Source organism: Chiloscyllium plagiosum, unplaced genomic scaffold (assembly GCF_037043375.1).
Source record: "Chiloscyllium plagiosum isolate Xiang-an unplaced genomic scaffold, Cpla_swu_hap1 HiC_scaffold_8, whole genome shotgun sequence".
Taxonomy (NCBI): Eukaryota; Metazoa; Chordata; class Chondrichthyes; order Orectolobiformes; family Hemiscylliidae; genus Chiloscyllium; species Chiloscyllium plagiosum.
Window position 1 is genome coordinate 2,736,901 of NW_028270146.1, and position 70,193 is coordinate 2,807,093.

Sequence of the window (70,193 nt, forward strand, 5' to 3'; positions counted from 1 at the left end):
AGACTTACTATTGATCAGAAATGCAATTGAACTCACCACAAAAACATAGTGACTACAAGAACCAGTCAGCAGCTAGGAATACTGCAGCAAGTAACTCACCTCCTGACTCCCTAAAGCCTATTCACCATCTATGTGATATACTGCCCATTTGCCTGGATGGGTGTAGCTCAAACAACTCTCAGGAAGTTTGACAGAATCCAGGACCAAGCAGCCCGATTGATTGGCACCACATCCAGAAGTATTCTCCATCACCAATGCACAGTAGCAGCATTGTGTACCATTTATAAAATGCACTGCTGGAATTCACCAAAGATCCTTAGAGAGTACCTTCCAAACTGAGAACCTCTTCCATCTGGAAGGACAAGGACAGCAGATACATGGGAGCACCACCCTCTCTAAGTTCCCTTGCAAATCCCTCACCATCCTGACTGGGAAATACTTTGCCATTCCTCTCATGAACTGGAGTAGTTCAAGAAGGCAGCTCATTACCTCACCTTCTGAAGGGCAGTTAGGGCTGAGTAATGCTGTCCCAGCCAGTGACACCTATGCCCCACAAGTGAATATAAAAGTCTAGTTGGGAAATCGAGTATTCTATGCAACCCCCAATCCCTGTAGCCTTAAAAAATGAGCCATTTAAATCAGAGAATTTGGAGTCTTTTTGTTGAAGTTAAATGAAGTTACGAGAGTACAGCTAGACTATATCGAGACTAACCTCTGACTAAATCTTGAACTGACGCCCAACTTAGTTAACACACCCACAACTACACCTTCACCACACACCCCTAATTCCAGCTACTGCCCCACTGCCTCCAGGACCTGAATCCCATCTCCGCTGTGGGCACCCCCAAAATCCTCCACCCCCACCACCTGCTTCTGGACCTCCCTATGCTCAGGACCTGAAAACCAAACACCAGCCCCATTCTGCTGGTCCAGAACTGGCACACCGCCTGCCTCTCTGGGACCTAACCTGATTCATTAGCCTACAGCTGCCCCTGCTCTGCCCCTCAGGACCCAATATCTCCCACCCACCATGACCTATCCTAACCATTCCATCACGTACCAGGCCCTGTTGTCATCTTGAGTCTGGACTTTGCAGCCCTACCCTACGTGACACCTGACTCACTGGACAGTTGAAACTTCCCAGTACCTGAGCCTCACACTTGCCTTACATACTTTGTGACAGCGGCTGCCAGAGTAGTTGTCTGTGTTTCTGGATCTTTACATTTCAGAAGATGGCTGTGAAGGATGGGGCAAGTTTTACCTTCACCAACAACCTGGAATGGAATCTGCTGTCAGAAATACACAGGTCTGCTGTCAGAACCTAGAACTGTGTGGGAAGCTGGGGAAGTGATTGCTGGGCCCCTTGCTGAGATATTTGTATCATCGATAGTCACAGATGAGGTCACAGAAGACTGGATGTTTGCTAATGTGCCACTGTTTAAAAAGGGTGGTAAGGACAAGCCAGGGAACTATAGACCAGTGAGCCTGACCTCAGTGGTAGGCAGGTTGTTGGAGGGAATCCTGAGGGACAGGATGTACATGTATTTGGAAAGGCAACGACTGATTAGGGATAGTCAACACTGCTTTGTGCGTGGGAAATCATGTCTCACAAACTTGAATTTTTTGAAGAAGAGGATTGATGAGGGCAGAGTGGTAGATGGGATCTACCACTTCAGTAAGGTGCTCGACAAGGTTCCCCATGAGAGACTGATTAGCAAGGTTAGATTTCATGGAATACAGGGAGAACTAGCCATTTGGATACAGAACTGGCTCAAAGGTAGAAGACAGAGGGTGGTGGTGGAGGGTTGTTTTTCAGACTGGAGGCCTGTGACCAGTGGAGTGCCACAAGGATCAGTGCTGGGTCCACTACTTTTTGTCATTTATATAAATGATTTGGATGTGAGCATAAGAGGTACAGTTAGTAAGTTTGCAGATGACACCAGAATTGGAGGTGTAGTGGACAGCGAAGAAGGTTACCTCAGATTACAACAGGATCTGGACCAGATGGGCCAATGGGCTGAGAAGTGGCAGATGGAGTTTAATTTAGATAAATGCGAGGTATTGCATTTTGGGAAAGCAAATCTTAGCAGGACTTATACACTTCGTGGTAAGGTCCTAGGGAGTGTTGCTGAACAAAGAGACCTTGGAGTGCAGGTTCATAACTCCTTGAAAGTGGGGTCACAGGTAGATAGGATAGTGAAGAAAGCGTTTGGTATGCTTTCCTTTATTGGTCAAAGTATTGAGTACAGGAGTTGGGAGGTCATGTTGCGGCTGTACAGGACACTGGTTAGGCCATTGTTGGAATATTGCGTGCAATTCTGGTCTCCTTCCTATCAGAAAGATGTTGTGAAACTTGAAAGGGTTCAGAAAAGATTTACAAGGATGTTGCCAGGGTTGGAGGATTTGTGATATAGGGAGAGGCTGAACAGGCTGGGGCTGTTTTCCCTGGAGTGTCGGAGGCTGAGGGGTGACCTTATAGAGGTTTATAAAATTATGAGGGGCATGGATAGGATAAATAGATAAAGTCTTTTCCCTCGGGTCGGGGAGTCCAGAACTAGAGGGCATAGGTTTAGGGTGAGAGGGGAAAGACATAAAAGAGACCTAAGGGGTAACTTGTTCACGCAGAGGGTGGTACATGTATGGAATGAGCTGCCAGAGGAAGTGGTGGAGGCTGGTACAATTGCAACATTTAAGAGGCATCTGGATGGGTATATGAATAGGAAGGGTTTGGAGGGATATGGGTCGGGTGCTGGCAGGTGGGACTAGATTTGGTTGGGATATCTGGTCGGCATGGACGGATTGGACTGAAGGGTCTGTTTCCATGCTGTACATTTCTATGACTCTATGACTGTCAATACAGAGCTGTGCTGTCAGAAATACGCAGGTCTGCTGTCAGAAATACACGGGTCTGCGATCAGAAATACATAGATCTGCGATCAGAAATACATAGATCTGCTGTCAGAATTACACAGGTCTGCGATCAGAAATACACAGGTCTGCGATCAGAAATACATAGATCTGCTGTCAGAAATACACAGGTCTGCTGTCAGAAATACATAGATCTGCTATCGGAAATACACAGGTCTGCGATCAGAAATACATAGATCTGTCAGAAATACACAGGTTTGCTGTCAGAAATACACAGGAATGCTGTTAGAAATACACAGGTCTGCGATCAGAAATACATAGATCTGCTATCGGAAATACACAAGTCTGCGATCAGAAATACATAGATCTGCTGTCAGAAATACACAGGTCTGCTGTCAGAAATACACAGGTCTGCGATCAGAAATATATAGATCTGCTGTCAGAAATACACAGGTCTGCTGTCAGAAATACTGGTCTGCTTTCAGAAATACACAGGTCTGCTGTCAGAAATACACAGATCTGCAGTCAGAAATACACATGTCTGCTGTCAGAAATACACAGGTCTGCTTTCAGAAACACAGGTCTGCTTTCAGAAATACACAGGTCTGATGTCAGAAACACAGGTCTGCTGTCAGAAACACAGGTCTGCTGTCAGAAATACACAGGTCTGATGTCAGAAATACAGGTCTGCTTTCAGAAACACAGGTCTGCTGTCAGAAATATACAGGTCTGCGATCAGAAATATATTGATCTGCTGTCAGAAATACACAGGTCTGATGTCAGAAACACAGGTCTGCTTTCAGAAACACAGGTTTGCTGTCAGAAATACACAGGTCTGATGTCAGAAACACAGGTCTGCTTTCAGAAACACACAGGTCTGCTGTCAGAAATACACAGGTCTGCTGTCAGAAACAGACAGGTCTGCTGTCAGAAACACACAGGTCTGCTGTCAGAAACAGACAGGTCTGCTGTCAGAAACACACAGGTCTGCTTTCAGAAACACACACATCTGCTTTCAGAAACACAGGTCTGCTGTCAGAAACACACAGGTCTGCTGTCTGAAACACACAGGTCTGCTGTCTGAAACACACAGGTCTGCTGTCTGAAACACACAGGTCTGCTGTCAGAAACACAGGTCTGCTGTCAGAAACACACAGGTCTGCTGTCAGAAATACACAGGTCTGCTGTCAGTAACACACAGGTCTGCTGTCAGAAACACTGGTCTGCTGTCAGAAATACTGGTCTGCTGTCAGAAACACAGGTCTGCTGTCAGAAACACACAGGTCTGCTGTCAGAAACACAGGTCTGCTGTCAGAAACACAGGTCTGCTGTCAGAAATACACATGTCTGCTGTCAGAAACACAGGTCTGCTGTCAGAAATACACATGTCTGCTGTCAGAAACACAGGTCTGCTGTCAGAAATACACATGTCTGCTGTCAGAAACACAGGTCTGCTGTCAGAAATACACATGTCTGCTGTCAGAAACACAGGTCTGCTGTCAGAAACACAGGTCTGCTGTCAGAAATACACAGGTCTGCTGTCAGAAACACAGGTCTGCTGTCAGAAACACCGGTCTGCTGTCAGAAACACAGGTCTGCTGTCAGAAATACACATGTCTGCTGTCAGAAACACAGGTCTGCTGTCAGAAATACACATGTCTGCTGTCAGAAACACAGGTCTGCTGTCAGAAACACAGGTCTGCTGTCAGAAATACACAGGTCTGCTGTCAGAAACACAGAGTGCTTTGCAGCTCGAAAAGCAGTGGAACAATAATCTGCATGAGATTTCCACTCCCTGCAAAGTCATAGAGTCATAGAGATGTACAGCACGGAAACAGACCCTGCGGTGCAATCCGTCCATGCTGACCCAGATATCCCAACCCAATCTAGTCCCACCTGCCAGCACCCGGCCCATATCCCTCCAAACCCTTCCTATTCATATACCCATCCAGATGCCTCTTAAATGTTGCAATTGTACCAGCCTCCACCACTTCCTCTGGCAGCTCATTCCATACACATACCAGCCTCTGCGTGAAAAAGTTTCCCCTTTGGTCTCTTTTATATCTTTCCCCTCTCACCCTAAACCTATGCCCTCTAGTTCTGGACTCCCCGACCCCAGGGAAAAGACTGTCTGCTTATCCTATCCATGCCCCTCATAATTTTGTAAACCTCTATAAGGTCACCCCTCAGCCTCCGACGCTCTAGGTCTCCATGTAGCGCAGATCCTCCAACCCTGGCAACATCCATGTAAATCTTTTCTGAACCCTTTCAGACGAGAGGGACCGTATTGTTGAAGAGGAGAGTGTGATACGGACTGGTAAGCTAGAAGAGATACTTGTTAGGAAGGAAGATGTGTTGGGCATTTTGAACAACTTGAGAATAGACAAGTCCCCCGGCCTGATGGGATATATCCTAGGATTATGTGGGAAGCAAGACAGGAAATTGCAGTACCGTTGGCAATGATCTTTTCGTCTTCACTGTCAACGGGGGTGGTACCAGGGGACTGGAGAGTGGCGAATGTTGTGCCCCTGTTCAAAAAAGGGAATAGGGATAACCCCAGGAATTACAGGCCAGTTAGTCTTACTTCGGTGGTAGGCAAAGTAATGGAAAGGGTACTGAGGGATAGGATTTATGAGTGTCTGGAAAGACACTGCTTGATTAGGAACAGCCAGCACGGATTTGTGAAGGGTAGGTCTTGCCTTACAAGTCTTATTGAATTCTTTGAGGAGGTGACCAAGCATGTGGATGAGGGTAGAGCAATGGATGTAGTGTACATGGATTTTAGTAAGGCATTTGATAAGGTTCCCCATGGTAGGCTTATGCGGAAAGTCAGGAGGCATGGGATAGAGGGAAATTTGGCCATTTGGATAGGAAACTGGCTAACCGGTCGAAGTAAGAGAGTGGTGGTAGATGGTAAATATTCAGCCTGGAGCCCAGTTACAAGTGGAGTTCCGCAGGGATCAGTTCTGGGTCCTCTGCTGTTTGTAATTTTTATTAATGACTTGGAAGAGGGAGTCGAAGGGTGGGTCAGTAAATTTGCAGATGATACGAAGATTGTTGGAGTTGTGGATAGTGAGGAGGGCTGTTGTCGGCTGCAAAGAGACTTAGATATGATGCAGAGCTGGGCTGAGGAGTGGCAGATGGAGTTCAACCCTGTCAAGTGTGAGGTTGTCCATTTTGGAAGGACAAATAAGAATGCGGAATACAGGGTTAATGGTAGGGTTCTTAGTAAGGTGGAGGAGCAGAGGGATCTTGGGGTCTATGTTCATAGATCTTTGAAAGTTGCCACTCAGGTGGATAGAGCTTGTAAGAAGGCCTATGGTGTATTAGCGTTCATTAGCAGAGGGATTGAATTCAAGAGTCGTGAGGTGATGTTGCAGCTGTACAGGACCTTGGTTAGGCCACATTTGGAGTACTGTGTGCAGTTCTGGTCGCCTCACTTTAAGAAAGATGTGGGAGCTTTGGAGAGGGTGCAGAGGAGATTTACCAGGATGTTGCCTGGAATGGAGAATAGGTCGTACGAGGATAGGTTGAGAGTGCTGGACCTTTTCTCATTGGAACGGCGAAGGATGAGGGGTGACTTGATAGAGGTTTATAAGATGATCTGAGGAATAGATAGAGTAGACAGTCAGAAACTTTTTCCCCGGGTACAACAGAGTGTTACAAGGGGACATAAATTTAAGGTAAAGGGTGGAAGGTATAGGGGGGATGTCAGGGGTGGGTTCTTTACCCAGAGAGTGGTGGGGGCATGGAATGCGCTGCCTGTGGGAGTGTCAGAGTCAGAATCATTGGTGACCTTTAAGTGGCAATTGGATAGGTACATGGATGGGTGCTTAAGCTAGGACAAATGTTCGGCACAACATCGTGGGCCGAAGGGCCTGTTCTGTGCTGTATTGTTCTATGTTCTATAAGTTTCACAACATCTTTCCGACAGGAAGGAGACCAGAATTGCACGCAATATTCCAACAGTGGCCTAACCAGTGTCCTGTACAGCCACAACATGACCTCCCAACTCCTGTACTCAATACTTTGACCAATAAAGGAAAGCATACCAAACGCTTTCTTCACTATCCTATCTACCTGCGACTCCACTTTCAAGGAGTTATGAACCTGCACTCCAAGGTCTCTTTGTTCAGCAACACTCCCTAGGACCTTACCATTAAGTGTATAAGTCCTGCTAAGATTTGCTTTCCCAAAATGCAGCACCTTGCATTTATCTGAATTAAACTCCATCTGCCACTTCTCAGCCCATTGGCCCATCTGGTCCAGATCCTGTTGTAATCTGAGGTAACCCTCTTCGTTGTCCACTACACCTCCAATTTTGGTGTCATCTGCAAACTTACTAACTGTACCTCTTATGCTCGCATCCAAATCATTTATGTAAATGACAAAAAGTAGAGGGCCCAGCACTGATCCTTGTGGCTCTCCACTGGTCACAGGCCTCCAGTCTGAAAAACAACCCTTTATCTTCTACCTTTGAGCCAGTTCTATATCCAAATAGCTAGTTCTCCCTGTATTCCATGAGATCTAACCTTGCTAATCTGTCTCCCATGGGAAACCTTGTCGAATGCTTTAGTGAAGTCCATATAGATCACATCTACTGCTCTGCCCTCATCAATCTTCTTTGTTACTTCTTTAAAAAACTCAATCAAGTTTGTAAGACACGATTTCCCACGCACAAAGCCATGTTGACTATCCCGAATCAGTCCTTGCCTTTCCAAATACATGTACACCCTGTCCCTCAGGATTCCCTCCAATATCGTGCCCACCACCGAGGTCAGCCTCACCGGTCTATAGTTCCCTGGCTTGTCTTTACCGCCCTTCTTAAACAGTGGCACCACGTTTGTCAACCTCCAGTCTTCCGCCATCTCACCTGTGACTATCGATACAAATATCTCAGCAAGAGGCCCAGCAATCACTTCTCTAGCTTCCCACAGAGTTCTAGGGTACACCTGATCAGGTCCTGGGGATTTATCCACCTTTAACCATTTCAAGACATCCAGCACTTCCTCCTCTATAATCTGGACATTTTGCAAGATGTCACCATCTATTTCCCTACAGTCTATTTCTTCCATATCCTTTCCCATAGTAAATACTGATGCAAAATATTCATTTAGTATCTCCCCCATTTTCTGTGGCTCCACACAAAGGCCGCCTTGCTGATCTTTGAGGTGCCCTATTCTCTCCCTAGTTACCCTTTTGACCTTAATATATTTGTAAAACCCCTTTTGATTCTCCTTAATTCTATTTGCCAAAGCTATCTCATGTCCCCGTTTTGCCCTCCTGATTTCCCTCTTAAGTATACTCCTACTTTCTTTATACTCTTCATAAGGACTCACTCGATCTATCCTGTCTGTACCTGACATGTGCTTCCTTTTTCTTAACCAAACCCTCAATTTCTTTAGTCATCCAGCATTCCCTATACCTACCAGCCTTCCCTTTCACCCTGATAGTAATATTCTTTCTCTGGATTCTTGTTATCTCATTTCTGAAGGCTTCCCATTTTCCAGCCATCCGTTTACCTGCGAACATCTGCCTCCAATCAGCTTTCGAAAGTTCTTGCCTAATACCGTCAAAATTGACCTTTCTCCAATTTAGAACTTCAACTTTTGGATCTGGTTTATCCTTTTCCATCATAATTTTAATCGAATTATGGTCGCTGGCCCCAAGTGCTCCCCCACTGACACCTCAGTCACCTGCCCTGCCTTATTTCCCAAGAGTAGGTCAAGTTTTGTACCTTCTCTCGTAGGTACATCCACATACTGAATCAGAAAATTGTCTTGTACACACTTAAGAAATTCTTCTCCATCTAGACCTTTAACACTACGGCAGTCCCAGTCGATGTTTGGAAAGTTAAAATCCTCTACCATAACTACCCTATTATTACAGATGAGATCTCCTTACAAGTTTGTTTCTCAAGTTAAAGTCAGCACCGCCTCATAAAGTTGACATCATGATTGACAATTTTACTAAAATTCTTTGAGGAGGTAACAAGCAGGATAGGTGAAGGGTCTGTAGTGGATATATACATTTGGATTTTGGAAAGGTATTCAGTAATGTAACATACATTTGGTTATTTAATGAGTACCCATGATGGTGCACATAGCAAGTAATCACTGGCAGAGGATTGGTGAGCTGACAGAAGGCAGAGTTGGGATAAGGGAGGCATTTTCAGGATGGCAACCTGTAACTAATTGGGTGTCACAGGAAATGAATGGATCAAGGGGTATGGAGAGAAAGTGAGAATGGGACACTGAGATTGTATGATCAGCCATGATCATATTGAATGGTGGTGCATGCTCGAAGGGCCGAATGGCCTATTCCTGCAGCTACTTTCTGTGTTTCAATGTTTCTATCTAAGCCCATGTTGTTTCTCTGCCATGGTGCGGACAGTGTAGAGTGAACCTTACTTTCAGTTCAAAAGCGTAGAGGGAGCTTTACTTTATCTCCAAGCTGATGCTGTATCTGTCCTGGGAATGTTTAATGGGGACACTGTAAAGGCTGTTTTTTCAAATATCTCTACTTTTGATTGTGGATTGAAATATGAAAAGGCCTTTTGTAAAAACCATGTTGTTGAAGGATTGCTGCTGTTTTGCAAAGCAACTAAACTGACCCTCACTGTAAGTGTCGTTTGTTCTGGCCGTGGGAAAACTGAGCTGCAGATAAGCTGGAGCCAGGGGGCTGTGTATGAAGATTTGGTGGTTAACAAGGAGTGATTGGTCTGTGGTATGGTGACCAGGAGCCACCTTCTGCCTTGTGTTTTAGTGTCTGAATTCAGAGCGTTACATTGACCTCTGCCAGGTCTCAGAGCTTTGATCACCTCTGATCAATACAACTGATTAATTATCCATGTGTGTGTTTTCTGAAAAGAGGTTGCAGTTTGAAAAGACTATTCACTTCCTGTTACATTTTTCACATGATAATTCTTATTTTATTTATGTAAAGAAATGAGCCAGATAGAATATGATAAACTCTGCCCTCCACCCTCTCCCCTTGATCTCGCGCCCACAGTCCAGTTCAACCCCTCACTCTCTGCTCTCTTCAGATGTTGCAGCCTCCAGCAGTGGATCAGCTGAGTTACCTCTTGGGTGGAGTTGGTCGGCTCCTCAGTGTTTTACACTTGGGGATGTGACTCTGGGCCACGTTGGGTTCAAAGCGACGGCTGCAGTGTGGACACTGGACGTAGTCGGAGTTGACAGAAGGGGAGGCTGCTGCAATTGCTTGCTTCTTCCCACGATATATTTCAAGTTCAGCTTGCTGGGCCGCATGCAGCATGCGGATGAAAGCATCATGCCTCACCTTCCAGTTCACTCTCTTTGCAGTTAGACACACGAGCAATGTGGAGGGGGAAAAGCAACAGTGAGAGTCACAAACAACATTTCAGGCAAAACCCACCACCCAAAACCATTGCCATTGGAGGGAGGAATGGATGCTCTGTATAACACTGAGGTATGATGGATATAACCCTCGCTGTATAACACTGGGGTACGGGGGATATAACCCTCGCTGTATAACACTAGGGTACGGGGGATATAACCCTCACTGTATAACACTGGGGTACGGGGGATATAACCCTCACTGTATAACACTGGGGTACGGGCACATAGCCCTCACTGTATAACACTCGGGTACGGGGGATATAACCCTCACTGTATGACACTGGGGTACGGGGGATATCACCCTCACTGAATAACACTGGGGAACGATGGATATTGACCTCACTGTATAACACTGCGGTACGGTGGATATAGACCTCACTATATAACACTGGGTTATGGTGGATAGAGACCTCACCGTATAACACTGGGGTACGGTGGATATAGACTTCACTGTATAACACTGCGGTACGGTGGATATAGACTTCACTGTATAACACTGGGTTATGGTGGATATAGACCTCACTGTATAACACTGGGGTACATAGAACATAGAACAATACAGCACAGAACAGGCCCTTCGGCCCACGATGTTGTGCCGAACATTTGTCCTAGCTTAAGCACCCATCCATGTACCTATCCAATTGCCGCTTAAAGGTCACCAATGATTCTGACTCTGCCACTCCCACAGGCAGCACATTCCATGCCCCCACCACTCTCTGGGTAAAGAACCCACCCCTGACATCCCCCCTATACCTTCCACCCTTCACCTTAAATTTATGTCCCCTTGTAACACTCTGTTGTACCCGGGGAAAAAGTTTCTGACTGTCTACTCTATCTATTCCTCTGATCATCTTATACACCTCTATCAAGTCACCCATCATCCTTCTCCGTTCCAATGAGAAAAGGCCTAGCACTCTCAACCTATCCTCGTACGACCTATTCTCCATTCCAGGCAACATCCTGGTAAATCTCCTCTGCACCCTCTCCAAAGCTTCCACATCTTTCCTGAGGTGAGGCGACCAGAACTGCACACAGTACTCCAAATGTGGCCTAACCAAAGTCCTGTACAGTTGCAACATCACTTCATGACTCTTGAATTCAATCCCTCTGCTAATGAACGCTAATACACCATAGGCCTTCTTACAAGCTCTATCCACCTGAGTGGCAACTTTCAAAGATCTATGAACATAGACCCCAAGATCCCTCTGCTCCTCCACCTCACTAAGAACCCTACCGTTAACCCTGTATTCCACATTCTTATTTGTCTTTCCAAAATGGACAACCTCACACTTGGCAGGGTTGAACTCCATCAATGGATATAGACCTCACTGTATAACACTGGGTTATGGTGGATAGAGACCTCACCGTATAACACTGGGGTACAGTGGATATAGACTTCACTGTATAACACTGCGGTACGGTGGATATAGACTTCACTGTATAACACTGGGGTACGGGGGATATCACCCTCACTGTATAACACTGCGGTACGGTGGATATAGACTTCACTGTATAACACTGGGGTATGGTGGATATAGACCTCATTGTATAACACTGGGGTACGGGGGATATCACCCTCACTGTATAACACTGGGGTACTGTGTGACTGGGTATGTGCTTGACAGTAGATTACACAAGGGTACCGTTCTGTTTAGATTAGATTAGATTACTTACAGTGTGGAAACAGGCCCTTCGGCCCAACAAGTCCACACCGACCTGCCGAAGCGCACCCACCAATACCCCTATATTTACCCCTGCATCTAACACTACAGGCAATTTAGCGTGGCCAATTCACCTGACCAGCACATCTTTGGACTGTGGGAGGAAACCGTAGCACCCGGAGGAAACCCACACAGACAGTCACCTGAGGCAGGCATTGAACCCGGGTCTCTGGTGTTGTGAGGCAGCAGTGCTGACTGCTGTGCCACCGTGGAGACACCTTCCCACAGTGTATAAATTTCTTTACTATTTCATAAATTTGAATTTTTCTAGGAGGTGACAAGGTGTGTGGATGTAAGTTGTGCAGTTGATGTGATTTGTGTGGATTTCAGCAAGGCCTTTGACAGGGTGCCACACAGATATCTGATAAAGAAGGTAAAACCCCATAGGATTCGCAGTAACTTGGCAAGTTAGATCCAAATTGGAGCCAGAGGATGGTGATAGAAGGTTGTTTGTGTGACTGGAGCAGGGGCATACCATAGGGATCAGTGCAGGGTCCCTTACCATTTGTGATATGGTTTGGGGAGGAGATGATAACCACGTTTGCGGATGTAATAAAGATTGGCAAAATAATTGATAGTGAAGATGATCTTTGGTTACAGGAGGATAAAAATGATTGGTCACACAGGCAGATCAGTTGCAGATGGAGTTTAACCCTGATAAATATGAGATGCTGCACTTTGGAAGAAATAACAAGACAAAGGAGAATGACTGGACACTAGGAAGCTCAGAGGAACATGGAGACCTTGGGGAGTTTGTCCACAGATCCCTGAAGGCAGCAAGATAGGTTCATGGGGTAGTTAAGAAGGTGTATGGGATACTTGCCTTTATTAGCTGAGGTATAGATGGTAAGAGCAGGGAGGTGATGCTGGAGATGTATTGGACTTTGGTGAGGCTACAGCTGGAGTACTGTGGGCAGTTCTGGTCCCCACACTATAGGAAGGATGGGATTACACTGGAGGAGGGGGGGCAGAGGAGATTCTCCAGGATGTTGCCGGGGATAGAGCAGTTTAGCGATGAGGCAGGCTGGATCAGCTCAGGTTGTTGTTGTTAGAGTGGAGAGGATTCAGAGACGATGTGTTAGAGGTGTATAAGATTATGAGGGGCATGGGTAGAGTGGATAGAAAGCAACTGCTCCCCTTAGTTGAAGAGTAAGTAAGAAGGGGCATAATTTTAAGGTGAAAGGCAGGAGGTTTAGAGAGGATTTGGGGAAAAGCCTTCAGGATGATAGGAATCTGAATGCCCCGCCTTGGAGGGGAAACTTCACAACCTTTAAACAATACTTGGCTGAGCTCTTGAAGTTCAAGGCAATGAGCCCAATGTGCGGCAGAGTGACTAGTATCGGAAGGTTGGTGCAGACACTGGACTGAAAGGCCTTTTCTATGCTGTATGTCTCTAAGACTGAATCTTGTCTTTTACATATTTTACCTTTAAGCTCCTTCAAAGCCTCTTACTGCTGCTGTTTATATATTTACACAACATCTTTGGATTTTCAGAGAGTCATAGAGATGTACAGCACGGAAACAGACTCTTTGGTCCAACTCATACATGCTGACAAGATATCCTAAGTTAATCTTGTCCCATTTGCCAGCACTTGGGCCCATATCCCTCCAAACCCTTCCTATTCATGTACCCATCCAAATGCCTTTTAAATGTTGTAATTATCCCAGCCTCCACCACTTCCTCTGGCAGCTCATTCCATATACGTACCACCCACTGCGTGAAAAAGTTGTCCATTTTAAATCTTTCCCTCTTACCTTTACTCTATCCCTTCTAGTTTTGGATGCCCCCACATGATTTTATAAACTTCTGTAAGGTCACACCTCAGGCTCTGACACTTCAGGGAAAACAGCCGCACCCTATTCAGCCTCTCCCTACAGCTCAACCCCTCCATCCCTGGCAACATCTTTGTAAATCTTTCTGAACCCTCATATTTCATCTTCTCCCCCTTGCTGCTTTTTTAGTTGTCCTCTGCTGGTTTTTAAAGGCTTCCCACTAATCTTCACCACACTGTATGCCTATTCTTTTGTTTTAATGCTGTCCCTGACTTCCCTTGTTGGCCATGATTGTCGCATCCTCCCCTTCATATGTTTCTTCTTCCTTGGGATGAATCTCTGCTGTTTCTACTGAATTACCCCCAGAAACTCCTGCCATTGGTGTTCTACCATCTTCCCTCCTTGGCTCCCCTTCCAATCAACTCTGGCCAGCTCCTCTCTCATGTCTTTGTAGTTCCTTTACTCAATTGTAATACATTACATCCGATTCCAGGTTCGCCCTCTCAAACAGCAGGGTGAGTTCTTTAATATTATGGTCGCTGCCCCCTTGGGATTCTTTCATATTAAGCTGCCTTATCAAGTTTGTCCCATTACACAGCACCAAATCCAGAACTGCCTGTTTCTTAGTGAACTCTACCACAAGCTGCTCCAAAAAGCTATGATATAGGCATTCCACGATTTCTTTTCTTCAGATAGGCTATCAACCTGATTTTCTCAGTCCACCTGCATACTGAAGTCCCCACTAGTGCCTTTCTTACATGCCTTTTCTATCTCCTGATTTATTTTCTTCCCCACATCCTGAGTACTGCTTAGAGGCCTGTACCCAATTCTCATCAAGGCTCGTGCAAAGGTCCTGAGGTGAATCGGAACCATTTGAATCTTTGCACCTATTATGTGCCATGATTTCTGTGGTAATGCTCCTTCCTGAATGTGTTCCACTGCTGTGGTTTGATTGACTTTTGGATAGATTTCTCCAACCCACTTCTGTAAAATTACATCTCAACTTTAGTAAAATTTGCCTTTCCCAACTTTTAACATTGTGTGGGATGGCTAGGCAAGTATTTATTGTAATTTCTAAGGTATTGTAGTTATTATGTTCACTGTTACCGAAATGCTCTCCCATTGATACCCAGCTTCATTCCCTAAAGCAAAGTCACAAACCACCTCTTGCTGGTTTTGAGAGGGATTAACTACAAAATGTTCCCCTGATCATGTCATGAATTCTGTACCCTCTCAACTTTTATACTGACCTTATTCCCGTTAATATTCGGCTGGTCAGAATCCCTCCTATTGCTGCCCTTGTTTTCATGTCCTTCTCAGAGATTTCCCTCCAGGTTTGCTAGTATCCTGTGACTGTTTAGGGAGTCAGTAGTACATTCCCAGCAGTGATTGCCCCTTTAATATTCCCCAGTTCAACCCAGATTCCTCATTTGATGAACCCTGTAATAGATCAACCATCCTTACAGCTGTAATTGTTTACCTAATATTGAATCTCCCCTCCATTCCTTATTCCGCCCCCCACTCACTCCATCTGAAGACCATGTGAACTGGAATGTTGTTGTTTGTCCTGTCCTCCTTTACCTCCCAATTAAATTATGACAGCTGATTGTGTTCGCCCATCCGTATTCGCAATGGACCTTGTACTGGGATTGTCTAACAGTATTCACTGAACAGCTAAGGTAAAACAAAGAACTGCAGATGCTAAAGATCTGCAATAAAACCAGAGATTGCTGAAGAAACTCAGCAAGTCTAGCAGCATCTGTGGAGAGAAACAGAGGTAACGTTTCAGGTCCAGTGACCAGTTCTGAAGAAGGATCACTGGACTCAAAAATATTAACTCTGTTTTTGTTTCACTTAGCAGCTTCCATCTTGTCTATTTTCTAACCCTTATTTTCTTGACTTTATGTACTCAGTTCATATTTTGTTCCCTATTTCCAGCATTACCTTGCCTTTCTATACCTTTGTATCCATTTCCCAGGTAAACCTTGCTTTAACTGTGCCAACCCCACAGCACTGAGACACCTTCCTGTGACAATATTAGTGTTAAGGTGCTTGTTCAGATTCCCAACTCCCTTGCAAATGAATCCTAGTTGCCTAGGAAATGAAATTGGAGTGAAGATTGGATAGAGGAGCCCATTACCCATGAACCACATCCAGGCTTGTCTTACCGGTGCTGGGATGACCTTGTGGGAGCACTGGTAATTCTCCAAATCAGTTCCTTTCGCTCTCTTCTGTGCTGAATCGTAGACTTTCCGTTTGCGTTTGTAAACTTTCTTACAGATTTCCGTATGTGTGTCGAGGCGGTCTAGAACAAACCTTCGGCCACAGAAAGGACAGTGAGCTTTCTCCTCTGGCGAATAATGTCCATCCCACTCTGTCCTCTCATTCTCTACTGAGTTACTGTATTGTGCTGTATGATCAGTATCATCCTTTGTGTCATTCTTTTCTTCATTTGCAATCTCTTTATAATTTGCGAATGGATTTGAATGATCACTGTATTCATCTGAGGAGCCGCCATCAAAGCTGTCTTCAGTTAGTTCCTTCCCTTTATATTGGGTGCTAATTTTCACCTTGTATGAATTTTCATTGCTGCTTTTTGTTGTTCTATGATCAACATCTTTTACATTCTCTGTTATATCTCTCTGTCTGTGTTTTGCTTCTCTTTCCAATTCCAACATTTTCTCTTTGTCTTCCCTTTCTCTATCTGTCCTTTCTCTTTTTGCCCTCTCTCTCTCTGACCTCTCTCTCCCCGAACTCTCCCTCTCAGACCGTGCTCTCCCTGAGCTCTCTCTTTCTCTCTCTGACCACTCTCTCCCTAACCCCTCTCTTCCTCTTTCTGACCTCTCTCTTCCCAAGCTCTCACTTTCTCTCCCTGACCACTCTCTTCCTCTCTCTGACCACTCTCTCCCTGAGCTCTCACTTTCTCTCCCTAACCACTCTCTTCCTCTCTCTGACCTCTCTCTCCCTGATCTCTCTCTTTTTCTCTCTGATCTCTCTCTCCCTGACCACTCTCTTCCTCTCTCTGACCACTCTCTCCCTGAGCTCTCACTTTCTCTCCCTAACCACTCTCTTTCTCTCTCTGACCACTCTCTCCCTGAGCTCTCACTTTCTCTCCCTGGCCTCCCTCTTGCTCTCACCAACTTCTCTCTCCCTGAGTTCTCTCTTTCTCTTTCTGATCTCTCTCTCCCGGACCCCTCCATCTCTCTCTCTGATCTCTCTCTTTCCATAACCCCTCTTTCTGCTGTCATTGATTCCTCCATATTTTGATCTTCCATCTCTTCGTCTGTTTCATCTCTTTGCATCTGAATTAGTCTCAGTTCCTCTTCTATTTTCCTCAGTCTTCCTTGAATAAGACTCTCTTTCTTAGAAATCTCAACATCTATGTTGATTCTGTCATTTTGCTGACTGTTTTGGAGCTCTCTGGTTTCCAGCCCTTTACTGAAGGTTGAATTATTACATTGGCTGCTCCTTTGATGGGGTTGGACTGGAGATGTTGAATCTTCTGATGTTCTCAGCTCCATACCCCGCTCCCTGCTCCTTAACTGTGACCAGTTGGACTGACATTTGCTTCTTGGTGCTTTTGGTGGTGATGGTCTGAATGTAACAGCTGGCCACATGGGGGCATCCAAATGTATTAAACTCCTCCAGTCAGGAGTCTCTCCTTCAGAGTTTAAGACGTTGCTGAGTCCTGAGTGTCTCCGATCGATGGGCCTCAGAGGGTGAGCTCTGTCAATGCCAGCGCTCCTTTTGCCTTGTGGACCAAGAGTAACCTGGGTCCATCCTAAATCCTGATCCTCTGACATTGGAGATTGCACATGTGACCCATCAGCTGAAAGTTGCTCAGAGATTCCGGGATTTCTGTAGGATCCCGAGTGAGCTTCCACGAGGTAGGTCGTTCGAAGGCGATACAGAGCTTCCTGATACTGCTGTTTGTAAATGGCCATGAGCTTCACCTGTTTCTCTCGCTCCAGTTTCTGTTGGATCTGACATTTCAGTAAGTCCAGTTTAGTTTGAGGTGTCGCAAACGGCATATCATGGCCACCCTGACTGATGGGCGGGAGCTTCCTTGAAGATTTATTTTTGCCATAAGGGGATAAAGGATCAATCTGAAGATAAGGACCCATTTCCCAACAAGCCATTAACATGCCCTGGAGCCTGCAGAAAAAACAATTTAAATGGCACATCAGAATTAACCAGGAGACAGTTAGAACTTAACCATTATCAGGAAGTTACTTCACGACAAAACAAGATATAATCGAAGTTTCTAGCAAAGACAATAAAACAACTGTGGGGATTTATGATTCTTATCAACTGGATGAATAAACCTGGCCAAAGTGGTCTCAAAGATGGGTTTATAGAATATTTTTGCAACAGAATCCAAAATGCTACAAAACTAACAAGAATCACACTATTTTGGGAGAAAGTGAGGACTGCAGATGCTGGAGATCAAAATTGAGTGTAGGGCTGGAAGAACACAGCAGGTCGGGCAGCATTCGAGGAGCAGGAGAATCAACGTTTCGGGCATAAGCCAGCCCTTCATCAGGAAACGATGCTTATGCCCGAAACATTAATTCTTCTGCTCCTCGAATGCTACCTGATCTGCTGTGCTTTTCCAGCACCACATTAATCTAGACTCTGATTTCCAGCATCTGCAGTCCTCACTTTCTTCAAGAATCTTAAAACCAGTGATTGAGGTATGAGGGGATAACTGGCAAAGATTGATTGGGTAAAAACACTGAAGTGCATCACAGCAAGTAGACAGTGGGAAAATAGTTAAAGAAATTGTTCAAAATGTTCACAAAAAATACATTGCAATGAAAGCAAAACCTCATCAGGAAAGGCACATTCAGGAAAGTTGAGGACAATATTAGATTAAAAAAAGAGCCTAGTGCAAAGTATAGTCACAACATTGAGATTGGAGAATGTTTTATAAACCAGCAAAGGATAACCAAAAGTTGATTAGAAGAGTACTATCCAGAACTATAAAAACTGGTTGTGAAATGTTTCACAAGTGAATAAAAGGAGGAGAGTAGCTAAAGTAAATGTTCAACCTGAGAAATGGAGATATTATAGATCATGGGGAAATAACAGAGACGTTGAACAATAATTTTGCATCTGTCTTCACATTGAGTAAATTTAGGGAGATACAGATTTTTAATTAGTAATGCGTTGAGGAGTTATGGAGACCAGGGCAGGAACGTGGAGTTTAGGCCAAGGTGAGATCAGCCATGAACATATCAAATGGCAGAGTAGACACAAGCAGACTGAATGGCCTCCTCCTGCTCCTAGTTCTCATGTTCTTGTGAGACACTGAGGTCTTTATGGGTTCAGCTCCAATCTCAGCACCCCCCTTCATTTCTGACCTGAAGAGGGTCCCAGTAGATCCTCCCTGATTCCTCGCTTTCCTTTCATTCTCCCATCTTGCATCTTTCTTGACGTTTATGGGAGTAGAGGGGAAAATGTTTAATTTCATGGATCAGCTCATCATCAGCTATTACTGTGTCTGCCAGCTGCCTAACTATTCTAATCCCATTTGCCAGCACTTGGCCCATGGCCTTGTATGTCTTGGCATTGCAAGTGTGCATCTAAATACACCAGCCCCCTTACACGCAGTGAGTTCCAGATTCCCACTACCCTCTGGGTGAAATATTTTTTTCCTCACTTCTCTAAATTTTCTGCCCCTTACCTTAAATCTATGCTCCCTCATCTCTGATCCCTCCACCTTGGGTTTCTAACCTTAACCCTAACCCTATTGCAGGTTTCCTGTTTATTATTTTTATGCCCTTTATACTTTTATACATCTCAATCTTCTCTGCTGTGAGGAAAGCAACTCCAGTCTTCAACATGAAATTGAATTTCTGGAAGAAGTGATGTTTTTAATTCCTCCAAGAGAGAAATCTTCCCATGAAATAGATCCATGGTATGCACTCTCAAAACCCATATCCAATGGTCAAAGGTGTTTGCGTTATCATTTCCAATTCAATGTGGATGTGTCCTGGCTATATCCTCATGCTTCAAAATGTTTGCCTGTGTGCATCAGCAATTAACTCACAGAATAACCTTTTTAAAACAGTGACATAACCTATAAAAACCTCAGATTGTGATGCATGAATATCACAAGCTCTTCTTGTCAACCTGCTTTGCTGGTACCTTCAATCACTTTATTTAGGAAGGATGTTGTGAAATTTGAAAGGGCTTAGAAAAGATTAACAAGGATGTTGCCAGGGTTGGGATATTTGAGCTATAGGGAGAGACTGAATAGGCTGGGGCTATTTTCCCTGGAATGTTGGAGGCTGAGGGGTGATCTTATAAAGGTTTATAAAATCATGAGGGGCACGGATAGGATAAATAGACAAATTCTTTTCCCTGGGGTAGCGGAGCCAAAATTAGAGGGCATAGGTTTAGGGCGAGAGGGGAAAGATATAAAAGGGGCCTAAGGGGCAACTGTTTCACTCAGAGGGTGGTACATGTATGGAATGAGCTGCCAGAGGAAGTGGTGGAGGCTGGTACAATTGCAACAGTTAAGGGGCATCTGGACAGTATGTGAATAGGAAGGGTTTACTGGGATGTGTGCCAAGTGCTAGCAAATGGACTAGATTAGGTAGGATATCTGGTGGGCATGGGCGAGTTGGAACAAAGGTTCTCATAGAAGAATCATAGAAACCTTACAGTGTGGAAACAGGCTGTTCAGCCCAAGTCCGCATTGACCCTCTGAAGAGTATCCCACCTTGACCCATTTCCCTACCCTATTACTCTACATTTACCCCTGGTTAAGCACCTAACCTACACATCCCTGAACACTATGGGTAATTTAGCATGGCCAATTCACCTAACTTGCACATCCTTGGACTGTGGGAGAAAACCGGAGCACCCGGAGGAAACCCACGCTGACACAGGGAGAATGTGCAAACTCCACACAGACAGTCGCCTGAGGCTGGAATCAAACCCGTGTCCCTGGTGCTGTGAGGCAGCAGTGCTAACCACTGAGTTACTGTGTCGCCCCATTTGCTTCCATGCTGAACATCTCTGTGCCTCTATGACTCTTTTTAATTTGCTACATTATCAAACCATAGAATGCTTCCACTTGTCTCCACAGCCCTAACCCAGCCTGAGCAAGGCTTTTGGACTTTTGCTTATGGCTTGGTTTCTCATCAGAATATTTGTCTGCACCTGACATCTCATTAAAGCTGGTATTTTTTTCATAGAAATGTAGAGCATATAAAGATAGAAACATAGAACATAGAAACATAGCACATAGAAACATAGCACATAGAAACATAGGACATAGAAACATAGGACATACAACACAGACACATAGAATGTAGAAACATAGAATGTAGAAGCATAGAACATAGAGCATAGAAACATAGTACATATAAACATGGAACATAGAAACATGTAACACAGAAACAGAAAATAGGAACATAGAAACATAGGACATAGAAACATGGAACATAGAATATAGAACATAGAAATATAAAACGTAACATAGAATATAGAAACATAAAACATTACGGCGCAGTACAGGCCCTTCGGCCTTCGATGTTGCACTGACCTGTGAAACCAATCTGAAGCCCATCTAACCTACACTATTCCATTCTCATCCATATGTTTATCCTATGACCATTTAAATGCCCTTAAAGTTGGTGAATCTACTGCTGTTGCAGGCAGAGCGTTCTACACCCCTATTACCCTCTGAGTAAAGAAACTCCTTCTGACATTTGTCCTATATCTATCACCCCTCAATTTGAAGCTATAAAATTTGGGCGGCACGGTGGCACAGTGGTTAGCACTGCTGCCTCACAGCGCTTGAGACCCGGGTTCGATTCCCGCCTCAGGCGACTGACTGTGTGGAGTTTGCACGTTCTCTCCGTGTCTGCGTGGGTTTCCTCCGGGTGCTCCGGTTTCCTCCCACAGTCCAAAGATGTGCAGGTCAGGTGAATTGGCCATGCTAAATTGCCCGTAGTGTTAGGTAAGGGGTAAATGTAGGGGTATGGGTGGGTTGCGCTTCGGCGGGGCGGTGTGGACTTGTTGGGACGAAGGGCCTGTATCCACACTGTAAGTAATCTAATCTAATCTAATCTAAAAAATTGAGGGGTGATAGATATAGGACAGATGTCAGAAGTAGTTTCAGTTTTTCTCTCTTTTGCAATTCTACTCCCATATTGATAACTCAAACACAACTAACTGCAATAACTTGGTTCCTGAAACAACTGGTCCCTTACATTTCTATCACTCCTGATTGTTACACCTCAGCTGTCTCAGCTTGCTTAACTTTTGCAAGCAACTCTACCTTTAACAGCTTTGTCAATTTCACCAGCCTAGCTTTCATTAAATATTGTAAAACAGTCACAGGTAGTTCCTGCACCTGACAGAATGTTCTAGCCATTTCTAATATTGTTTTGATTTGCTGATAAATCTGGTGCCTCTCTTTTTATCCTTTACCAATTTCTATTACTCCATGTCCAATTTCATGTTGTTTGCATCTAAGGTCCCACGCTGAGCTTCCAAATGATGTTCCAGCTGGTACAGGAGGTGCAATCAAATTCCACTACCTCACTGGTCACATAAAGGGTTCCTGTGGTACAGTGGTAGTATCCTTCCTCTGAGCAAGGACACTTGGGTTCAAGTTGGTCCCTTGCTCCAGAGGTCTGTAATACATCTCTGTAATACATTTCTGTAATACTTCTCTGAACAGGTTGATGAGGAAATATTTTCAAGAAGGTATATCCAGGAGGCTTCTTTAATGAACTCAAAATAATCTGTTTATTTTGACCAGACTTCATTCTCTGGTTAACACGAGCTATATATATTCCCCCAATCTCACACACAAACACAGTCACACAACTCAAAAAGACAAGAGTCTAGATCAGAGTGGTGCTGGAAAAGCACAGCAGGTCAGGCAGCATCCGAGGAGCAGGAAAATCGACCTTTCAGGCAAAAGCCCTTCATCAGGAATCAGATTCCTGATGAAGGGCTTTTGCCCGAAACATTGATTTTCCTGCTCCTCGGATGCTGCCTGACCTGCTGTGCTTTTCCAGCACCACTCTGATCTAGACTCTGATTTCCAGCATCTGCAGTCCTTGTTTTTACCTCAAAAGGACAAGTCCCTGCAGAGATAACAGTTTTATAAAACAAAAAGCAAAAAGAGGAAAAGGCCCCCTATGAACCAAGGGTCTGGAAACAAAGGATAGAAGATGATGACTTCTCACATCCACTGGATTTCCTGTCAACAATGTTGAAGTATGGACAGTTGTAGACTGATGGTGGAACTTCACTTCTGATTGCAAGCAACCTTTGGGTTCAAGTTTTTGGAAATTGGTCACAGTTGATCTCTTAAGGTTTTACAATGTATTCAGAAATAATGGTATTTGGAAATTTTTATAAGGTTCCCAGGAAGAGAGTTTGAGTAAATTTTGAGAGTTTGATAAATGAAACATTTGAGAGCAAGATAAAGAAAAAGAAAGAAGCATGTGTTAGGTTCAACACATTAAAAACAAGGGAGGCCTTCAAAAATCCAGAGAGAGTAGGAAGTTAGTGAGTTTTGAGAAGATTTGTAGCTCAGGGTAAGGTTCTGGATGTAAGTTTGCTTGCTAAGCTGGTAGGTTCATTTTCAGACGTGTTGTCACTATGCTAGGTAACATCATCAGTGAGCCTCCGGTGAAGCACTGGTGGTATGGCCTGCTTTCTATTTATGTGTTTAGGTTTCCTTGAGTTGGTGATGTCATTTCCTGTTCCTTTCCTCAGTGGGTGGCAAATGGGATCTAAGTCAGTGTGTTTGTTGATAGAGTTCCGGTTGGAATGCCATGCTTCGAGGCATTTTTGTGCGTGTCTCTGTTTGGTTTGTCCTAGGATGGATGTGTTGTCCCAGTCGAAGTGGTGTCCTTCCTCATCCGTATGTAGGGATATTAGTGAGAGTGGGTCATGTCTTGTGGCTCATTGGTGTTCATGTATCCTGGTGGCTAGTTTTCTTTCTGTTTGTCCAATTTAGTTTTGCTCATTGTCCGTATAGGATCCTTTAAGTGCATTAGCTGCTGTTTTAGTGTGTTGGTGGGTTTGTGGTTTACCATGATGCCAAGAGGTCTGAGGAGTCTGGCAGTCATTTCTGAGATGTCTTTGATGTAAGGGAGAGTGGCTAGGGTTTCTGGATATGTTTTGTCTGCTTGTTTGGGTTTATTGCTGAGAAATTGGCGGACTGTGTTCATTGGGGACCCATTCTTTTTGAATACACGGTATAGGTGATTTTCCTCTGCTGTGCCTACTTCCTCTGTGCTGCAGTGTGTTTTGGCTCATTAACATAATGTTGTAATGCGATAGTGTAGGAAGTTGCTTAAACTGGAAATGAAGAGAGCATAAAAGGGCCATGAAATATCTTTGGCCAATGGGATTAAGGAAAAACCCAAGACTTTCTCTAAGTATATTAAGCACAAGAGGATTACCAGGAAAAGAATGGGACCTATTAGAGACCAAAGGGGTAACCTGTGTGCATGGAGCCTGTGGACATGGGTGAGTCTTAAATGAATACTTCTCATCTGTATTCATAGCGAAGAAGGACATTGTAAGTGCAGATTTCAGTTGGGGTGGTGCAATTCTGGAACATGTTTGGATTAATGAGGAGATATTAGATGTTTTAGTGAGCATAAAAGTATTCATCACCCAAAGGGTGTAGGAGGGCATATGGATGGCAGGGACCCTTGCAACATTTAAGCATCTGGATGAGTAGTTACAGGTAAATGGGTTGATGTTTGTAGGTCAGCATAGACATGGTGGGCCAAAGAACCTGTTCTGCATGACTCAATGAACTTCTACTGAGCAAATAATGCCAGGAGAGAGACTTTCAGCTTCTGAGGTGTCTACTGTCTCTACCTGGATTTGTAAAACAAAATTCCAATTGTAGAAATTGTCACTAGGTAACTTCACATAATGGCTCTCTGATCTTTTTAAAGTGAGGTTTTCCATTATGAAAGGCAATAAACCCTATCTCATCTCTTTGCAAGCTTTGCAGAGCTGCTTTCTACGAAGTCACATGATGTTTCTGCAAACAGGAGGTGGCTTACAGCCCACAACTCTCCTCAATGAAACCCTTTCCAAAACAGAAATCTCCAAACTGTTCCATATCTTCCAAATTTTCCACATAGTCCATAAATATCATTACATATTTGTAACATTTCTCATTCCTGGAACCATTTTTGTAAATCACCTTTCCACTCTCTCCACGACATTAACATCCTTTCAGAAGTGTGGTGCCATATCTACACACAACGCCCCAGCTGAATTCTAAAAAGTGACTTATACAAGGTCAGCATAGCTTATTTCTTTTGTACTTTATGCTCCTATTAATGAAGCCCAAGATATTGCATGTTTTGTTAAGCACTGTCTCAACTTGTCCTGCCACCTGTAACAGCATATTCAAGTGAAAATACTGTGTTGTGTATGAGCAGCACTGTACATTCTAGGCAGAAATCACTTGCAAAATGAAATAAATCGCAGAATGTAATAAATGAACTGTTTCAATTCAAATTGGATAATGGTCAGTACTCTTTCTTAAGCATAACTTTAATAGCTTCTGACTCTGTCTCTGCTTCCCTCCTCTCATTAATTTCCCCATTAATGCTCCATGACGATGACTCTAACAATCAGTACCCTCCTCTCTTACAGTATACATGTTGACTTTGTTCTTGAGTTGGTATTCCTTTGAAATGTCCTGATGTGTCAGATGAAGGGCTTTGACAAAAATATGTCTGTTTTCCAGCAAGTTCTATATTGTATTACCAAATGGCTTGGTTGTGATAAGGAAATCATAACAATGAGCTTAGGAAAGTCAAATACGTTTGACAAAATGAAATCAAATTCACCAAATCTGTTAGTTTCTTGAGGATGTAATTACTGTGGCAACCAGTAGATGTGGTATACTTTGACTTCAAAAAGGTATTTGTGAAGATGCCAGACAATAGACTGATGGGCAGGAGAAAGATTGATGGAGTTGGGGATGGTTTACTAACATGGATAGAGAGTTAGTTAACATACAGGAAGCAAAGAGTAGGGATAACTAAGACATTTTCTCATTGGCAAGCTGTGATGAGTGAAGGATCTGTGCTGGACTTAATTTGTATCATTAATAAAGGTTCAGGGTTGGAGGGCATTGATTAGAAGGTTACTTGATGCTATATCCAGCAAATGTCATATTCAGAATATTGAAACATGGTCTGTGTCCAGTGTGGAATCTCCTAGAACTGACTTTTTAAAATGATGTTGAACTGTGGATACAGAAACTGTGACACTGTCTTGAAAAGATAATCCCAGATGAAGAAGTGTCAATACCAAGATCCCGAGACCATCCAAATTGTATTCCTGAAAGGGTGATTCTGAAATAGTGGTGAAGATTGTCTCAACCCCCAGGGAGAATGCCTGTCCAGATTACTCTCTGCCCAATTCCACCTTCAGAAAAGAGTCTCTGACAAACCACAGGGTAAACTAGAATATTGGTCTCCTTATCTTTTCTCAAAGTGATGTCTACAAAGAAACTCAACACCAACAAAAAGAGCAGGGAATTTCAACACAAAGATCAAGAGACACTGCCATCCTAAGATGCCCAACTCTGTTCCTTTTCAAACTGGCCAATAGAATCCCAGCAATCTCCCAATAACAGATCACTAACTTCATGAGCTGCAGTCAGTTCCTCTCTTGGAGACTCCAGTATAAAACTGCAGCATTTTCATTCACTCTCACTAGTAACCTTACATAAGGATGAGGAAGGACACCACTTTGACTGGGACAACAAATCAATCCTAGGACAATCCAAACAGAGACACGCATGAGAATTCCTAGAAGCATGGCATTCCAACCGGAACTCTATCAACAAACACATTGACTTGGATCCCTTTACCACCCCCTGAGAAAAAGAATAGGAAATGATGTCACAATAAATGACACCACCACAGTAAATGACATCACCGTCCCAAGGAAACCTACACATAAATAGAAAACGGGCCACACCACCACTGCTTCATTCGGAGGCTCACTGAAGATGTTACCTAGTATGGTGATGAAACGTCTGAAAACAAACCTTCCAGTTCAGCGAGCAAACCTGCACCGTTTTCATTCACTGAACAACAGCTGTGTAAACATCCCACTTTGTCACATCTACACGATCAGTGTTCAAGACCAGCCAGTTACAGGACTTCAAAACAGTTCATGTCTTTATAAAAGTTTGTAAAAGTTCACTATTTTAAACTATATTTTCCTTGAGAGAGAAAAAGGATCTACATTTCTGTCTGTGTGTGTGTCTGAGTCTGTGTGTCTGAGTGTGTGTCCGCCTGTGTCAGTGGGTGGCACTGAATGGATCTGAAGATAAGGAGTTCGGAGATCAAAAGAACTTGGAAGAAGCAAAAGGGAACTTGATTTAATCCTATAAACTGCTCTGGCTGAACTGTTTTCCCTGTATTTTCTCTCTCCCATAACAATATCTGTCTACAGGTATATATATAGGGGATTAGGAAGGGGATAGAGCTTAAACTAGCAGAGATATAAAACTGGTGATTCAAATTTTATCTTTCTGTGATTTGGACTGATATACCTCTAATTAGTTTTTTTGTTAAGTGTAAAAACCTGGTCAGTGTTTATTTAACCTGGTTCTGGCAGTCAGGATGTGGAGGTGCTGGTGTTGGACTGGGGTGGACAAGGTCAGAAGTCAGACAACACCAGGTTATAGTCCACCAGGTTTATTTGGAATCACAAGCTTTCAGAGCACTGCCCCTTTATCAGGAGAAGTGAAGGGAAGCACACAGCCAGTCATTGGTTTTACCCACAGAATATATAGGCAGAGAGATCGAAAGATAGTACAAATGGTGTGAGTGAGGTGCCAACAGGCCGAATAATAAGTCTCTGCAGGTGATCAAAAGTGCCAGATGGTGTGAGTAAAGTGTCAACAGCTGAATAACAAGTGAAGGGATGATCTATAATCCGATTGTGGCCGAGAGATAATTACAAAAAATTAAAAATTAAGTGGTGCTGGAAATAAACCAAAGAGCTGGAATGACATGCTAGGTATAAAGGTCACATGCCGAGAGTCTAACCAAAGTAACAAGTAATCCAAAGTGTACAAACTCGCTAAGGTAGAGAGAACATAACAATTTATCAAGGTGATGGTGTTAAAACAGGAGAGTGAGGAAGATGTTAGAGATACAGTACAGTACGGGGGGGGGTCACATGTACATGACATGAACCCAAGATCACGGGTAAGGCCACAGTGAGTATATTTTAAGACTGAGATAGATAGGTTTTGATTGTCAAGGGGTTCAAGGATTATGGGGAGAAAGCGGGAGAATAGGGTGGAGAAACGTATCAGCCATGATTGAATGGCAGAGCAGACTTGATGGGCTGAGTGGCCCAATTTCTACTCCTATGTCTTATGGCAGAGGTGGGGAACCTTTTCATGTCGGAAGGCCGCTTTATGTTAGTTGTAATCTAATAAGGCCGCATCCAAGAAACTTCAATTATATATTCTTCAAAATTCACATTATTTTGTAAAAATCTAACTACTATGTACTAACTAAAAAGAAAAAAAGTTAATTCTAAAATTAACTAACCTTTTAATGACTTTGTTGTGACTGCTTTTTGTAGGAAAGCATTTGAATATTTGGTTGCAGCATGGAGGTCTGCAGTTTTAGCTGATCCTCGAGATGGGTATCTGTCATTTGTGACCTTAAGGGCATCTTGATTTTGGTTAAGTAGGAGAATGTAGATTTGCAGCAATAAGTGGTTGAAAAGCAAGAAAGCATTTTTTGTGCATGTTGCCGAAGGCATGGGGATTCTGTTGGAATGCCACGTGCACTGTTGTCATAAGTTGATAAACACTGGCGTACTGGATAACCACAGGCTCTCGCCAACCAGCCTCGGGCGGTAGTGGTGCCACACTTCAGGCGGGGAAGATAACGTACATTCTACAGTCTCATTATAACTAAATCATGAGGATAGCAGGTGTCAAAATAGCCCTTATGACTTACCAATTTTTTAATTGTGGCGGTCAGTCTGTAAGGATTATTTCATTGAATTTTCTTTCGCTGTCTGGTATTTTAAATACATTCATTTTAAGATTAAAATAAAAATAATAAAGGACAAAAAAAAGCATATTAATAAAAACTAAAAGATTTGTTCTGCAAAATTTGGATTCAGTCAAAAGGCCACACACAATGGCCTTACGGCTGCAGGTTCCCCACCCCTGTCTTATGGTCTAATACCATGGGGTGGGGGAGTCTATGTCTACAGGGCATAGGTTTAATGTGAGAAGGGAAAGATTTAAAAGGGACTCAAGGGACATTTTCACACAGAAGGTGGTACGTATATGGAATGAGCTGCCAGTGGAAGTGGTGGAGGCTGGTACAATTACAACATTTAAAAGGCATCTGGATGGGTATATGAATAAGAAGGATTTAGAGGTCTATGGGCCAACTGGGCAGCATGGTGGCTCAGTGGTTAGCACTGCTGCCTCACAGCCCTAGGGTCCCAGGTTCAATTCCAGCCTCGGGTGACTGTCTGTGTGGAGTTTGCACATTCTCCTCGTGTCTGCATTGGTTTGCTCCGGCTTCCTCCCACAATCTAAAGATGTGCAGGTTAGGTGAATTGGCCATGCTAACTTGCCCATAGTGTTAGGTGCATTAGTCAGAGGGAAACAAGACTGGGTGGGTTACTCCTTGGAGGGGCGGTGTGGACTTGTTGGGCCGAAGGGCCTGTTTCCACACTGTAGGGAATCCAACATAATTTAAAAATCTAAATCCTGGCAAATGGGACTAGATTAATTTAGGATATCTGGTTGGCATAGACGAGTTGGACCGAAGGGTCTGTTTCCATGCTGTACATCTCTATGACTCCAGGACTCTAATTAAAGTAAAAATTAAGTTCTGTACTGCAACTGAGAAATGGCGATGGTAACTGCTAGAGATTACCTGCAGGTGGCAGAGTTGTACCAATCAACTTGCAAGAAATTACAAAAGCCAAGTTGTTTAAATCGACAAGTAAAGTCAGAGTTTTTCATAGAATTCCTACAGTGTGGAAACAGGCCATTCAGCCCACCGAGTTCACACCAACCTTCTGAAGAGCACCCCACCCAGAACCATCCTCCCCAGGCCATTCAGCCCTACAAATCTGCTGCCATTCAATATGATCACGGTTGATTTTTTACCTCAAGGGCTTATACACTGAGGACCTGGGGAGAGTTGCTGAACAAAGAGACCTTGGAGTGGATGGAGGTGCATAGTTATTTGAAAATAACAGGTTGCAGGGGAACTTGGATAAACTGCATAAACTGCAGGGGAACTTGGATAAACTGGGAACTTGGGCTGAGGGTTGGCAAATGGAGTTCAATGCAGCTAAATGTGAGGTGATGCACTTTGGGAAGGCAGAGTACTGGGTCAATGGAAAGATTCTTGGTAGTGTGGATGTGCAGAGGGATCTTGGAGTCCATGTACATAGATCCCTGAAAGTTGCCACCCAGGTGGATAGTGCTGTTAAGAAGGCGTACGGTGTGTTAGGTTTCATTGGTAGAGGGATTGAGTTCCAGAACCACAATATCAGGCTGCAACTGTACAAAACGCTAGTGCGGCTGCACTTGGAATATTGTGTACAGTTCTGGTCGCCCCACTACAGGAAGGATATGGCAGCATTGGAAAAGGTGCAGAGGAGATTTACCTGAATGTTGCCTGGTCTGGAGGGAAGGTCTTATGAGGAAAGGCTGAGAGACTTGGGTCTGTTGTCATTGGAAAGAAGAAGGCTAAGGGGGGATTTAATAGAGACATACAAGATGATCAGAGGATTAGATAGGGTGGACAGTGAGAGTCTTTCTCCTAGGATGATGACGTCAGCTTGTACGAGGGTGCATTAGTACAAATTGAGGGGTGATAGGTTTAAGACAGATGTCAGAGGCAGGCTCTTTACACAGAGTGTGGGAAGGGCGTGGAATGCCCTACCTGCTAATGTAGTCAACTCAGCCACATTAGGGAGATTTAAACAACCCTTGGATATGCACATGGATGATTTTGGGATAGTGTAGGGGGATGAGCTGAGAATAGTTCACAGGTCGGTGCAGCATCGAGGGCCGAAGGGCCTGTTCTGCGCTGTATTGTTCTATGTTCTAAAATAGAGTTGCAGGTAGATAGAATAGTGAAAGCATTTGGTATGCTTGTATTTATTGGTCAGTGCATTGAGTATTGGAGTTGGGAGGTCATGTTGTGCCTGTACAGGGTATTGGTTAGGCCAATTCTGGAATAGTGCATGCAATTCTGGATTTCCTGCTTTGGGAAGGATGTTGTGAAACTTAAAAGGATTCAGAAAATATTGGCAAAGATGTTGCCAGGTTTAGAAGGTTTGCGCTATAGGGAGAGGCAAAATCGGCTGGGGCTATTTTCCCTGGAGTGTTGGAGGTTGAGGGGTGACCATTTAGAGGTTATAAAATCAGGAGGGGCATGGATAGGATAAACAGACAAGGTCTTTTCCCCGGGGTGGGGGAGTCCAGAACTAGAGGGCATAGGTTTAGGGTTAGAGGGGAAAGATTTAAAAGGGACCTAAGGGGCAACTTTTTCACACAGAGGGTGGTACATGTATAGAATGAGCTGCCAGAGGAAGTGGTGTAGGCTGGTACAATTACAGCATTTATAAGACATCTGGATGGGTATATGAATGAGAAGGGTTTGGAGGGATATGGGTCAAATGCTGATAAATGGGACTAGATTAATTTAGGATATTAGATTAGATTACAGTGTGGAAACAGGCCCTTCGGCCCAACAAGTACACACCGACCCGCCGAAGCGAAACCCACCCATACCCCTACATTTACCCCTTACCTAACACTATGGGCAATTTAGTATGGCCAATTCACCTGACCCTGCACATCTTTGGACTGTGGGAGGAAACCAGAGCACCCGGAGGAAACCCACGCAGACACGGGGAGAACGTGCAAACTCCACACAGTCAGTCGCCTGAGGCGGGAATTGAACCCGGGTCTCTGGCGCTGTGAGGCAGCAGTGCTAACCACTGTGCCACCGTGCCGCCCACATCTGGTCGGATTGGACTGAAGGTCTGTTTCCATGTTGTACATCTCTATGACTCTCGCCGTAACCCTACATTTCCCATGGCTACTCCATCTGCCCTACACATTGTTGGGCTGTGGGAGGAAACTGGAACACCCAGAGGAAACCCACACAGACATGGGGCGAATGTGCAAACTGTACCGTAGGTGCCTGAGAGTTCCTGCCGCTGTGAGGCAGCAGTGCTAACTACTGAACCAGTATAAGCTAAGAAAATAGAAACTATTAAAGGACTTGCACAGTATTTGGGTTTGGTAGAAATACAAGAGAGACTTGATACTCTGGGTAAGTAAGACCATACAACATCAGACCAGAAGTAGGCCATTCAGTCCAACAGGCAGCATCTAAGGAGCAGGTGAATCGACGTTTCAGGCATAAGCCCGCTGCCTGATCGGCTGTGCTTTTCCAGCGCCACACTCTTCGACTCTGATCTCCAGCATCTGCAGTTCCTCACTTTCTCCTATTCACTTCCTAATTAAAAATCTGTCTACACCAACCTTGATTTTTAAAAAAATTCATTTATTTCCCAGAGGGCAACCATATTGCTGTGGGTCTGGAATCACGTGTAGGCCAGACTGGGTAAGAATGGCAGATTCTCTCCCTGAAGGACATTAGAGAACCACTTGGGATTTTGCAACAATTGAAAAGTTTAATGGTCATGGTTAGATTCTTAAATCCAGACTCTTGTTACTGACTCACTGGGATTTCAGCTCTAGTTATCTCTCCTGCTGTAAAGAATTCCACAGATTCCCTACCCCCAAGAGATGACATTCCTCCTCATTTCCCTCTTAAATGCGTGACTCCTTTCTGCAGTCTTTCTGCATTTAAATAATATTCCGCTCCTCTACTCTTCCTGACAATGTGCATAACCTCACATGTTCCCACATTTTATTCCTTCTGACAAGTTCACGCTGATTGGTTTAACCTGTCTATATTATTCTGAAAATTCTGTTTATCATCCTCACCACTTGCCTTCTACCTACTTTTACGTCACCCACAAACCTGGTGACGGTACATTCACTTTCCTCATCCAAGTCATTAATATATGTTGTAAAGAATTATGGACCCCAGGTATTATCCCTGTAAACCTGTATTGAAATTCCCTCAGAGTCAAAACGCCCTTCCTGAGGTGTGATGCCCAGGTCTGTTCACAGTACTCGGACTGGGGTCTAACTGGGGTTTTGTATAACTGCAGTATGAAGTCCACATCCTTATACTCCAGCCCTTTAGATACAAAAGCCAACATTCCACTAGTCTGTTTACTGCACCTGTTTGTGGCATTATAAAGAGCTGTGCACCAAACCCCCAAATCTCATTGGACATCCACTATATTTAACTTTGTGCCTATTAAAAAATGCCCATATCTACCCCTTTAACTCCAAAACTGATAACCTCACACTGGCTTCTATTACAATCCATCTGCCACGCTTTGCCCATTCACCTAATCGATCAATAACCTGGTGAAATTTTCTACTGTCATCAACACTGCCCAATTTCGTGATGTCAACAAATTTCGATATTTGACTGTTCATGCGATCATTCAAGCGTTTAATGAATATTGTGAATAATTGAGGCCCCAACACAGATCCCTGTGGGATACCACTAATCACTTGCTGCCAATTTGAGTACATTCCCATTATTCCAAGTCTGTGTTTTCTACTACATAACCAATTTCCTATCCATGTCAGTAAATTGCCCTCAAGTCCATGGCTTCCACCTTAGCTAACAGTCTCTTGTGTGGGACTTTATCAAAAGCCTTCTAAAAGTCAATATAAACAACATTCAACAACTTACCTCTGTCCAAAAAGCTATGAGGTTTGTCAGGCATGACCTAGCCTTCATGAATCCATGGGACATGGATGTTGCTGGTGAAGCTAGTATTTACTGCCCAGGGCAGTTAAGCATCAACAGCATTACTATTGGTCTGGAGTCACATGTAGGCCAGACTGAGTAAGACGCTTCCCCTCCCAGAAGGATGTTAGTGGCTTTTTCCTGGCAATCAGCAATGATTTCATGGTCATCATTAGACCCTTAATGCAGATTTTCAATGAATTCAAATTCCATCATCTGCCATGGTGGGGATTCAAGTCCCTAGGATATCACCTGGGTCTCTGGATTAATAGGAGAAAGTGAGGTCTGCAGATGCCTTCCTGAAGAAGGGCTTATGCCCGAAACGTCGATTCTCCTGTTCCCTGGATGCTGCCTGACCTGCTGCGCTTTTCCAGCAACACATTTCCAGCTCTGGATTAATAGTCTAGCGATAAAACCATGAGGTCATCAACTCCCCTTCTACTAGCCAATTCTTTATCCATGCTAATGTACTCCTTCCAACACCATGTCTTTGTTTCTTATTAAGGAGTCTATTGTGTGGTACCTTATCCAATGCCTTTCACAAATCCAAATGTATAAAATCTATTGGTTTCCCTTTATCTATCCTCCTCAAAGAACTGTATTAAATGTGTCAGGTATGAACTCCCATCATGAAGCCATGCTGACTCTGCTTGATCATATTATGTATTTATGAATGCCCTGTTATTAAATCTTTTAACATTTCCTAACATTTCCCCAGTAATCAGATGTTAAGCTAACTGGCCAATAGTTACCTTTTTTTTGTCTTCCTCCCCTTTCGAATAAAGCATGCCACACTTGGAGTATTGTGTACAGTTCTGGTCACCACATTATAGGAAGGATGTGGAAGCTTTGGAAAGGGTTCCATGGAGATTTACTGGGATGTTGCCTGGTATGGAGGGAGGGTCTTATGAGGAAATGCTGAGGGCATTGAGGCTGTTTTCGTTGGAGAGACGAAGGTTGAGAGGTGACTTAATAGAGACATATAAAATAATCAGAGGGTTAGATAGAGTGGACAGGGAGAGCCTTTTTCCAAGTATGGTGACGGTGAGCACGAGCGGGCATAGCTTTAAATTGAGAGGTGATGGATACAGGACAGATGTCAGAGGTAGTTTCTTTACTCAGAGAGTAGTAGGGGCGTGGAACACCCAGCCTGTAACTGTAGTAGACTCGCCAACTTTAAGGACATTTAAATGGTCACTGGATAGGCATATGGAGGAGAATGGAATAGTGTAGGTTAGATGGGCTTCAGATTGGTTCCACAGGTTGGTGCAACATCGAGGGCCGAAGGGCCTGTACTTCGCTGTAATGTTCTATGTTCTAAAGGTGTTACATTGGCACATTTCTAGATGTTATGACTCATTGGGAGAACCCACCATAAATCAAACCGCAGTGTTCCAGAATCTTACCAAATTTTGAAGTTTGTTAAGGTACCCACAGTTTCTTAATTTACCTGACTCAAAGAACATGGTTGGTAGAAAGCACTAACCAAGTTTCTGTACTAACCAAGCAATACTATTTCTTACAAGTATTAGTCTATATCAATAGGTGAACAGATGAACTATTGGCATATAACACTCCTAACTAAAACTCTAATCTCCTGATAAACCTCCCCAGACACACACCTGCACACACACACATATACAGACTTAGACAGACGAATAAGGAAAATAGAAAACTGGAAAGTCAGATCTGTGATCTTTGTTTCCTGATATTGATCCTCGGATGCTGCCTGACCTGCTGTGCTTTTCCAGCATCACACTCTCGACTCTCATCTCCAGCAACTGCGGTTCTCACTTTCTCCAAATTGATTTCAACCTGACTGTGAATCCTCTTCCAAGGATGCCTACCCTGAAGAAGTTCTCCTCCTCTCTCTATAAGGATCTCAGTGAATCCCTCTCTCTCACTGTACCCCCCCAGGTCATCTCCTCTGCTCTGAGGCTCTTCAGCCATGCCCTGAAGCAAACTTGCTACCACAGCCTCATCTCGTTCCTCAGTACCTGCCTACGGAACCAACTGATCCTGCATAAGTTCTGGACTACATTCAGACCGTCACAATTTGGATCAGGATGCTGCCTGACCTGCTGTGCTTTTCCAGCACCACACTCTCAACTCTGATCTCCAGCATCTACAGTCCTCATTTTTTCCTTCCTGATATTGATGTTGTGATAATCCTCCTTCAGCTGACCAGGCCCTTGCTGTTCAGTTGTCTTTCTCTGGAGGCTTCCGCTGGTTTGTAAGACATAGACAGTGACTGATTCACTTGGAGAATGTCCCTGATTTATCATCACAGCAACTGCAGCAGGAAGGGGAACTTGTTCTTCAAGTTTAAATTGAGGTTTTTGTTACTTAATAGAAAGGTCAGCTCCTGCTGGAGAGATCAACACCATAACCTCTGGCCTCTCTCTCTCTGTGCCTTTGTAACTTGTTTCCAGTTCCAACCTGTTCAGTTATCTTAGATCCATGTGTAAAAACCTCCTGATCATCTGTACATTGCAAGAACCCACAGTCACCAAAAGAATTCACAATAAGTATCAAATGAATTGCCCTGAAATGATGTAGCCATCCTCGTCAATTCTTTTTTAAGGAACAGCCATGTACTGATGTACACTGCAGAGGAGAAACCTAACCATGATGTAAAGTCTGGTAAGGAAATGTTTAACTCTGTACAGGCCCGACCTACATTTCAGCAAAAGCATGTCGAGGTATTCTTTATGTCCTTGGAAAAAATAGTGAAACAGATGAATTGGGTAGCACTGGAAAAGCATGGCAGGGTCAGGCAGCATCTGAGGAGTAGGACAGTCGATGTTTCGGGCAGCTAATGCTCGACGCTCCCTGACCCTGCCGTGCTTTGCCAGCGCCACACTTTTCGACTCTGATCTCCAGCAGTTCTCACTTTCTCCCGGATGAATTGGTCAAAGGGAAATGAGCCATTACTGATGCACATGCACCTGTATTCACTAGAGTTTCAAAGAAGTTTGCAGATGACACCAAAATTGGAGGTGTAGTGAACAGCGAAGAGGGTTACCTCAGATTACAACAGGATCTTGATCAGATGGGCCAATGGGCCGAGGAGTGGCAGATGGAGTTTAATTCAGATAAATGGAAGGTGCTGCGTTTTGGGAAAGCAAATCTCAGCAGGACTTATACACTTAATGGTAAGGTCCTAGGGAGTGTTGCTGAACAAAGAGACCTTGGAGTGCAGGTTCATAGCTCCTTGAAAGTGGAGTCACAGGTAGATAGGATAGTGAAGAAGGCATTTGGTATGCTTTCCTTTATTGGTCAGAGTATTGAGTACAGGAGTTGGGAGGTCATGTTGCAGCTGTATAGGACATTGGTTAGGCCACTGTTGGAATATTGCGTGTAATTCTGGTCTCCTTCCTATCGGAGAGATGTTGTGAAACTTGAAAGGGTTCAGAAAAGATTTACAAGGATGCTGCCAGGGTTGGAGTATTTGAGCTACAGGGAGAGGCTGAACAGGCTGGGGCTGTTTTCCCTGGAGCATCGGAGGCTGAGGGGTGACCTTATAGAGGTTTATAAAGTCATGCGGGGCATGGATAGGATAAATAGACAAAGTCTTTTCCCTGGTGTGGGGGAGACAAGAGGGTTTAGGTTTAGGGTGAGAGGGGAAAGATCTAAAAGAGACCTAAGGGACAACTTTTTCATGCAGAGGGTGGTATGGTATGGAATGAGCTGCCAGAGGATGTGGTGGAGTCTGGTACAATTGCAACATGTAAAAGGCATCTGGATGGGTATATGAATAGGAAGGGTTTGGAGGGATATGGGCCGGGTGCTGGCAGGTGGGACTAGATTGGGTTGGGATATCTGGGTCAGCATGGACGGGTTTGACCGAAGGGTGTGTTTCCATGCTGTACATCTCCATGACTCTATAAATGATCTCATTGAATTTACAAATTGCGTAAAGGGACAGATAGGATAGATGCAGGGTCAGGTAAGATGTTTCCCCTTCATTGGGATGTCTAGAATCAGGCGTTCCAATTTAAAACTAAAGGGGAAACAATGTAGTTGTAAGATGAGGGGAGTTTATTTTACTCAGCAGACTGTGGGAGCTCAGTGCCCGAGTGTGTTGAAGGTAGAGATTGATAGATTTCTGATTTCCTGTGACATACAGGGTTACAAGTAATAAATGAAGAGTAAAAGATATTGAAGTGTTAGATCAGCCGTGACTGTTGAATGGTAGGGAGCCTGCAATGGGCTACTCCTGTTACTACATTCCGAAGCAATGGCTGAAAGTTGGACCTAGTAGTTTGTAAGGTGTCCTGTGTGCGTCGTGTAAGGACCCGGAAATAAGAAAATTGAAGAATACTCTGAGGAGCAGGAAGAAGTCTCATTGACCGACTGGTGTTGAAGGGGGTTTCTCCTTACGCCCCACCACCTATTCCCCCAACCCCCAACGCCCCGTGGCCAGTATCAATGTGAAGTTGTTAGTATCTGCCTGGCAGCCTGTGGGTGACACTGTTGGTTTAAACTTGCAGAGGGTTATCTTGTTTCTCTATGATTAGAAGCTTTGGAATAAATAGTGGTTTCTGGTAAAGTGTAGAGACCTAGTTAGTGTCGCTTGTTAAACTGAGTCCATTAAGCAGTGGAATTGGGGAACTTTGAGTAAGTTTATTCAATATTTAACTTATTTGATGATCCCAGGAGTTAGTGAAGAATCATCATTGCTGTTATAGACTAGTATTTTTTTAAAATCCCAACCATAGTCTGTCCGACGTAAACCCTTTTGATGTGTTTTCCCGGAATTAGTTCAGAAAGGGGTGACACTACAGTTAATGTGCTCAGGAGGATGAGCCAGGCTGTCAATGATTACAGCGTGCTCATTGGCCTGGGCCGAGGGGCAACAGGAGATCCAATCAAAGGGCAATGATTACCACCCCCTCCATCCTCAGTTCATACGGCAGAGGACTGCATTTAGATAGCGCCTGGCAGAGCTCTCTTACCCGCTGCACCTGCGGCTGCTCCGGACACTTCATCCGGACCCGCAGATCTCCAGCTCCTTTCCACTCGATCCTCCAACAGCAGCTCCGCTCTAATCTCACTCTGTCCCGTTCCCCCTCTCCCTGCCTGCACTCCCCTCTCTCCTCCAGATCTCTCCTTCACACTCTCCCTCCTTTACCCACTCTATCCCTCTGTCTCTATCCCTATCTCTCTCTTTATCCCTCTGTCTCTCTCTCCCTCACTCTCTCCCACTTATCCCTCTCTGTCTCCCTCACTCACTCTATCTCCCCCTCTCTCCCTCAATCCCTCTTGCCCTCTCTCTATCTATCTCTCTGTCCCTCAATCCCTCCTGCCCTCTCTCTCTATCTCTCTCCCTCAATCCCTCCTGCCCTCTCTCTCTATCTATCTCTCTCTCCCTCAATCCCTCCAGTCCTCTCTGTCCCTCAATCCCTCCCGCCCTCTCTCTCTATCTATCTTTCTCCCTCAATCCCTCCTGCCCTCTCTATCTGTCTATCTCTCTCTCCCTCAATCCACCCTGCCCTCTGTCTATCTCTCTCCCTCAATCCCTCCTCCCCTGTCTATCTCTCTCTCAATCCCACTGCCCACTCTATCACTCTCTCCCTCAATACCTCCTGCCCTCTCTATCTACCTCTCTCTCCCTCAATCTCTCCTGCACTCTCTATCTGTCTATCACTCTTTCCCACAATCCTCCCTGCCCTCTCTCTATCTCTCTCTCTCCCGCAATCCCTCCTGCCCTCTCTACCTCTCTCTCCCTCAATCTCTCTCTCCCTCTATCCCTCCAGCCCTCTCTATCTCTCTCTCCCTCCTGCCCTCTCTATCTCTCTCCCTCAATCCCTCCTGCCCTCTCTATCTCTCTCTCCCTCTATCCCTCCTGCCCTCTCTATCTCTCTCTCCCTCTATCCCTCCTGCCCTCTCTATCTCTCTCTCCCTCTATCCCTCCTGCCCTCTCTATCTCTCTCCCTCTATCCGTCCTCCTCTCTCCCTCCCCAATCCCTTCTGCCCTCTCTATCTCTCTCTCTATCCCTCCTGCCCTCTCTATCTCTCAATCCCTCCTGCCCTCTCTATCTCTCTCTCAATCCCTCCTGCCCTCTCTATCTCTCTCCCTCCTGCTCTCTCTCCCTCTATCCCTCCTGCTCTCTCTCTCTATCCCTCCTGCCCTCTTTATCTATCTCTCTCAATCCCTCCTGCCCTCTCTATCCCTCCTGCCCTCTTTATCTATCTCTCTCTCAATCTCTCCTGCCCTCTCTATCTCTCTCTATCCCTCCTGCCCTCTTTATCTCTCTCTCTCCCTCCTGCCCTCTCTATCTCTCTCTCAATCTCTCCAGCCCTCTCTATCTCTCTCTCTATCCCTCCTGTCCTCTCTATCTCTCTCCCACAATCCCTCCTGCCCTCTCTATCTCTCTCTCAATCCCTCCTGCCCTCTCTATCTCTCTCTCTATCCCTCCTGCCCTCTCTATCTCTCTCTCTATCCCTCCTGCCCTCTCTATCTATCTCTCTCTCAATCCCTCCTGCCCTCTCTATCTATCTCTCTCTCAATCCCTCCTGCCCTCTCTATCTCTCCTGCCCTCTCTCTCTCCCTCAATCCCTCCTGCCCTCTGTATCTCTCTCTCTCTCTATCTCTCCTGCTCTCTCTCTCTGCTGCCCTCTCTATCTCTGTCTATCTCTCCTGCCCTCTCTATCTCTCTCAATCCCTCCTGCCCTCTCTCTGGTTTCTTTACCGGTTGCTGTTCCTTTTTCGGTCCAGTTCCTGTTGTTTATTTCTGTTGCTAAGCGACATTTCACGTCACAGAAAAGTTTGCAATTTCTCAAACAACAGAAAAAGGTCCCAACGAGAGACACCCCGTACCTCAGTGAGAGCAGCCCCTTCAGGAGAGGGAGGGAGACCCCGTACCTCAGTGAGAGCAGCCCCTTCAGGAGAGGGAGGGAGACCCCGTACCTCAGTGAGAGCAGCCCCTTCAGGAGAGGGAGGGAGACCCCGTACCCCAGTGAGAGCAGCCCCTTCAGGAGAGGGAGGGGGACCCCGTACCTCAGTGAGGGTCAGCCCCTTCAGGAGAGGGAGGGAGACCCCGTACCCCAGTGAGAGCAGCCCCTTCAGGAGAGGGAGGGAGACCCCGTACCCCAGTGAGAGCAGCCCCTTCAGGAGAGGGAGGGAGACCCCGTACCCCAGTGAGAGCAGCCCCTTCAGGAGAGGGAGGGGGACCCCGTACCCCAGTGAGAGCAGCCCCTTCAGGAGAGGGAGGGAGACCCCGTACCCCAGTGAGGGTCAGTCCCTTCAGGAGAGGGAGGGAAACCCCGTACCCCAGTGAGGGTCAGGCCCTTCAGGAGAGGGAGGGGGACCCCGTACCCCAGTGAGGGTCAGTCCCTTCAGGAGAGGGAGGGAGACCCCGTACCCCAGTGAGGGTCAGTCCCTTCAGGAGAGGGAGGGAGACCCCGTACCCCAGTGAGGGTCAGCCCCTTCAGGAGAGAGAGGGAGACCCCATACCCCAGTGTGGGTCAGCCCCTTCAGGAGAGGGAGGGAGACCCCGTACCCCAGTGAGAGCAGCCCCTTCAGGAGAGGGAGGGAGACCCCGTACCTCAGTGAGAGCAGCCCCTTCAGGAGAGGGAGGGGGTCCCCGTACCCCAGTGAGAGCAGCCCCTTCAGGAGAGAGAGGGAGACCCCGTACCTCAGTGAGAGCAGCCCCTTCAGGAGAGGGAGGGGGACCCCGTACCCCAGTGAGAGCAGCCCCTTCAGGAGAGGGAGGGAGACCCCGTACCTCAGTGAGGGTCAGCCCCTTCAGGAGAGGGAGGGGGTCCCCGTACCCCAGTGAGAGCAGCCCCTTCAGGAGAGGGAGGGGGACCCCGTACCCCAGTGAGAGCAGCCCCTTCAGGAGAGGGAGGGAGACCCCGTACCCCAGTGAGGGTCAGCCCCTTCAGGAGAGAGAGGGAGACCCCGTACCCCAGTGAGGGTCAGTCCCTTCAGGAGAGGGAGGGGGACCCCGTACCTCAGTGAGAGCAGCCCCTTCAGGAGAGGGAGGGAGACCCCGTACCCCAGTGAGAGCAGCCCCTTCAGGAGAGGGAGGGAGACCCCGTACCCCAGTGAGAGCAGCCCCTTCAGGAGAGGGAGGGAGACCCCGTACCCCAGTGAGAGCAGCCCCTTCAGGAGAGGGAGGGAGACCCCGTACCTCAGTGAGGGTCAGCCCCTTCAGGAGAGGGAGGGAGACCCCGTACCTCAGTGAGAGCAGCCCCTTCAGGAGAGGGAGGGAGACCCCGTACCCCAGTGAGGGTCAGCCCCTTCAGGAGAGAGAGGGAGACCCCGTACCCCAGTGAGGGTCAGTCCCTTCAGGAGAGGGAGGGGGTCCCCGTACCCCAGTGAGAGCAGCCCCTTCAGGAGAGGGAGGGAGACCCCGTACCTCAGTGAGGGTCAGCCCCTTCAGGAGAGGGAGGGGGTCCCCGTACCCCAGTGAGAGCAGCCCCTTCAGGAGAGGGAGGGAGACCCCGTACCTCAGTGAGGGTCAGCCCCTTCAGGAGAGGGAGGGGGTCCCCGTACCCCAGTGAGGGTCAGTCCCTTCAGGAGAGGGAGGGGGACCCCATACCCCAGTGAGGGTCAGCCCCTTCATGAGAGGGAGGGGAACCCCGTACCCCAGTGAGAGCAGCCCCTTCAGGAGAGGGAGGGAGACCCCGTACCCCAGTGAGAGCAGACTCTTCAGGAGAGGGAGGGAGACCCCGTACCCCAGTGAGAGCAGCCCCTTCAGGAGAGGGAGGGGGACCCCGTACCCCAGTGAGAGTCAGCCCCTTCAGGAGAGGGAGGGGGACCCCGTACCCCAGTGAGAGCAGCCCCTTCAGGAGAGGGAGGGGAACCCCGTACCTAAGTGAGAGCAGCCCCTTCAGGAGAGGGAGGGAGACCCCGTACCCCAGTGAGGGTCAGTCCCTTCAGGAGAGGGAGGGAAACCCCGTACCCCAGTGAGGGTCAGTCCCTTCAGGAGAGGGAGGGAGACCCCGTACCCCAGTGAGGGTCAGTCCCTTCAGGAGAGGGAGGGGGACCCCGTAATCAGTGAGGGTCAGTCCCTTCAGGAGAGAGAGGGAGACCCCGTACCCCAGTGTGGGTCAGCCCCTTCAGGAGAGGGAGGGAGACCCCGTACCCCAGTGAGAGCAGCCCCTTCAGGAGAGGGAGGGAGACCCCGTACCTCAGTGAGAGCAGCCCCTTCAGGAGAGGGAGGGAGACCCCGTACCCCAGTGAGAGCAGCCCCTTCAGGAGAGGGAGGGAGACCCCGTACCCCAGTGAGAGCAGCCCCTTCAGGAGAGGGAGGGAGACCCCATACCCCAGTGTGGGTCAGTCCCTTCAGGAGAGGGAGGGAGACCCCGTACCCCAGTGAGAGCAGCCCCTTCAGGAGAGGGAGGGGGTCCCCGTACCCCAGTGAGAGCAGCCCCTTCAGGAGAGGGAGGGAGACCCCGTACCTCAGTGAGAGCAGCCCCTTCAGGAGAGGGAGGGGGTCCCCGTACCCCAGTGAGAGCAGCCCCTTCAGGAGAGGGAGGGAGACCCCGTACCTCAGTGAGAGCAGCCCCTTCAGGAGAGGGAGGGGGACCCCGTACCTCAGTGAGAGCAGCCCACTCAGGAGAGGGAGGGGGTCCCCGTACCCCAGTGAGAGCAGCCCCTTCAGGAGAGGGAGGGAGACCCCGTACCTCAGTGAGAGCAGCCCCTTCAGGAGAGGGAGGGGGTCCCCGTACCCCAGTGAGAGCAGCCCCTTCAGGAGAGGGAGGGAGACCCCGTACCTCAGTGAGAGCAGCCCCTTCAGGAGAGGGAGGGAGACCCCGTACCCCAGTGAGGGTCAGTCCCTTCAGGAGAGGGAGGGAGACCCCGTACCCCAGTGAGGGTCAGCCCCTTCAGGAGAGGGAGGGGGACCCCGTACCCCAGTGAGGGTCAGTCCCTTCAGGAGAGAGAGGGAGACCCCATACCTCAGTGAGAGCAGCCCCTTCAGGAGAGGGAGGGGGTCCCCGTACCCCAGTGAGGGCAGCCCCTTCAGGAGAGGGAGGGGGACCCCGTACCCCAGTGAGAGCAGCCCCTTCAGGAGAGGGAGGGAGACCCCGTACCCCAGTGAGGGTCAGCCCCTTCAGGAGAGGGAGGGAGACCCCGTACCCCAGTGAGAGCAGCCCCTTCAGGAGAGGGAGGGGGACCCCGTACCCCAGTGAGAGCAGCCCCTTCAGGAGAGGGAGGGGGACCCCGTACCCCAGTGAGAGCAGCCCCTTCAGGAGAGGGAGGGAGACCCCGTACCCCAGTGAGAGCAGCCCCTTCAGGAGAGAGAGGGAGACCCCGTACCCCATTGAGAGCAGCCCCTTCAGGAGAGGGAGGGGGACCCCGTACCCCAGTGAGAGCAGCCCCTTCAGGAGAGGGAGGGAGACCCCGTACCCCATTGAGAGCAGCCCCTTCAGGAGAGGGAGGGAGACCCCGTACCCCAGTGAGAGCAGCCCCTTCAGGAGAGGGAGGGGAACCCCGTACCTAAGTGAGAGCAGCCCCTTCAGGAGAGGGAGGGAGACCCCGTACCCCAGTGAGAGTCAGCCCCTTCAGGAGAGGGAGGGGAACCCCGTACCTAAGTGAGAGCAGCCCCTTCAGGAGAGGGAGGGAGACCCCGTACCCCATTGAGGGTCAGCCCCTTCAGGAGAGAGAGGGAGACCCCGTACCCCAGTGAGGGTCAGTCCCTTCAGGAGAGGGAGGGGGACCCCGTACCTCAGTGAGGGTCAGCCCCTTCAGGAGAGGGAGGGGGTCCCCGTACCCCAGTGAGAGCAGCCCCTTCAGGAGAGGGAGGGAGACCCCGTACCTCAGTGAGGGTCAGCCCCTTCAGGAGAGGGAGGGAGACCCCGTACCCCAGTGAGAGCAGCCCCTTCAGGAGAGAGAGGGAGACCCCGTACCCCAGTGAGAGCAGCCCCTTCAGGAGAGGGAGGGGGACCCCGTACCCCAGTGAGAGCAGCCCCTTCAGGAGAGGGAGGGAGACCCCGTACCCCAGTGAGAGCAGCCCCTTCAGGAGAGGGAGGGAGACCCCGTACCTCAGTGAGAGCAGACCCTTCAGGAGAGGGAGGGGGACCCCGTACCTCAGTGAGGGTCAGCCCCTTCAGGAGAGGGAGGGGGACCCCGTACCTCAGTGAGAGCAGCCCCTTCAGGAGGGGGAGGGAGACCCCGTACCCCAGTGAGAGCAGCCCCTTCAGGAGAGGGAGGGAGACCCCGTACCTGAGTGAGAGCAGCCCCTTCAGGAGAGGGAGGGAGACCCCGTACCTCAGTGAGAGCAGACCCTTCAGGAGAGGGAGGGGGACCCCGTACCTCAGTGAGGGTCAGCCCCTTCAGGAGAGGGAGGGGGACCCCGTACCTCAGTGAGAGCAGCCCCTTCAGGAGGGGGAGGGAGACCCCGTACCTCAGTGAGGGTCAGCCCCTTCAGGAGAGGGAGGGGGTCCCCGTACCCCAGTGAGAGCAGCCCCTTCAGGCGAGGGAGGGAGACCCCGTACCCCAGTGAGGGTCAGCCCCTTCAGGAGAGAGAGGGAGACCCCGTACCCCAGTGAGGGTCAGTCCCTTCAGGAGAGGGAGGGAAACCCCGTACCCCAGTGAGAGTCAGCCCCTTCAGGAGAGGGAGGGGAACCCCGTACCTAAGTGAGAGCAGCCCCTTCAGGAGAGAGAGGGAGACCCCGTACCCCAGTGAGGGTCAGTCCCTTCAGGAGAGGGAGGGAAACCCCGTACCCCAGTGAGGGTCAGTCCCTTCAGGAGAGGGAGGGAGACCCCGTACCCCAGTGAGGGTCAGCCCCTTCAGGAGAGAGAAGGAGACCCCATACCCCAGTGTGGGTCAGCCCCTTCAGGAGAGGGAGGGAGACCCCGTACCCCAGTGAGAGCAGCCCCTTCAGGAGAGGGAGGGAGACCCCGTACCCCAGTGAGAGCAGCCCCTTCAGGAGAGGGAGGGAGACCCCGTAACCCACTGAGAGCAGCCCCTTCAGGAGAGGGAGGGAGACCCCGTACCCCAGTGAGAGCAGCCCCTTCAGGAGAGGGAGGGAGACCCCGTACCCCAGTGAGGGTCAGTCCCTTCAGGAGAGGGAGGGAGACCCCGTACCCCAGTGAGGGTCAGCCCCTTCAGGAGAGAGAGGGAGACCCCGTAACCCACTGAGAGCAGCCCCTTCAGGAGAGGGAGGGAGACCCCGTACCCCAGTGAGAGCAGCCCCTTCAGGAGAGGGAGGGAGACCCCGTACCCCAGTGAGAGCAGCCCCTTCAGGAGAGGGAGAGGGTCCCCGTACCCCAGTGAGGGCAGCCCCTTCAGGAGAGGGAGGGAGACCCCGTACCCCAGTGAGGGTCAGCCCCTTCAGGAGAGGGAGGGGGACCCCGTACCCCAGTGAGAGCAGCCCCTTCAGGAGAGGGAGGGGGACCCCGTACCCCAGTGAGAGCAGCCCCTTCAGGAGAGGGAGGGAGACCCCGTACCCCAGTGAGGGTCAGCCCCTTCAGGAGAGGGAGGGAGACCCCGTACCCCAGTGAGAGCAGCCCCTTCAGGAGAGGGAGGGAGACCCCGTACCCCAGTGAGGGTCAGCCCCTTCAGGAGAGGGAGGGAGACCCCGTACCTCAGTGAGAGCAGCCCCTTCAGGAGAGGGAGGGGAACCCCGTACCTAAGTGAGAGCAGCCCCTTCAGGAGAGGGAGGGGAACCCCGTACCTAAGTGAGAGCAGCCCCTTCAGGAGAGGGAGGGAGACCCCGTACCCCAGTGAGAGTCAGCCCCTTCAGGAGAGGGAGGGGAACCCCGTACCTAAGTGAGAGCAGCCCCTTCAGGAGAGGGAGGGAGACCCCGTACCCCAGTGAGGGTCAGCCCCTTCAGGAGAGAGAGGGAGACCCCGTACCCCAGTGAGGGTCAGTCCCTTCAGGAGAGGGAGGGGGACCCCGTACCTCAGTGAGGGTCAGCCCCTTCAGGAGAGGGAGGGAGACCCCGTACCCCAGTGAGAGCAGCCCCTTCAGGAGAGGGAGGGGGACCCCGTACCCCAGTGAGAGCAGCCCCTTCAGGAGAGGGAGGGAGACCCCGTACCCCAGTGAGAGCAGCCCCTTCAGGAGAGAGAGGGAGACCCCGTACCCCAGTGAGAGCAGCCCCTTCAGGAGAGGGAGGGGGACCCCGTACCCCAGTGAGAGCAGCCCCTTCAGGAGAGGGAGGGAGACCCCGTACCCCAGTGAGAGCAGCCCCTTCAGGAGAGAGAGGGAGACCCCGTACCCCAGTGAGAGCAGCCCCTTCAGGAGAGGGAGGGGGACCCCGTACCCCAGTGAGAGCAGCCCCTTCAGGAGAGGGAGGGAGACCCCGTACCCCAGTGAGAGCTGCCCCTTCAGGAGAGGGAGGGAGACCCCGTACCCCAGTGAGAGCAGCCCCTTCAGGAGAGGGAGGGGAACCCCGTACCTAAGTGAGAGCAGCCCCTTCAGGAGAGGGAGGGGAACCCCGTACCTAAGTGAGAGCAGCCCCTTCAGGAGAGGGAGGGAGACCCCGTACCCCAGTGAGAGTCAGCCCCTTCAGGAGAGGGAGGGGAACCCCGTACCTAAGTGAGAGCAGCCCCTTCAGGAGAGGGAGGGAGACCCCGTACCCCAGTGAGGGTCAGCCCCTTCAGGAGAGAGAGGGAGACCCCGTACCCCAGTGAGGGTCAGTCCCTTCAGGAGAGGGAGGGGGACCCCGTACCTCAGTGAGAGTCAGCCCCTTCAGGAGAGGGAGGGAGACCCCGTACCCCAGTGAGAGCAGCCCCTTCAGGAGAGGGAGGGAGACCCCGTACCCCAGTGAGAGCAGCCCCTTCAGGAGAAGGAGGGAGACCCCGTACCCCAGTGAGAGCAGCCCCTTCAGGAGAGAGAGGGAGACCCCGTACCCCAGTGAGAGCAGCCCCTTCAGGAGAGGGAGGGAGACCCCGTACCCCAGTGAGAGCAGCCCCTTCAGGAGAGGGAGGGAGACCCCGTACCCCAGTGAGAGCAGCCCCTTCAGGAGTGGGAGGGAGACCCCGTACCCCAGTGAGGGTCAGCCCCTTCAGGAGAGGGAGGGGGACCCCGTACCCCAGTGAGAGCAGCCCCTTCAGGAGAGGGAGGGAGACCCCGTACCTCAGTGAGGGTCAGCCCCTTCAGGAGAGGGAGGGGGTCCCCGTACCTCAGTGAGAGCAGCCCCTTCAAGAGAGGGAGGGGGACCCCGTACCTCAGTGAGAGCAGCCCCTTCAGGAGGGGGAGGGAGACCCCGTACCCCAGTGAGAGCAGCCCCTTCAGGAGAGGGAGGGGGACCCCGTACCTCAGTGAGAGTCAGCCCCTTCAGGAGAGGGAGGGAGACCCCGTACCCCAGTGAGAGCAGCCCCTTCAGGAGAGGGAGGGAGACCCCGTACCTGAGTGAGAGCAGCCCCTTCAAGAGAGGGAGGGAGACCCCGTACCTCAGTGAGAGCAGCCCCTTCAAGAGAGGGAGGGGGACCCCGTACCCCAGTGAGAGTCAGCCCCTTCAGGAGAGGGAGGGGGACCCCGTACCCCAGTGAGAGCAGCACCTTCAGGAGAGGGAGGGGATCCCCGTACCTCAGTGAGAGCAGCCCCTTCAGGAGAGGGAGGGGGTCCCCGTACCCCAGTGAGAGCAGCCCCTTCAGGAGAGGGAGGGAGACCCCGTACCTCAGTGAGGGTCAGCCCCTTCAGGAGAGGGAGGGAGACCCCGTACCTCAGTGAGGGTCAGCCCCTTCAGGAGAGGGAGGGAGACCCCGTACCTCAGTGAGAGCAGCCCCTTCAGGAGAGGGAGGGAGACCCCGTACCTCAGTGAGGATCAGCCCCTTCAGGAGAGGGAGGGGGTCCCCGTACCCCAGTGAGAGCAGCCCCTTCAGGCGAGGGAGGGAGACCCCGTACCCCAGTGTGGGTCAGCCCCTTCAGGAGAGAGAGGGAGACCCCGTACCCCAGTGAGGGTCAGTCCCTTCAGGAGAGGGAGGGAAACCCCGTACCCCAGTGAGGGTCAGTCCCTTCAGGAGAGGGAGGGGGACCCCGTACCCCAGTGAGAGTCAGCCCCTTCAGGAGAGGGAGGGGAACCCCGTACCTAAGTGAGAGCAGCCCCTTCAGGAGAGAGAGGGAGACCCCGTACCCCAGTGAGGGTCAGTCCCTTCAGGAGAGGGAGGGAAACCCCGTACCCCAGTGAGGGTCAGTCCCTTCAGGAGAGGGAGGGAGACCCCGTACCCCAGTGAGGGTCAGGCCCTTCAGGAGAGGGAGGGGGAACCCGTACCCCAGTGAGGGTCAGTCCCTTCAGGAGAGGGAGGGAGACCCCGTACCCCAGTGAGGGTCAGCCCCTTCAGGAGAGAGAGGGAGACCCCATACCCCAGTGTGGGTCAGCCCCTTCAGGAGAGGGAGGGAGACCTCGTACCCCAGTGAGAGCAGCCCCTTCAGGAGAGGGAGGGAGACCCCGTACCTCAGTGAGAGCAGCCCCTTCAGGAGAGGGAGGGGGTCCCCGTACCCCAGTGAGAGCAGCCCCTTCAGGAGAGGGAGGGAGACCCCGTACCCCAGTGAGAGCAGCCCCTTCAGGAGAGGGAACCCGTACCCCAGTGAGAGCAGCCCCTTCAGGAGAGGGAGGGAGACCCCGTACCCCAGTGAGGGTCAGTCCCTTCAGGAGAGGGAGGGAAACTCCGTACCCCAGTGAGGGTCAGGCCCTTCAGGAGAGGGAGGGAGACCCCGTACCCCAGTGAGGGTCAGTCCCTTCAGGAGAGGGAGGGAAACTCCGTACCCCAGTGAGGGTCAGGCCCTTCAGGAGAGGGAGGGGGACCCCGTACCCCAGTGAGGGTCAGTCCCTTCAGGAGAGGGAGGGAGACCCCGTACCCCAGTGAGGGTCAGTCCCTTCAGGAGAGAGAGGGAGACCCCATACCCCAGTGAGGGTCAGCCCCTTCAGGAGAGAGAGGGAGACCCCATACCCCAGTGTGGGTCAGCCCCTTCAGGAGAGGGAGGGAGACCCCGTGCCCCAGTGAGAGCAGCCCCTTCAGGAGAGGGAGGGAGACCCCGTACCTCAGTGAGAGCAGCCCCTTCAGGAGAGGGAGGGGGTCCCCGTACCCCAGTGAGAGCAGCCCCTTCAGGAGAGGGAGGGGGTCCCCGTACCCCAGTGAGAGCAGCCCCTTCAGGAGAGGGAGGGAGACCCCGTACCCCAGTGAGGGTCAGCCCCTTCAGGAGAGAGAGGGAGACCCCGTACCCCAGTGAGGGTCAGTCCCTTCAGGAGAGGGAGGGGGACCCCGTACCTCAGTGAGAGCAGCCCCTTCAGGAGAGGGAGGGAGACCCCGTACCCCAGTGAGAGCAGCCCCTTCAGGAGAGGGAGGGAGACCCCGTACCCCAGTGAGAGCAGCCCCTTCAGGAGAGGGAGGGAGACCCCGTACCCCAGTGAGAGCAGCCCCTTCAGGAGAGGGAGGGAGACCCCGTACCCCAGTGAGAGCAGCCCCTTCAGGAGAGAGAGGGAGACCCCGTACCCCAGTGAGAGCAGCCCCTTCAGGAGAGGGAGGGAGACCCCGTAACCCACTGAGAGCAGCCCCTTCAGGAGAGGGAGGGAGACCCCGTACCCCAGTGAGAGCAGCCCCTTCAGGAGAGGGAGGGAGACCCCGTACCTCAGTGAGGGTCAGCCCCTTCAGGAGAGGGAGGGAGACCCCGTACCTCAGTGAGAGCAGCCCCTTCAGGAGAGGGAACCCGTACCCCAGTGAGAGCAGCCCCTTCAGGAGAGAGAGGGAGACCCCGTACCTCAGTGAGAGCAGCCCCTTCAGGAGAGGGAGGGAGACCCCGTACCCCAGTGAGGGTCAGCCCCTTCAGGAGAGAGAGGGAGACCCCGTACCCCAGTGAGGGTCAGTCCCTTCAGGAGAGGGAGGGGGTCCCCGTACCCCAGTGAGGTTCAGTCCCTTCAGGAGAGGGAGGGGGACCCCGTACCTCAGTGAGAGCAGCCCCTTCAGGAGAGGGAGGGGGTCCCCGTACCCCAGTGAGAGCAGCCCCTTCAGGAGAGGGAGGGGGTCCCCGTACCCCAGTGAGAGCTACCCCTTCAGGAGAGGGAGGGGGACCCCGTACCCCAGTGAGAGCAGCCCCTTCAGGAGAGGGAGGGAGACCCCGTACCCCAGTGAGGGTCAGCCCCTTCAGGAGAGGGAGGGAGACCCCGTACCCCAGTGAGAGCAGACTCTTCAGGAGAGGGAGGGAGACCCCGTACCCCAGTGAGAGCAGACTCTTCAGGAGAGGGAGGGAGACCCCGTACCTCAGTGAGGGTCAGCCCCTTCAGGAGAGGGAGGGGGTCCCCGTACCCCAGTGAGAGCTACCCCTTCAGGAGAGGGAGGGGGACCCCGTACCCCAGTGAGAGCAGCCCCTTCAGGAGAGGGAGGGAGACCCCGTACCCCAGTGAGAGTCAGCCCCTTCAGGAGAGGGAGGGGAACCCCGTACCTAAGTGAGAGCAGCCCCTTCAGGAGAGGGAGGGAGACCCCGTACCCCAGTGAGGGTCAGTCCCTTCAGGAGAGGGAGGGAAACCCCGTACCCCAGTGAGGGTCAGTCCCTTCAGGAGAGGGAGGGAAACCCCGTACCCCAGTGAGGGTCAGTCCCTTCAGGAGAGGGAGGGAGACCCCGTACCCCAGTGAGGGTCAGGCCCTTCAGGAGAGGGAGGGAGACCCCGTACCCCAGTGAGGGTCAGTCCCTTCAGGAGAGGGAGGGAGACCCCGTACCCCAGTGAGAGCAGACTCTTCAGGAGAGGGAGGGAGACCCCGTACCCCAGTGAGAGCAGACTCTTCAGGAGAGGGAGGGAGACCCCGTACCTCAGTGAGGGTCAGCCCCTTCAGGAGAGGGAGGGGGTCCCCGTACCCCAGTGAGAGCTACCCCTTCAGGAGAGGGAGGGGGACCCCGTACCCCAGTGAGAGCAGCCCCTTCAGGAGAGGGAGGGAGACCCCGTACCCCAGTGAGAGTCAGCCCCTTCAGGAGAGGGAGGGGAACCCCGTACCTAAGTGAGAGCAGCCCCTTCAGGAGAGGGAGGGAGACCCCGTACCCCAGTGAGGGTCAGTCCCTTCAGGAGAGGGAGGGAAACCCCGTACCCCAGTGAGGGTCAGTCCCTTCAGGAGAGGGAGGGAAACCCCGTACCCCAGTGAGGGTCAGTCCCTTCAGGAGAGGGAGGGAGACCCCGTACCCCAGTGAGGGTCAGGCCCTTCAGGAGAGGGAGGGAGACCCCGTACCCCAGTGAGGGTCAGTCCCTTCAGGAGAGGGAGGGAGACCCCGTACCCCAGTGAGAGCAGCCCCTTCAGGAGAGGGAGGGAGACCCCGTACCCCAGTGAGAGCAGACTCTTCAGGAGAGGGAGGGAGACCCCGTACCTCAGTGAGGGTCAGCCCCTTCAGGAGAGAGAGGGAGACCCCGTACCCCAGTGAGGGTCAGTCCCTTCAGGAGAGGGAGGGAAACCCCGTACCCCAGTGAGGGTCAGTCCCTTCAGGAGAGGGAGGGAGACCCCGTACCCCAGTGAGGGTCAGCCCCTTCAGGAGAGAGAGGGAGACCCCATACCCCAGTGTGGGTCAGTCCCTTCAGGAGAGGGAGGGGGACCCCGTACCTCAGTGAGAGCAGCCCCTTCAAGAGAGGGAGGGAGACCCCGTACCTCAGTGAGAGCAGCCCCTTCAGGAGAGGGAGGGGGTCCCCGTACCCCAGTGAGAGCAGCCCCTTCAGGAGAGGGAGGGAGACCCCGTACCTCAGTGAGGGTCAGCCCCTTCAGGAGAGGGAGGGAGACCCCGTACCTCAGTGAGGGTCAGCCCCTTCAGGAGAGGGAGGGAGACCCCGTACCTCAGTGAGAGCAGCCCCTTCAGGAGAGGGAGGGAGACCCCGTACCTCAGTGAGGGTCAGCCCCTTCAGGAGAGGGAGGGGGTCCCCGTACCCCAGTGAGAGCAGCCCCTTCAGGCGAGGGAGGGAGACCCCGTACCCCAGTGAGGGTCAGCCCCTTCAGGAGAGAGAGGGAGACCCCGTACCCCAGTGAGGGTCAGTCCCTTCAGGAGAGGGAGGGAAACCCCGTACCCCAGTGAGGGTCAGTCCCTTCAGGAGAGGGAGGGGGACCCTGTACCTAAGTGAGAGCAGCCCCTTCAGGCGAGGGAGGGAGACCCCGTACCCCAGTGAGAGTCAGCCCCTTCAGGAGAGGGAGGGGAACCCCGTACCTAAGTGAGAGCAGCCCCTTCAGGAGAGAGAGGGAGACCCCGTACCCCAGTGAGGGTCAGTCCCTTCAGGAGAGGGAGGGAAACCCCGTACCCCAGTGAGGGTCAGTCCCTTCAGGAGAGGGAGGGAGACCCCGTACCCCAGTGAGGGTCAGCCCCTTCAGGAGAGAGAAGGAGACCCCATACCCCAGTGTGGGTCAGCCCCTTCAGGAGAGGGAGGGAGACCCCGTACCCCAGTGAGAGCAGCCCCTTCAGGAGAGGGAGGGAGACCCCGTACCCCAGTGAGAGCAGCCCCTTCAGGAGAGGGAGGGAGACCCCGTAACCCACTGAGAGCAGCCCCTTCAGGAGAGGGAGGGAGACCCCGTACCCCAGTGAGAGCAGCCCCTTCAGGAGAGGGAGGGAGACCCCGTACCCCAGTGAGGGTCAGTCCCTTCAGGAGAGGGAGGGAGACCCCGTACCCCAGTGAGGGTCAGCCCCTTCAGGAGAGAGAGGGAGACCCCGTAACCCACTGAGAGCAGCCCCTTCAGGAGAGGGAGGGAGACCCCGTACCCCAGTGAGAGCAGCCCCTTCAGGAGAGGGAGGGAGACCCCGTACCCCAGTGAGGGTCAGTCCCTTCAGGAGAGGGAGGGAGACCCCGTACCCCAGTGAGGGTCAGCCCCTTCAGGAGAGAGAGGGAGACCCCATACCTCAGTGAGAGCAGCCCCTTCAGGAGAGGGAGGGGGTCCCCGTACCCCAGTGAGGGCAGCCCCTTCAGGAGAGGGAGGGGGACCCCGTACCCCAGTGAGAGCAGCCCCTTCAGGAGAGGGAGGGAGACCCCGTACCCCAGTGAGAGCAGCCCCTTCAGGAGAGGGAGAGGGTCCCCGTACCCCAGTGAGGGCAGCCCCTTCAGGAGAGGGAGGGAGACCCCGTACCCCAGTGAGGGTCAGCCCCTTCAGGAGAGGGAGGGGGACCCCGTACCCCAGTGAGAGCAGCCCCTTCAGGAGAGGGAGGGGGACCCCGTACCCCAGTGAGAGCAGCCCCTTCAGGAGAGGGAGGGAGACCCCGTACCCCAGTGAGGGTCAGCCCCTTCAGGAGAGGGAGGGAGACCCCGTACCCCAGTGAGAGCAGCCCCTTCAGGAGAGGGAGGGAGACCCCGTACCCCAGTGAGGGTCAGCCCCTTCAGGAGAGGGAGGGAGACCCCGTACCTCAGTGAGAGCAGCCCCTTCAGGAGAGGGAGGGGAACCCCGTACCTAAGTGAGAGCAGCCCCTTCAGGAGAGGGAGGGGAACCCCGTACCTAAGTGAGAGCAGCCCCTTCAGGAGAGGGAGGGAGACCCCGTACCCCAGTGAGAGTCAGCCCCTTCAGGAGAGGGAGGGGAACCCCGTACCTAAGTGAGAGCAGCCCCTTCAGGAGAGGGAGGGAGACCCCGTACCCCAGTGAGGGTCAGCCCCTTCAGGAGAGAGAGGGAGACCCCGTACCCCAGTGAGGGTCAGTCCCTTCAGGAGAGGGAGGGGGACCCCGTACCTCAGTGAGGGTCAGCCCCTTCAGGAGAGGGAGGGGGTCCCCGTACCCCAGTGAGAGCAGCCCCTTCAGGAGAGGGAGGGGGACCCCGTACCCCAGTGAGAGCAGCCCCTTCAGGAGAGGGAGGGAGACCCCGTACCCCAGTGAGAGCAGCCCCTTCAGGAGAGAGAGGGAGACCCCGTACCCCAGTGAGAGCAGCCCCTTCAGGAGAGGGAGGGGGACCCCGTACCCCAGTGAGAGCAGCCCCTTCAGGAGAGGGAGGGAGACCCCGTACCCCAGTGAGAGCTGCCCCTTCAGGAGAGGGAGGGAGACCCCGTACCCCAGTGAGAGCAGCCCCTTCAGGAGAGGGAGGGGAACCCCGTACCTAAGTGAGAGCAGCCCCTTCAGGAGAGGGAGGGGAACCCCGTACCTAAGTGAGAGCAGCCCCTTCAGGAGAGGGAGGGAGACCCCGTACCCCAGTGAGAGTCAGCCCCTTCAGGAGAGGGAGGGGAACCCCGTACCTAAGTGAGAGCAGCCCCTTCAGGAGAGGGAGGGAGACCCCGTACCCCAGTGAGGGTCAGCCCCTTCAGGAGAGAGAGGGAGACCCCGTACCCCAGTGAGGGTCAGTCCCTTCAGGAGAGGGAGGGGGACCCCGTACCTCAGTGAGAGTCAGCCCCTTCAGGAGAGGGAGGGAGACCCCGTACCCCAGTGAGAGCAGCCCCTTCAGGAGAGGGAGGGAGACCCCGTACCCCAGTGAGAGCAGCCCCTTCAGGAGAAGGAGGGAGACCCCGTACCCCAGTGAGAGCAGCCCCTTCAGGAGAGAGAGGGAGACCCCGTACCCCAGTGAGAGCAGCCCCTTCAGGAGAGGGAGGGAGACCCCGTACCCCAGTGAGAGCAGCCCCTTCAGGAGAGGGAGGGAGACCCCGTACCCCAGTGAGAGCAGCCCCTTCAGGAGTGGGAGGGAGACCCCGTACCCCAGTGAGGGTCAGCCCCTTCAGGAGAGGGAGGGGGACCCCGTACCCCAGTGAGAGCAGCCCCTTCAGGAGAGGGAGGGAGACCCCGTACCTCAGTGAGGGTCAGCCCCTTCAGGAGAGGGAGGGGGTCCCCGTACCTCAGTGAGAGCAGCCCCTTCAAGAGAGGGAGGGGGACCCCGTACCTCAGTGAGAGCAGCCCCTTCAGGAGGGGGAGGGAGACCCCGTACCCCAGTGAGAGCAGCCCCTTCAGGAGAGGGAGGGGGACCCCGTACCTCAGTGAGAGTCAGCCCCTTCAGGAGAGGGAGGGAGACCCCGTACCCCAGTGAGAGCAGCCCCTTCAGGAGAGGGAGGGAGACCCCGTACCTGAGTGAGAGCAGCCCCTTCAAGAGAGGGAGGGAGACCCCGTACCTCAGTGAGAGCAGCCCCTTCAAGAGAGGGAGGGGGACCCCGTACCCCAGTGAGAGTCAGCCCCTTCAGGAGAGGGAGGGGGACCCCGTACCCCAGTGAGAGCAGCCCCTTCAGGAGAGGGAGGGGATCCCCGTACCTCAGTGAGAGCAGCCCCTTCAGGAGAGGGAGGGGGTCCCCGTACCCCAGTGAGAGCAGCCCCTTCAGGAGAGGGAGGGAGACCCCGTACCTCAGTGAGGGTCAGCCCCTTCAGGAGAGGGAGGGAGACCCCGTACCTCAGTGAGGGTCAGCCCCTTCAGGAGAGGGAGGGAGACCCCGTACCTCAGTGAGAGCAGCCCCTTCAGGAGAGGGAGGGAGACCCCGTACCTCAGTGAGGATCAGCCCCTTCAGGAGAGGGAGGGGGTCCCCGTACCCCAGTGAGAGCAGCCCCTTCAGGCGAGGGAGGGAGACCCCGTACCCCAGTGTGGGTCAGCCCCTTCAGGAGAGAGAGGGAGACCCCGTACCCCAGTGAGGGTCAGTCCCTTCAGGAGAGGGAGGGAAACCCCGTACCCCAGTGAGGGTCAGTCCCTTCAGGAGAGGGAGGGGGACCCTGTACCTAAGTGAGAGCAGCCCCTTCAGGCGAGGAAGGGAGACCCCGTACCCCAGTGAGAGTCAGCCCCTTCAGGAGAGGGAGGGGAACCCCGTACCTAAGTGAGAGCAGCCCCTTCAGGAGAGAGAGGGAGACCCCGTACCCCAGTGAGGGTCAGTCCCTTCAGGAGAGGGAGGGAAACCCCGTACCCCAGTGAGGGTCAGTCCCTTCAGGAGAGGGAGGGAGACCCCGTACCCCAGTGAGGGTCAGGCCCTTCAGGAGAGGGAGGGGGAACCCGTACCCCAGTGAGGGTCAGTCCCTTCAGGAGAGGGAGGGAGACCCCGTACCCCAGTGAGGGTCAGCCCCTTCAGGAGAGAGAGGGAGACCCCATACCCCAGTGTGGGTCAGCCCCTTCAGGAGAGGGAGGGAGACCTCGTACCCCAGTGAGAGCAGCCCCTTCAGGAGAGGGAGGGAGACCCCGTACCTCAGTGAGAGCAGCCCCTTCAGGAGAGGGAGGGGGTCCCCGTACCCCAGTGAGAGCAGCCCCTTCAGGAGAGGGAGGGAGACCCCGTACCCCAGTGAGAGCAGCCCCTTCAGGAGAGGGAACCCGTACCCCAGTGAGAGCAGCCCCTTCAGGAGAGGGAGGGAGACCCCGTACCCCAGTGAGGGTCAGTCCCTTCAGGAGAGGGAGGGAAACTCCGTACCCCAGTGAGGGTCAGGCCCTTCAGGAGAGGGAGGGAGACCCCGTACCCCAGTGAGGGTCAGTCCCTTCAGGAGAGGGAGGGAAACTCCGTACCCCAGTGAGGGTCAGGCCCTTCAGGAGAGGGAGGGGGACCCCGTACCCCAGTGAGGGTCAGTCCCTTCAGGAGAGGGAGGGAGACCCCGTACCCCAGTGAGGGTCAGTCCCTTCAGGAGAGGGAGGGAGACCCCGTACCCCAGTGAGGGTCAGCCCCTTCAGGAGAGAGAGGGAGACCCCATACCCCAGTGTGGGTCAGCCCCTTCAGGAGAGGGAGGGAGACCCCGTGCCCCAGTGAGAGCAGCCCCTTCAGGAGAGGGAGGGAGACCCCGTACCTCAGTGAGAGCAGCCCCTTCAGGAGAGGGAGGGGGTCCCCGTACCCCAGTGAGAGCAGCCCCTTCAGGAGAGGGAGGGGGTCCCCGTACCCCAGTGAGAGCAGCCCCTTCAGGAGAGGGAGGGAGACCCCGTACCCCAGTGAGGGTCAGCCCCTTCAGGAGAGAGAGGGAGACCCCGTACCCCAGTGAGGGTCAGTCCCTTCAGGAGAGGGAGGGGGACCCCGTACCTCAGTGAGAGCAGCCCCTTCAGGAGAGGGAGGGAGACCCCGTACCCCAGTGAGAGCAGCCCCTTCAGGAGAGGGAGGGAGACCCCGTACCCCAGTGAGAGCAGCCCCTTCAGGAGAGGGAGGGAGACCCCGTACCCCAGTGAGAGCAGCCCCTTCAGGAGAGGGAGGGAGACCCCGTACCCCAGTGAGAGCAGCCCCTTCAGGAGAGAGAGGGAGACCCCGTACCCCAGTGAGAGCAGCCCCTTCAGGAGAGGGAGGGAGACCCCGTAACCCACTGAGAGCAGCCCCTTCAGGAGAGGGAGGGAGACCCCGTACCCCAGTGAGAGCAGCCCCTTCAGGAGAGGGAGGGAGACCCCGTACCTCAGTGAGGGTCAGCCCCTTCAGGAGAGGGAGGGAGACCCCGTACCTCAGTGAGAGCAGCCCCTTCAGGAGAGGGAACCCGTACCCCAGTGAGAGCAGCCCCTTCAGGAGAGAGAGGGAGACCCCGTACCTCAGTGAGAGCAGCCCCTTCAGGAGAGGGAGGGAGACCCCGTACCCCAGTGAGGGTCAGCCCCTTCAGGAGAGAGAGGGAGACCCCGTACCCCAGTGAGGGTCAGTCCCTTCAGGAGAGGGAGGGGGTCCCCGTACCCCAGTGAGGTTCAGTCCCTTCAGGAGAGGGAGGGGGACCCCGTACCTCAGTGAGAGCAGCCCCTTCAGGAGAGGGAGGGGGTCCCCGTACCCCAGTGAGAGCAGCCCCTTCAGGAGAGGGAGGGGGTCCCCGTACCCCAGTGAGAGCTACCCCTTCAGGAGAGGGAGGGGGACCCCGTACCCCAGTGAGAGCAGCCCCTTCAGGAGAGGGAGGGAGACCCCGTACCCCAGTGAGGGTCAGCCCCTTCAGGAGAGGGAGGGAGACCCCGTACCCCAGTGAGAGCAGACTCTTCAGGAGAGGGAGGGAGACCCCGTACCCCAGTGAGAGCAGACTCTTCAGGAGAGGGAGGGAGACCCCGTACCTCAGTGAGGGTCAGCCCCTTCAGGAGAGGGAGGGGGTCCCCGTACCCCAGTGAGAGCTACCCCTTCAGGAGAGGGAGGGGGACCCCGTACCCCAGTGAGAGCAGCCCCTTCAGGAGAGGGAGGGAGACCCCGTACCCCAGTGAGAGTCAGCCCCTTCAGGAGAGGGAGGGGAACCCCGTACCTAAGTGAGAGCAGCCCCTTCAGGAGAGGGAGGGAGACCCCGTACCCCAGTGAGGGTCAGTCCCTTCAGGAGAGGGAGGGAAACCCCGTACCCCAGTGAGGGTCAGTCCCTTCAGGAGAGGGAGGGAAACCCCGTACCCCAGTGAGGGTCAGTCCCTTCAGGAGAGGGAGGGAGACCCCGTACCCCAGTGAGGGTCAGGCCCTTCAGGAGAGGGAGGGAGACCCCGTACCCCAGTGAGGGTCAGTCCCTTCAGGAGAGGGAGGGAGACCCCGTACCCCAGTGAGAGCAGCCCCTTCAGGAGAGGGAGGGAGACCCCGTACCCCAGTGAGAGCAGACTCTTCAGGAGAGGGAGGGAGACCCCGTACCTCAGTGAGGGTCAGCCCCTTCAGGAGAGAGAGGGAGACCCCGTACCCCAGTGAGGGTCAGTCCCTTCAGGAGAGGGAGGGAAACCCCGTACCCCAGTGAGGGTCAGTCCCTTCAGGAGAGGGAGGGAGACCCCGTACCCCAGTGAGGGTCAGCCCCTTCAGGAGAGAGAGGGAGACCCCATACCCCAGTGTGGGTCAGTCCCTTCAGGAGAGGGAGGGGGACCCCGTACCTCAGTGAGAGCAGCCCCTTCAGGAGAGGGAGGGGAACCCCGTACCTAAGTGAGAGCAGCCCCTTCAGGAGAGGGAGGGGAACCCCGTACCTAAGTGAGAGCAGCCCCTTCAGGAAAGGGAGGGAGACCCCGTACCCCAGTGAGAGTCAGCCCCTTCAGGAGAGGGAGGGGAACCCCGTACCTAAGTGAGAGCAGCCCCTTCAGGAGAGGGAGGGAGACCCCGTACCCCAGTGAGGGTCAGCCCCTTCAGGAGAGAGAGGGAGACCCCGTACCCCAGTGAGGGTCAGTCCCTTCAGGAGAGGGAGGGGGACCCCGTACCTCAGTGAGAGTCAGCCCCTTCAGGAGAGGGAGGGGGTCCCCGTACCCCAGTGAGAGCAGCCCCTTCAGGAGAGGGAGGGAGACCCCGTACCTCAGTGAGGGTCAGCCCCTTCAGGAGAGGGAGGGGGTCCCCGTACCCCAGTGAGAGCAGCCCCTTCAGGAGAGGGAGGGGGACCCCGTACCCCAGTGAGAGCAGCCCCTTCAGGAGAGGGAGGGAGACCCCGTACCCCAGTGAGGGTCAGCCCCTTCAGGAGAGGGAGGGAGACCCCGTACCCCAGTGAGAGCAGCCCCTTCAGGAGAGGGAGGGGAACCCCGTACCTAAGTGAGAGCTGCCCCTTCAGGAGAGGGAGGGGAACCCCGTACCTAAGTGAGAGCAGCCCCTTCAGGAGAGGGAGGGAGACCCCGTACCCCAGTGAGAGTCAGCCCCTTCAGGAGAGGGAGGGGAACCCCGTACCTAAGTGAGAGCAGCCCCTTCAGGAGAGGGAGGGAGACCCCGTACCCCAGTGAGGGTCAGCCCCTTCAGGAGAGAGAGGGAGACCCCGTACCCCAGTGAGGGTCAGTCCCTTCAGGAGAGGGAGGGGGACCCCGTACCTCAGTGAGAGTCAGCCCCTTCAGGAGAGGGAGGGAGACCCCGTACCCCAGTGAGAGCAGCCCCTTCAGGAGAGGGAGGGAGACCCCGTACCCCAGTGAGAGCAGCCCCTTCAGGAGAGGGAGGGAGACCCCGTACCCCAGTGAGAGCAGCCCCTTCAGGAGAGAGAGGGAGACCCCGTACCCCAGTGAGAGCAGCCCCTTCAGGAGAGGGAGGGAGACCCCGTACCCCAGTGAGAGCAGCCCCTTCAGGAGAGGGAGGGAGACCCCGTACCCCAGTGAGAGCAGCCCCTTCAGGAGTGGGAGGGAGACCCCGTACCCCAGTGAGGGTCAGCCCCTTCAGGAGAGGGAGGGGGACCCCGTACCCCAGTGAGAGCAGCCCCTTCAGGAGAGGGAGGGAGACCCCGTACCTCAGTGAGGGTCAGCCCCTTCAGGAGAGGGAGGGGGTCCCCGTACCTCAGTGAGAGCAGCCCCTTCAAGAGAGGGAGGGGGACCCCGTACCTCAGTGAGAGCAGCCCCTTCAGGAGGGGGAGGGAGACCCCGTACCCCAGTGAGAGCAGCCCCTTCAGGAGAGGGAGGGGGACCCCGTACCTCAGTGAGAGTCAGCCCCTTCAGGAGAGGGAGGGAGACCCCGTACCCCAGTGAGAGCAGCCCCTTCAGGAGAGGGAGGGAGACCCCGTACCTGAGTGAGAGCAGCCCCTTCAAGAGAGGGAGGGAGACCCCGTACCTCAGTGAGAGCAGCCCCTTCAAGAGAGGGAGGGGGACCCCGTACCCCAGTGAGAGTCAGCCCCTTCAGGAGAGGGAGGGGGACCCCGTACCTCAGTGAGAGCAGCCCCTTCAAGAGAGGGAGGGGGACCCCGTACCCCAGTGAGGGTCAGCCCCTTCAGGAGAGGGAGGGAGACCCCGTACCTCAGTGAGGGTCACCCCTTCAGGTGAGGGAGGGAGACCCCGTACCTCAGTGAGGGTCAGTCCCTTCAGGAGAGGGAGGGAGACCCCGTACCTCAGTGAGGGTCAGTCCCTTCAGGAGAGGGAGGGAGACCCCGTACCTCAGTGAGGGTCAGTCCCTTCAGGAGAGGGAGGGGGACCCCGTACCTCAGTGAGAGCAACCCCTTCAAGAGAGGGAGGGAGACCCCGTACCCCAGTGAGGGTCAGTCCCTTCAGGAGAGGGAGGGAGACCCCGTACCTCAGTGAGAGCAACCCCTTCAAGAGAGGGAGGGAGACCCCGTACCCCAGTGAGGGTCAGTCCCTTCAGGAGAGGGAGGGAGACCCCGTACCCCAGTGAGAGTCAGCCCCTTCAGGAGAGGGAGGGAGACCCCGTACCCCAGTGAGAGCAGCCCCTTCAGGAGAGGGAGGGAGACCCCGTACCCCAGTGAGAGTCAGCCCCTTCAGGAGAGGGAGGGGGACCCCGTACCTCAGTGAGGGTCAGCCCCTTCAGGAGAGGGAGGGAAACCCCATACCTCAGTGAGTGTCAGCCCCTTCAGGAGAGGGAGGGAGACCCCGTACCTCAGTGAGGGTCAGCCCCTTCAGGAGAGGGAGGGAGACCCCGTACCCCAGTGAGGGTCAGTCCCTCCAGGAGAGGGAGGGGAACCCCGTACCCCAGTGAGGGTCAGTCCCTTCTGGAGAGGGAGGGGAACCCCGTACCTAAGTGAGAGCAGCCCCTTCAGGAGAGGGAGGGAGACCCCGTACCTCAGTGAGAGCAGCCCCTTCAGGATAGGGAGGGGGACCCCATACCCCAGTGAGGGTCAGCCCCTTCAGGAGAGGGAGGGAGACCCCGTACCCCAGTGAGAGCAGCCCCTTCAGGAGAGGGAGGGAGACCCTGTACCTCAGTGAGAGGAGCCCCTTCAGGAGAGGGAGGGGGACCCCGTACCCCAGTGAGGGTCAGCCCCTTCAGGAGAGGGAGGGAGACCCCGTACCCCAGTGAGAGTCAGCCCCTTCAGGAGAGGGAGGGGGACCCCGTACCCCAGTGAGGGTCAGCCCCTTCAGGAGAGGGAGGGAGACCCCATACCCCAGTGAGGGTCAGTCACTTCAGGAGAGGAAGGGAGACCCCGTACCCCAGTGAGTGTCAGTCCCTTCAGGAGAGGGAGGGTGACCCCGTACCTCAGTGAGAGCAGCCCCTTCAGGAGAGGGAGGGAGACCCCGTACCCCAGTGAGGGTCAGCCCCTTCAGGAGAGAGAGGGAGACCCCGTACCCCAGTGAGAGCAGCCCCTTCAGGAGAGGGAGGGAGACCCCGTACGCCAGTGAGGGTCAGCCCCTTCAGGAGAGCGAGGGAGACCCCGTACCCCAGTGAGAGCAGCCCCTTCAGGAGAGAGAGGGAGACCCCGTACCCCAGTGAGGGTCAGTCCCTTCAGGATAGGGAGACCCTGTACCTCAGTGAGAGCAGCCCCTTCAGGAGAGGGAGGGAGACCCCGTACCCCAGTGAGAGCAGCCCCTTCAGGAGAGGGAGGGAGACACCGTACCCCAGTGAGGGTCAGCCCCTTCAGGAGAGGGAGGGAGACCCCGTACCCCAGTGAGAGCAGCCCCTTCAGGAGAGGGAGGGAGACCCCGTACCCCAGTGAGAGCAGCCCCTTCAGGAGAGGGAGGGAGACCCCGTACCCCAGTGAGAGCAGCCCCTTCAGGAGAGGGAGGGAGACCCAGTACCCCAGTGAGGGTCAGCCCCTTCAGGAGAGGGAGGGGGACCCCGTACCCCAGTGAGAGCAGCCCCTTCAGGAGAGGGAGACCCTGTACCTCAGTGAGAGCAGCCCCTTCAGGAGAGGGAGGGAGACCCCGTACCCCAGTGAGGGTCAGTCCCTTCAGGAGAGGGAGGGGGAACCGTACCCCAGTGAGGGTCAGTCCCTTCAGGAGAGGGAGGGAGACCCCGTACCCCAGTGAGAGCAGCCCCTTCAGGAGAGAGAGGGAGATTGCGTGCCCCAGTGAGAGCAGCCCCTTCAGAAGAGGGAGGGAGACCCCGTACCCCAGTGAGAGCAGCCCCTTCAGGAGAGGGAGGGGGTCCCCGTACCCCAGTGAGAGCAGCCCCTTCAGGACAGGGAGGGAGACCCTGTACCTCAGTGAGAGGAGCCCCTTCAGGAGAGGGAGGGAGACCCCGTACCCCAGTGAGGGTCAGTCCCTTCAGGAGAGGGAGGGGGACCCCGTACCTCAGTGAGGGTCAGCCCCTTCATGAGAGGGAGGGAGACCCCGTACCTCAGTGAGAGCAGCCCCTTCAGGAGAGGGAGGGGGACCCCATACCCCAGTGAGAGTCAGCACCTTCAGGAGAGAGAGGGAGACCCCGTACCTCAGTGAGGGTCAGCCCCTTCAAGAGAGGGAGGGAGACCCCGTACCCCAGTGAGGGTCAGCCCCTTCAGGAGAGGGAGGGAGACCCCGTACCCCAGTGAGAGTCAGCCCCTTCAGGAGAGGGAGGGAGACCCTGTACCCCAGTGAGGGTCAGCCCCTTCAGGAGAGGAAGGGGGACCCCGTATCTCAGTGAGAGCAGCCCCTTCAGGAGAGGGAGGGAGACCCCGTACCTCAGTGAGGGTCAGCCCCTTCAGGAGAGGGAGGGAGACCCCGTACCCCAGTGAGAGCAGCCCCTTCAGGAGAGGGAGGGGGACCCCGTACCTCAGTGAGAGCAACCCCTTCAGGAGAGAGAGGGAGAACCCGTACCCCAGTGAGAGTCAGCCCCTTCAGGAAAGGGAGGGAGTCCCCGTACCCCAGTGAGAGCAGCCCCTTCAGGAGAGGGAGGGGGACCCCGTACCTCAGTGAGGGTCAGTCCTTTCAAGAGAGGGAGGGAGACCCCGTACCTCAGTGAGGGTCAGTCCCTTCAGGAGAGGGAGGGAGACCCCGTACCCCAGTGAGGGTCAGTCCCTTCAGGAGAGGGAGGGGGACCCCGTACCTCAGTGAGAGCAGCCCCTTCAGGAGAGGGAGGGAGACCCCGTACCCCAGTGAGGGTCAGCCCCTTCAGGAGAGGGAGGGAGACCCCGTACCCCAGTGAGAGCAGCCCCTTCAGGAGAGGGAGGGAGACCCCGTACCCCAGTGAGAGCAGCCCCTTCAGGAGAGGGAGGGAGACCCAGTACCCCAGTGAGGGTCAGCCCCTTCAGGAGAGGGAGGGGGACCCCGTACCCCAGTGAGAGCAGCCCCTTCAGGAGAGGGAGGGAGACCCTGTACCTCAGTGAGAGCAGCCCCTTCAGGAGAGGGAGGGAGACCCCGTACCTCAGTGTGGGTCAGTCCCTTCAGGAGAGGGAGGGAGACCCCGTACCTCAGTGAGAGCAGCCCCTTCAGGAGAGGGAGGGAGACCCCGTACCCCAGTGAGGGTCAGTCCCTTCAGGAGAGGGAGGGAGACCCCGTACCCCAGTGAGAGTCAGCCCCTTCAGGAGAGGGAGGGAGACCCCGTGCCTCAGTGAGGGTCAGCCCCTTCAGGAGAGGGAGGGAAACCCCATACCTCAGTGAGAGTCAGCCCCTTCAGGAGAGGGAGGGAGACCCCGTACCTCAGTGAGGGTCAGCTCCTTCAGGAGAGGGAGGGAGACCCCGTACCCCAGTGAGGGTCAGTCCCTCCAGGAGAGGGAGGGGAACCCCGTACCCCAGTGAGGGTCAGTCCCTTCAGGAGAGGGAGGGGAACCCCGTACCCCAGTGAGAGCAGCCCCTTCAGGAGAGGGAGGGAGACCCCGTACCCCAGTGAGGGTCAGCCCCTTCAGGAGAGGGAGGGAGACCCCGTACCCCAGTGTGGGTCAGCCCCTTCAGGAGAGGGAGGGGGACCCCGTACCCCAGTGAGAGCAGCCCCTTCAGGAGAGGGAGGGGGACCCCGTACCCCAGTGAGAGCAGCCCCTTCAGGAGAGGGAGGGGGACCCCGTACCCCAGTGAGGGCAGCCCCTTCAGGAGAGGGAGGGAGACCCCGTACCCCAGTGAGAGTCAGTCCCTTCAGGAGAGGGAGGGAGACCCCGTACCCCAGTGAGAGTCAGTCCCTTCAGGAGAGGGAGGGAGACCCCGTACCCCAGTGAGTGTCAGTCCCTTCAGGAGAGGGACGGAGACCCCGTACCCCAGTGAGAGCAGCCCCTTCAGGAGAGGGAGGGAGACCCCGGACCCAAGTGAGAGCAGCCACTTCAGGAGAGGGAGGGGGACCCCGTACCCCAGTGAGGGTCACCCCATCAGGTGAGGGAGGGAGACCCCGTACCTCAGTGAGAGCAGCCCCTTCAGGAGAGGGAGGGGGACCCCGTACCCCAGTGAGGGTCACCCCATCAGGTGAGGGAGGGAGACCCCGTACCTCAGTGAGAGCAGCCCCTTCAGGAGAGAGAGGGAGACCCCGTACCCCAGTGAGAGCAGCCCCTTCAGGAGAGAGAGGGAGACCCCGTACCCCAGTGAGAGCAGCCCCTTCAGGAGAGAGAGGGGGACCCCGTACCCCAGTGAGAGCAGCCCCTTCAGGAGAGAGAGGGAGACCCCATACCCCAGTGAGGGTCAGCCCCTTCAGGAGAGAGAGGGAGACCCCGTACCCCAGTGAGGGTCAGCCCCTGCAGGAGAGAGAGGGAGACCCCGTACCCCAGTGAGAGCAGCCCCTTCAGGAGAGGGAGGGGGACCCCGTACCCAAGTGAGGGTCAGCCCCTTCAGGAGAGGGAGGGAGACCCCGTATCCCAGTGAGGGTCAGCTCCTTCAGGAGAGAGAGGGAGACCCCGTATCCAAGTGAGAGCAGCCCCTTCAGGAGAGGGAAGGAGACCCCGTACCCCAGTGAGAGCAGCCCCTTCAGGAGAGAGAGGGAGACCCCATACCCCAGTGAGAGCAGCCCCTTCAGGAGAGGGAGGGAGACCCCGTACCCCAGTGAGAGCAGCCCCTTCAGGGTAGGGAGGGGGACCCCGTACCCCAGTGAGAGCAGCCCCTTCAGGAGAGGGAGGGAGACCCTGTACCTCAGTGAGAGGAGCCCCTTCAGGAGAGGGAGGGAGACCCTGTACCTCAGTGAGAGGAGCCCCTTCAGGAGTGGGAGGGAGACCCCGTACCCCAGTGAGGGTCAGCCCCTTCAGGAGAGAGAGGGAGACCCCGTATCCCAGTGAGAGCAGCCCCTTCAGGAGAGGGAGGGGGACCCCGTACCCCAGTGAGAGTCAGCCCCTTCAGGAGAGGGAGGGAGACCCCGTACCCCAGTGAGGGTCAGCCCCTTCTGGAGAGGGAGGGGGACCCCGTACCCCAGTGAGGGTCAGCCCCTTCTGGAGAGGGAGGGGGACCCCGTACCCCAGTGAGGGTCAGCTCCTTCAGGAGAGAGAGGGAGACCCCGTACCTCAGTGAGAGCAGCCCCTTCAGGAGAGGGAGGGAGACCCCGTACCCCAGTGAGGGTCAGCCCCTTCAGGAGAGAGAGGGGGACCCCGTACCCCAGTGAGGGTCAGTCCCTTCAGGAGAGAGAGGGGGACCCCGTACCTCAGTGAGAGCAGCCCCTTCAGGAGAGAGAGGGAGACCCCGTATATCAGTGAGAGCAGCCCCTTCAGGAGAGGGAGGGAGACCCCGTACCCCAGTGAGGGTCAGTCCCTTCAGGAGAGAGAGGGGGACCCCGTACCTCAGTGAGAGCAGCCCCTTCAGGAGAGAGAGGGAGACCCCGTACCCCAGTGAGAGCAGCCCCTTCAGGAGAGGGAGGGAGACCCCGTACCCCAGTGAGGGTCAGTCCCTTCAGGAGAGGGAGGGGGACCCCGTACCCCAGTGAGAGCAGCCCCTTCAGGAGAGGGAGGGAGACCCCGTACCTCAGTGAGGGTCAGCCAATTCAGGAGAGGGAGGGAGACCCCGTACTTCAGTGAGAGCAGCCCCTTCAGGAGAGGGAGGGAGACCCCGTACCCCAGTGAGGGTCAGCCCCTTCAGGAGAGGGAGGGAGACCCCGTACCCCAGTGAGGGTCAGTCCCTTCAGGAGAGGGAGGGAGACCCCGTACCCCAGTGAGGGTCAGCCCCTTCAGGAGAGGGAGGGACACCCCGTACCTCAGTGAGGGTCAGTCCCTTCAGGAGAGGGAGGGGGACCCCATACCCCAGTGAGGGTCAGTCCCTTCAGGAGAGGGAGGGAGACCCCATACCCCAGTGAGGGTCAGTCCCTTCAGGAGAGGGAGGGGAACCCAGTACCCCAGTGAGAGCAGCCCCTTCAGGAGAGGGAGGGTGACCCCGTACCCCAGTGAGAGCAGCCCCTTCAGGAGAGGGAGGGAGACCCCGTACCCCAGTGAGGGTCAGTCCCTTCAGGAGAGGGAGGGAGTCCCCGTACCCCAGTGAGAGCAGCCCCTTCAGGAGAGGGAGGGGGACCCCGTACTTCAGTGAGGGTCAGTCCCTTCAAGAGAGGGAGGGAGACCCCGTAATCAGTGAGGGTCAGTCCCTTCAGGAGAGGGAGGGAGACCCCGTACCCCAGTGAGGTTCAGTCCCTTCAGGAGAGGGAGGGGGACCCCGTACCTCAGTGAGAGCAGCCCCTTCAGGAGAGGGAGGGAGACCCCGTACCCCAGTGAGGGTCAGCCCCTTCAGGAGAGGGAGGGAGACCCCGTACCTCAGTGAGGGTCAGTCCCTTCAAGAGAGGGAGGGAGACCCCGTACCTCAGTGAGGGTCAGTCCCTTCAGGAGAGGGAGGGGGACCCCATACCTCAGTGAGAGCAGCCCCTTCAGGAGAGGGAGGGGGACCCCATACCTCAGTGAGAGCAGCCCCTTCAGGAGAGGGAGTGGGACCCCGTAGCTCAGTGAGAGCAGCCCCTTCAGGAGAGGGAGCGGGACCCCGTACCCCAGTGAGGGACAGCCCCTTCAGGAGAGGGAGGGGAACCCCGTACCTCAGTGAGAGCAGCCCCTTCAGGAGAGGGAGGGGGACCCCGTACCCCAGTGAGAGCAGCCCCTTCCGGAGAGGGAGGGGAACCCCGTACCTCAGTGAGAGCAGCCCCTTCAGGAGAGGGAGGGGGACCCCGTACCCCAGTGAGAGTAAGCCCCTTCAGGAGAGGGAGGGAGACCCCGTAAACCCAGTGAGGGTCAGCCCCTTCAGGAGAGGGAGGGAGACCCCGTACCCCAGTGAGGGTCAGTCCCTTCAGGAGAGGGAGGGGGACCCCATACCTCAGTGAGAGCAGCCCCTTCAGGAGAGGGAGGGGGACCCCGTACCCCAGTGAGAGCAACCCCTTCAGGAGAGAGAGGGGGACCCCGTACCTCAGTGAGAGCAGCCCCTTTAGGAGAGGGTAGTGGACCCCGTACCCCAGTGAGAGCAACCCCTTCAGGAGAGGGAGGGGGACCCTGTACCTCAGTGAGAGCAGTCCCTTCAGGAGAGGGAGGGAGACCCCGTACCCCAGTGAGAGCAGCCCCTTCAGGAGAGGGAGGGAGACCCTGTACCTCAGTGAGAGCAGCCCCTTCAGGAGAGGGAGGTGGACCCCGTACCCCAGTGAGAGCAGCCCCTTCAGGAGAGGGAGGGAGACCCCGTACCCCAGTGAGGGTCAGTCCCTTCAGGAGAGGGAGGGAGACCCTGTACCTCAGTGAGAGCAGCCCCTTCAGGAGAGGGAGGGGGACCCCATACCCCAGTGAGAGTCAGCCCCTTCAGGAGAGGGAGGTGGACCCCGTACCCCAGTGAGAGCAGCCCCTTCTGGAGAGGGAGGGAGACTCTCTACCTCAGTGTGAGTCAGCCCCTTCAGGAGAGGGAGGGAGACCCCGTACCCCAGTGAGGGTCAGCCCCTTCCGGAGAGGGAGGGAGACCCCGTACCCCAGTGAGAGCAGCCCCTTCAGGAGAGGGAGGGGGACCCCGTACCCCAGTGAGAGCAACCCCTTCAGGAGAGGGAGGGGGACCCCGTACCTCAGTGAGAGTCAGCCCCTTCAGGAGAGGGAGGGGGACCCTGTACCTCAGTGCGAGCAGCCCCTTCAGGAGAGGGAGGAGGACCCCGTACCCCAGTGAGGGCAGCCCCTTCAGGAGAGGGAGGGAGACCCCGTACCCCAGTGAGGGTCAGTCCCTTCAGGAGAGGGAGGGAGACCCTGTACCTCAGTGAGAGCAGCCCCTTCAGGAGAGAGAGGGAGACCCCGTACCCCAGTGAGAGCAGCCCCTTCAGGAGAGAGAGGGAGACCCCGTACCCCAGTGAGAGCAGCCCCTTCAGGAGAGGGAGGGACACCCCGTACCCCAGTGAGAGCAGCCCCTTCAGGAGAGAGAGGGAGACCCAGTACCCCAGTGAGAGCAGCCCCTTCAGGAGAGAGAGGGGGACCCCGTACCCCAGTGAGAGCAGCCCCTTCAGGAGAGAGAGGGAGACCCCGTACCCCAGTGAGGGTCAGCCCCTTCAGGAGAGAGAGGGAGACCCCGTACCCCAGTGAGGGTCAGCCCCTGCAGGAGAGAGAGGGAGACCCCGTACCCCAGTGAGAGCAGCCCCTTCAGGAGAGGGAGGGGGACCCCGTACCCAAGTGAGGGTCAGCCCCTTCAGGAGAGGGAGGGAGACCCCGTATCCCAGTGAGGGTCAGCCCCTTCAGGAGAGAGAGGGAGACCCCGTATCCAAGTGAGAGCAGCCCCTTCAGGAGAGGGAGGGAGACCCCGTACCCCAGTGAGAGCAGCCCCTTCAGGAGAGAGAGGGAGACCCCGTACCCCAGTGAGAGCAGCCCCTTCAGGAGAGGGAGGGAGACCCCGTCCCCCAGTGAGAGCAGCCCCTTCAGGGTAGGGAGGGGGACCCCGTACCCCAGTGAGAGCAGCCCCTTCAGGAGAGGGAGGGAGACCCTGTACCTCAGTGAGAGGAGCCCCTTCAGGAGAGGGAGGGAGACCCTGTACCTCAGTGAGAGGAGCCCCTTCAGGAGAGGGAGGGAGACCCCGTACCCCAGTGAGGGTCAGCCCCTTCAGGAGAGAGAGGGAGACCCCGTATCCCAGTGAGAGCAGCCCCTTCAGGAGAGGGAGGGGGACCCCGTACCCCAGTGAGAGTCAGCCCCTTCAGGAGAGGGAGGGAGACCCCGTACCCCAGTGAGGGTCAGCCCCTTCTGGAGAGGGAGGGGGACCCCGTACCCCAGTGAGGGTCAGCCCCTTCTGGAGAGGGAGGGGGACCCCGTACCCCAGTGAGGGTCAGCTCCTTCAGGAGAGAGAGGGAGACCCCGTACCTCAGTGAGAGCAGCCCCTTCAGGAGAGGGAGGGAGACCCCGTACCCCAGTGAGGGT

At 53.3% G+C, this 70,193-nt stretch overlaps 1 protein-coding gene across 1 annotated transcript; it reads right to left on the bottom strand.

The window, feature by feature from the left end:
• Nucleotides 1-9,771: 9,771 nt before the first annotated feature.
• On the bottom strand, nucleotides 9,772-38,982 carry LOC122554870 (uncharacterized). The gene is made up of 3 exons (XM_043700218.2): nucleotides 38,631-38,982; nucleotides 15,910-17,896; nucleotides 9,772-10,182 (listed from the first exon to the last, which is right to left on the bottom strand). Exons 2-3 carry the CDS (start codon nucleotides 17,884-17,886, stop codon nucleotides 9,946-9,948), a joined length of 2,214 nt encoding a protein of 737 aa, XP_043556153.2. The 5' UTR covers nucleotides 17,887-17,896; nucleotides 38,631-38,982; the 3' UTR covers nucleotides 9,772-9,945.
• Between the last annotated feature and the right edge of the window lie 31,211 nt (nucleotides 38,983-70,193).

What these genes read in the sequence shown, in the direction of transcription:
- LOC122554870 (XM_043700218.2), bottom strand. Translation starts at nt 17,886, where the DNA reads ATGTTAATGGCTTGTTGGGAAATGGGTCCTTATCTTCAGATTGATCCT. An exon ending in ACAAGGTCATCCCAGCACCG is followed by an intron (nt 10,183 to 15,909) that starts GTAAGACAAGCC and finishes CTAACTGCAAAG; the next exon opens with AGAGTGAACTGGAAGGTGAG.